Source organism: Nycticebus coucang, chromosome 3 (assembly GCF_027406575.1).
Source record: "Nycticebus coucang isolate mNycCou1 chromosome 3, mNycCou1.pri, whole genome shotgun sequence".
Classification (NCBI taxonomy): Eukaryota; Metazoa; Chordata; class Mammalia; order Primates; family Lorisidae; genus Nycticebus; species Nycticebus coucang.
Genome location: NC_069782.1, coordinates 73,356,843 through 73,407,409, shown reverse-complemented (window position 1 = coordinate 73,407,409; position 50,567 = coordinate 73,356,843). Strand labels below are relative to the sequence as shown.

Below are 50,567 nucleotides of genomic sequence, written 5' to 3'. Positions count from 1 at the left end.
GCTTGCATTAGTGCATAACTTCCCACATGGAGTACTTTGCAGGTGACTGTAGCATTGAGATATGTAGCACTTTTTCTAGGATGAGTTTGCATACTTAATTGTCAGACCTTATATACTGTGTATTTGTTTCATACGTATAATGGAACTTAAGGTAATTGTGAATAGGAAGTAGATATCCCTGGGTTAGTAGTTGTTACAACATCAGGCCCATCCCCATTGTTTTTAAGGCCCTGGAGTAACATTATAAAAGGAAGTCCACAGAGATAATGTCTAACCATTTAAAAGTTATAAATCAAAATATCAAAAATGTTTATAAAAAGCACATGTGAAGATTTAGGCCCTCCTCCATATTATTCCCTTCCTCTTCTTACCCATGGTACATCCATGCCATGAAGTGCCTTGTACATGTGCGAACACTCCAGTCTCAGTCTATGTGATTGTCTAGACTTTCTCTAAGCAGCTACCATCTAAGATAGGCCTAGGATGAAGGCCCCTACACACAGACTAGATGCTGCTTAGGGCTGTGGAAGTGTTAGTCAGGGTCCAATGTTTCTAGGCAGAGATTTGGGCTCTCAGAGACTTTTGACAATATGAGGAGGAGGGTTGAGGTTGAAACAGAGCCAGAATCAAACCTACCCTGGAGTAGGGTTTTGATTGACAGTGTAAAGGTCATACGCTGTGTCTCAGATTACACAATCTAATGATCTTTGATTACACAAATAACCTAAGTTTCTAATTTAGGAAACTAGAAAAAGAAGAGCAAATTAAATCCAAAGTAAACTGAAAAAATAATTAAAAATTAGTGGAATTTAAAAGAGATCAATAAAATAAAAATCTGATTCTTCAAAAAAATCAATAAAATTGATAAATCTCTAGCCAGATTAAGAGCAAAGAGAAAACACAAATAGATAATTAAAAAGAGAAGCCACCACTGTTGACCCCATGGAGATTAAAGGGATTAGAAAGAAATGTAATTTGATAACCTAGCTGAAAGAGGCCAATTCTTTGAAAGATGCACTTTTATCAAAACTCACACAAGAAAAAGCTGAATAAGAATATATCCATTAAAGAAATTGAATCAATAATTAATAACCTAAAACAAAGTACCCAGATCAGATGAGTTCACTGGTTTGAATTCCACCAAACATTTAAGGCAAAAATGACAACAATTCCTTCCAGTCTCTCAGAAAATAAAAGCAGAGTTAGTAGTTTGTAACTCATTACATGAGGCTAGCAGTACCCTACTACTAAAGACACTGCAAGAAAGAACACAGATGAAGAAATCCTCAAGAAAATATTGGCAAATCAAATCCAACAATTATTTAAAAAATTATATACTATGACTGAGGGGATTTATTGCAGGTATCAAGACTGGTTCAGTATTTCAAAAAATCAGTGTAATTCACCACATTAATAGACCAAAGATGAAAGACAACCCATTTGTATAGCTTTTGACAAAATCCAATATCCATTCATAATAAAAGTCTATAAAGTAGTAATGTGAGTGATTTCCTCAACTTAGTAAAGGACTATTACCAAAACGTTATAGTTAACATGATACTTAGTATCTCAAAACAAGATGCTTTCCTGCTAAGACTAGGGAAAAAGCGAAGACATTCCCTCTCAACACTGGTTTTCAGCATCATTCAAGAAGTCCTACCTGTTGGAAGATAAGAAAAGGAAATAAACATACACAGACTTGGAGGGAAGAAATAAAATTTATTGTCTTTTTAGAAACAACAGAAACTTCCTGACAATAATAACAATTATAGCAGGTTTGCCTGAAATGCTCCTCAGACAAATGATAAGAAATACGGCATCAAAACATAAATGCATATTAAGCGAAAGCCAATTTGAAACAGTTTTACACTGTATGGTTGTGGGTATATGACCTTCTGGAAAAGGAACAAATATGGAGACAGTAAAAAGATCAAGGGTTACCAGGGGTTTGTGGGAGGGAAGGATGGGCAGGTAGAGAGATGATTTTTAGAGCAGTGAAAAATGCAGGTTCTGTAATGGTGCATGTGTATCTTGTACATTTGTCAAAACTCACAGAATGTAAAACACAGTGAATCCTAATGTAAACTATGGACTTCAGTTAATAGTATGTATCAGTATTGGCTCATCAATTTGTGACAGATGTACTACATTAATGTACAATGTCAATAATTGGGGGAACTGTGAAGGAGGGAGGGTGAATGGTTGTGGCAATTCCCTGTACTTTTTCCTCAGTTTTTCTGTAACCCTAAAACTATACTAAAATTTGAAGTGTATTAAGGGAATAAATAAACAAACAAACTCTGCCTATGTTTAGCAATATAAATGAATAAAAACATCATTCAATACCAGTTTTCTCATATCAGGGGCAAGACTGGGAGATGCAGTCTCCGGGTTTTTATTTTGACAGCCACTAAGCATATTATCAGTTACAGTTTTTTTTTCCTTTTTTATGCATTATATTTTTTTTAGAATTATCTTAAGTTCCTTGCCAGCCTTTCTGATATCTTGTTTCTGTAGTTTGTGTCAGTGGCATGTCTCTGCACTGATAGTACAATCATCATTAAGGATCCATGTGAATTGCTTCTAGATGTCCTCAATATGTTTTCATTTTCATGTGGCCTGAAATTAAGGCCAAATACATCCAAATCTGAGAAGGGCTAACACAGGCCCCACATGGATCCCAAGGACCAAATGTCATCATGTGAGCTGGAGGAAGGACCAATATAGGTGACCTACAGCTGTGAAAGAATTGGAGGAATGCCTGTGACCAGAGCGGTTTGCGGCAGAGCCTAGGTTGCTTTTCTCCAACTGAGCAGCTAAGGTGAGATCTGCCACTGGGTCTGCTGCCAGGGAATTTATGCATCTACTTCTGCTCTAACCTCAATACTGAGCTGTTTGGTTCTGAAACTATATCTCTAAGACAGACTATAGAGAAAAAAAAGGATCAGGAGTGTAGGAGGTTCTAACTTTATATCTCCTAATCTGTCAGATGGTGTTATGTCTGTTTGGGTTAATCAGATTTTATCTATAATGTTATTATACTTTGCAAATATGGGCAAATTAAGGCCAATAGCACCAGGCTATGACTAGATCCCACATTGATTTTCTAGAATTCCAGAGTTTTTCCACAAAAGAGAGGTCCACTCTTTTCAATGCTGAGGACCCTAGATAGATACTGGGATTGTGGCAGCTGAAGTGAAGGAAGTGGCAGGGTCTCTACCGGGATCTGGTGCCTAGAGGCCTTAGAGGGAGATAAACACCCCATCATACATTATACCTCATCTCTTTAGTAACATCTCAAGGGACAACAGCACCTCCAAAATTGTGAGACAGGTTGCACCACACACAAAAATCTTACCTGCATTCTGGAATGCCTGTTTGTAGTCAGTTACTCCTTAGTGACAATTCCAGGGAATCTCTTCCTCTCAAAAGGCTTGAACAAGGGTACTGGTCCATGATATAGTGAAGAATGTCTGTTCTTGTCTGCCTGCTTTGGGTAAGCATTCTGAAGGAGATCGCAGGAAGTGAAGAATTTTAGGCCCTCTTCACATTCAACCCCAACACAGAAACTTTATGTATCATTTCCAACACTTTTTCTCCCTCTGAGGACCCCTAAAGTACTCTTTCATTCATCCTGGCCCTTGAAATAAATCCCTGAGGTGACAAGACTTCTCACAGTTCAGCAGTACCAGGACCACTAAGTCTTCCCATCAGTTGGGGATGGTGTTATCACTAGTGCATCAGGAAAAAGGTTAGTGGTTCCCACTATAAGCATGCTTTGCAACAAATGTGGAAACAACATGCGTAGACATTTCTACTCTAGAGTATCTGCTGAGGAAATGGTCAGGGAGTGCTGCGTGCTCACCTGCAGTCAAACAGCCTATGCTGTTCATGTCACTGGGGTTGTTATTCTGATGAATTTTGAGACCTCAATCAGCTCTTCTTTAGGTGTCATCTCTGGTTTTGAATCCAAAGCTAAGGCATTCAGAGGACAGTTGTGGAGTAGACCAGATTCAGAGGAGCCCAGAGCTGAATAGAAGGGTAAAGAGGACCTCTCCCCCAACCCAGGGACTCTCTGCAAGCAGTGAACCATAGAAACTCTCACCCCAGGAGAGTGTCTCACTTCCTTGCACCTGGGCATATCCTCCTCTAGGTCCCCCTCCTGCCTGGCAGAAAGCAATTTTCCCTCCAGCCAGCTTGTGGCCACAGCCCATTCCCTCCCTTCTTTGGTTACCAGACAGTGATCCTTGCTGAGGCCTGCTTGCCTGTGCTCTGGCCTGTCAGGATCACAAGCTCAACTTAGACAACCTGGAAAGGCTGCCCTACCCCTAGGCACCAGAGAGGTAAGGGACTTTGGACCCTGCCCTGCCATCATAACAACTGTGAAAGCAAGCATTACAGAGGCAAATTTGTCGCAGATGTTGGGGGTCTAACAGCCTATATGAACCCTTCCCCCTCCTCTTCTCCTAAAACAAAAGGTCTACCTGGCCCTGCCCTAAGAGTTCCCGCAGAAAGACCCTAGCCCACCAAAACCTTCCAGCAAGCTGAGGAACCTTCCTTCTCCTACACTCAGTATATAAAGAAGCCTCCAACCTCCCTCAGTGAAGATGCCATCTTTGCCATGCCCCCTTTCATTAAACTTGGCCTGAACCTCTTCTGGTCTTGACTTTGGGTACACCATTCAACCCCTTTCAATTGGTATCCAGTTGGGCATGACTGCTTGCAGAGCAGACAAGGCACAGGACAAGTGAAGGAAGATGGGCTGTGCCACCTCACCATATCTGACAGGAACTCAGGGAGCCTATGCACTGTGTGGGCCTGATAGGGAACTTCAGCAGGTTGTGAACTGGGAGCACCTGCCATATCACAGGAGGAAACTGTGGCTTAATTATACTTAACTTTGGCAAGGCTGAGGCTCAGGCCAAGTCTGCCTCCTGCTGGTGGAATCTGTCCCCCCTCTCTGGGGTAGATCAGACTGCCATCTGTACTCTATTCCTGGCCTGGGGGATTTGCCTGGAGGCTCTGTCCCCAGTTACAACCCTACTTGCTTGGAGAGAAGTGTGCCTAGCTTTCGGTGACCTTGCTTTGGGAAATCCTGGGAGGCATACTGCAAGCTACAGATTTCCCTACCCAACCATACAGGAAAGCTGCAGCTTTTTGATTCTGTTCTTGGTTGGTGGGGCTAACACTTTGGCTGGGGAAGTTCAGCTAGCTCACTATCTGTAAACTACCCCTGGCCTCGGGGCATCACCAGGAAGTCCTGCCCCAAGCTCCACCATACCTCACTTAGAAGAAGAAAAGGTTGGTCCTCAAGGACCCCCACACTGTGTAGCCACAAAAGGCAGCTTTGAGAAGCTGTATTCAGGAAAACAGTGGCTCATTTGAACGGTGGCAGGAGGGAGTCATCAGCTCCACATCCTGGGACCTGTGGATTTGATTCCAACCTGCCAGTTATAGTTTCCAAACTAGAAAGCCCTGCTGAATAGGTCATTGAAACAATAAGCTGCCACATGACTTTGACAGACCCTCAGTAATTCCACACCCTGAGGCCATTGAAACTGGTATCAGCCTGTTGATGTTAGTATCCATTTAAGTCTTGTTTTTATTTTTTTAAGACAAAGCCTTGCTCTGTTGCCTTAGGCAGAGTGCCCTGGAGTCTTCATAGGTCACAGCAACCTCAACCTCTTGAGCTCAAGCAGTACTCTTGCCTCCGCCTCCCAAGTAGCTGGAACTATAGGCATGTGCCACCATGCACAGTTTTTCTATTTTTAGTAGAGATGAGGTCTTGCTCTTGTTCAGGCTGGTCTTGAACTCCTGAACTCAAATAGTCCACCCAACTTGTCCCCCAGAGTGCTAGGATTACAGGTGTGAACCCCTGTGCCCAACATGTTTTAGTATTCAACATGTTTTAGTATGCAAACAGCCCTAAATCTCTTCAGAACGGGTTAGCTGTACAGCAAGTAGCTACCATTAATAAATTCACTATTAGTAAATAGTTTTGGATCTTTTTGGTTAGTTTTTTTTTTTTTGCTGTTAAGTATGCTACCACATAACTAGCTTTTACAATGGAATCCATCTGGGTTGTAACTTGTTAAAAAAAAATTGTTGAGACGACACTTTTTTCAGTTCCACTATTTTGTTCTTATAACATAATCCTTCATATACATCAAATCAGTACACTAAACCCCATAAATGCATCAATGTACACAGTTATGATTTAATAAAAACAAAAAAAATTTTTTTTAATTTGGTACCATGTTTTTGCATGTAATACCTTTCAAGTTACAATCTTTGAAAACTTGTACAAATTCCCAACAAATTAAGTAGAGCACCTTCCTATTTGCCTCAACAAAAAAAGTCGTCATCTGTCCACTTCTCATTGAACAATCTTCCTTCATCTATAATTTTTCTTTTTGGGAGTTCTGTTTTCTTTTGGGATGTTGTAGAAGCCATGCTGGGATTAAAAATAGTAATAATAATAATAATAATAGGCAGAGCAAGATGGTGACTAGAGAAATGTCCTTAGCAGCCACCCAGAGTGAGACAGAGGACTCCAGCCACCTCTGGCTGGGGTGTCCTGCAAAGAAACATCATTCTGGGAGCATAGTGAAGCAGTAGGGGACCCTAGGAGCAAACAAGTAGGTCAGAAGTAGTGGAAGACCAGCACAAAAGGCAAGTACCTGGGTGAAGGCAGAGACTGGCCAGCCCCCTGGTGGAGGGATAGAGAGACAGGGAAGGCCTATCCTATAATTTTTTGCTGGACTTGGGTGCTTGTCAGATCTGCCTTGGAAGGGCTTAAGCGAGTGAGTGAATTTGAACAGTGCCCAGTGGTCAGAATTAAATCACCAGTGGGGTGGAGCTCTCATATATTCAGCTACTAGCAGGGTGCTGCCATTGTAGGAGGTATACCTGGAGGAGCAACCTATAGGGTCCTAGTGCACTGCCAGCTCTGGCACACATGTTGAGCTCAGGCAGCTACACTTGGGGTGAGTTAGGCAGCTCCTGCACTCCTGGGAAAGCCACTTCATGGCCAAAGGGCCCTATTTGGAAGGTTAAGGTGTGTCTCCTAAGTAGTCTAGCAAGAGCTTCAGGCTCCCAATCCCATGGGGACTGAATGCTAGCAAAGTGACCAATCACTTTTTGAGGGCAAATAAATCAGGAATGGGGGACCGGGTCTCCTTGGCAACTAGATAGTGGCTTCTGGCCCCCATCCTATACAGCAGTATCAGCAGGTATGTTTTGCATCTCCTAACACCACAGCACCACTTGGCATCCAAGCAATATATTGCATTATATACTTTTTTTTCTCTTTTTTCCTATCTTCTTGAAGCACTAACTGGTGTCCAGGTAATATATTGCAGTATATTTCTTCTTGTTCATTTCCTTCCCTGAAACATATTACCTGGATACCAGTTAGTGTCATGTGTATGTGTATTCTTTTTGAATTTTCTAAAATTTTTCCTTAGTTTTTAATTTTTTATATCGTTATATTTTTTTCATTTTTATTTCCTTCAACAGCAAGAACTCTACTTTTGCTACAGCTTTTCTGACTCTTTTATTCTTTGTCTATTTCTCTCTCTCTCTCTTTTTTTTTTTCTCTCCTTTGCTGGAGATTTTTCTACTTTTCTCATCTTTCCTACATAAATTTTTCAAACAATAACTAAGATATGCCTTTTTCATTTTTATGTCTTACAGAATTCTATTTTTAATTTTCTTTCTCTATTTCTGTTATTATATTTTTCTTTTTTTTTTTTTTTCTGGTCTGCATTGTTCTATTTCATTCTGTAGTCTACTTATGGGACAGAGCTTCACTCTGAGGCCTGGGCTGGGATATCACAGCATTGCTCTGGCTCAAGGAGGCCTTGAACCTCTGGGCTAGGCTGTCCTTCTAGCTTTAGCCTTTGGAAAGACAGTATTAGTAGGTACCCACTATGACATACTGCTGATTTTTTTCTACATTTGACAGAGGTGGGGTCTTGCTTTTATTCAGGCTAGTAAGGAACTTCTGACCTCTAGGGACACCCAACCTTTCCCCCACCAGAGTCCTGGAATTGTGGGTGTGGGTTAAAGCACCATGGCAAACACCACTTTTTCTCCTGTCTCTCTCTTTCTGTACTTCTTCTCTCCTTTTTCTTAATTTTTTCTTTTTGCCCCCCCCCTTTTTTCTCTTTCTTTTTCTTTCTTTTCTTCCTTCTCTTTTTTCTTCCTTTTGGCCCTATACCAAAATGACACTGCAACACCTAAGCACAGAGAGTCAAGGTAATTTCAAGTGAAGGAGAAAGTGAGAGGAAAAAGTAGGAGAAGGAAATGAACAAGAATAAAACATACATGAGGAAGAACCAACAATAAAATTCTGGCAACATGAAAAACCAGAACAGTGCAACTCCCCCAAGGGATCATGAAGTAGCTACCACAGACGATTCCACATATAAAATAATGGAAATCACAGAAAGGGAATTTAAAATGTGAATGGCAAAAACAATGTAAAGAAATGAACAGAAAGTAGAAAATCAACAAAAGAAAATCCAAAAACAGGGTGGTGCCTGTAGCTCCGTGGGTAGGGTGCTGGTAGAATGCTGGCAGGTTCAAGCCCCAACTGGGCCTGCTAAACAACTACAACTGCAACCAAAAAAAAAAGCCTCGGTGCCTGTAGCACAGTGGTTACAGCACCAGCCACATACACCGAAGATGGCGGGTTCAAACCCAGCCTGGGCCAGCTAAACAACAATGATAACTGCACAAAAAATATCTGGGTGTTTTGACAGATGCCTGTAGTCCCAGCTGCTTGGGAGGCTGAGGCAAGAGAATCTCTTAAGCCCAACAGTTTGAGGTTGCTGTGAGCTGTGACACTACAGCACTCTACTGAGAGTGACATAAACTCTGTCTCAAAAAAAAAAAAAAAGAAAATCCAAAAACAGATCCAAATAATGAATGAAAGACAAGAAATGAGAAAGCACATAGTGAAGCCTAAGGGATTGAAGGAGTCGATCAGGGAACTTAAAGATGCATTAGAAATTATCAATAACAGGCTCAGCACCCATAGCACAGTGGCTATGGCTAGCCACATGCACTGAGGCTGACAGGTTTGAACCCAGCCCGGTTCAAAACAACAATGACAACTGCAACAAAAAAGTGGCGGGTGCCAGTAGTCCCAGCTACTTGTAAGGAAATCTTGTAAAGAAAATCTCTTAAGGGCGGCGCCTGTGGCTCAGTCGGTAAGGCGCCGGCCCCATATACCGAGGGTGGCGTGTTCAAACCCAGCCCCAGCCAAACTGCAACCAAAAAAGCCGGGCATTGTGGCGGGCGCCTGTAAGTCCCAGCTACTCAGGAGGCTGAGGCAAGAGAATCGCTTAAGCCCAGGAATTGGAGGTTGTTGTGAGCTGTGTGAGGCCACGGCACTCTACCGAGGGCCATAAAGTGAGACTCTGTCTCTACAAAAAAAAAAAAAAAAAGAAAGAAAATCTCTTAAGCTCAAGAGGTTGAGGTTACTGTGAGCTGTAATGCCATAGCACTCAACCAAGAGTGACATAAGGAGACTCTGTCTTCAAAAGAAAAAGAAAATAAATAATCAATAACAGATTAGACCATGGGGAAGAAAGAATATCAGAGCTAGAGAATAAGGTTCTGAGTACACCAGGCATTTAAAGAGGGTTGTTAAAGTTCCCAGCTACTATGGTGTTATAGGATATCATATTGCTCTCACAGAACTAGACAGATCCTGTAAACAGAAAACTAAACAAAAAAAATAAAGAAGGGAATTAAATGTGACCCTAGAAGAAATAGGCTTAAGAGACATATATAAGACATACCATCCCAAAACTAATGAATATATGCATTCTTTTTATCGGCCCATGGAACGTACTCCAAAATAGATCATATCCTAGGATAAAAATCAAACCTTAACAAAATTAAAAGAATTTAAATTATACTTTGTATCTTCTCAGACCACAAGGCAATAAAGGTAGAACTCAACTCCAACAAAAATGTCCCTCCCCACCCAAAGGGATGGAAATTAAACAATCTTATGCTGAATGACAGTTGGGTCAAGGAAGAGATAAAGGGAGAAATTATTAAATTCCTCAAACATAACAGTGAAGCCGCAAGCTACCAAAAACTGGGATACTGCAAGAGCAATCCTACAAAGGAAATTTATCTCATTAGATGCCTAAGTCTGAAAAACAGAGAGCACACCAACAACCTAATGAAGCATCTCAAGGAAATGAAAAAGGAAGGGCAATACAATCCCAAATCTAGCAGAAAAAAAGAAATAACCAAAATTAAATCAGAAATAAATGAAATTGAAAACAAAAGAATCATTCAGAAAATTAATGAACAAAAAATTGGTTCTTTAAAAAGATAAACAAAATTGGTAAACTTTTGGCCAGCTTAACTAGAAATAGAAAAGTAAGATCTCTAATAACCTCACTCAGAAACAAAAAAGGAGAAATAACAACAGATACCACAGAGATAAAGGAGATTATCTCTGACTACTACAAAAAAGTTGATGCCCAGAAAATTGAAAATGAGGAGGAAATGGACCAATAGCTGGAGTTACACCACCTCCTTAGACTTAACCAGGAAGAAATAGATCTCTTAAACAGACCAATATCAAGCACTGAAATTTAAGAAACAATAAAAAAAAGTTTCTAAGGAAAAAAAAAGAAGAAGCCATGGACCAGATGGCTTCACACCAGAATTCTGTCAAACTTTCAAGGAAGAGCTTGTATCTATATGCAGAACCTATTCCAAAACTTTGAGAAGGAAGGAACGTTTGCTAATACATTCTAAGAAGCAAACATCACCCTGATACCAAAACCAGGAAAGGACTCAACAAAAAAGGTGAACTACAGACCAATTACACTAATAAATATAGATGAAAAAATGCTCAGTAAAATCTTAGCAAATAGATTACAGCCACAGCAAGAGCCAGACCCCATCTTCAAAAAATAGCCAGGCATTGTGTGACAGGCGCCTATAGTCCAAGTGCATGGGAGATTAAGGCAAGAGGATCACTTGAGCCCAAGAGTTTGAGGTTGCTGTGAGCTATGATGCATACTACTCTACTTCACACAACAAAGTGAGACTGTGTCTAAAAAAAAGTTTATCTTTAACTGCATGATTGGACTCCTAACATATATTGTTTACGGGATTTCTGCTGCTAATATGACTTGGGGCTGAGACAGTATTCAAGTGAGTATTATTTGTAGTACTCAGAGCCAGCAGTGATATTTGGCTTTTTTCCAGATCACTCTGTCCCTACTGCCTAGCACTATTTAACCCTATTCTCTGTCCTACATTTTCTCCCTTCTTGTTTCTTAGAACAGATAGAATCCATCAAAGAGAAACATAGGAGAGGGGTTTGAGGTTGTTTTTAAAATAACCCAAGTTAGTATAACATATTACCACATCTATCTGGGTACATTAGAAATTTCCTTGGACACTGATTAACTTCCATTCCAAGGGAATCCACTTGTAACCTGTCCACACATATTCCCCCTTTTTTATTTTAAGGAAGGATTGGATGCATTTGTAAGGTCTTGATCAGCCCCATTCCCAAGTTAACTCAGCATGAGAACTCAGTGTAACAACTCATGCCCTCCTGACTCAAGCTAGTATAAAATTGCTAAAATAGCCTAGCTGTAACTGTTACCTGCCCTGCTCATGACTACCCTGTTTCCCCAAAAATAAGACATCCTCCGAAAATAAGACCTACTTACAGGAAAGATAAGACGTCCCCTGAAAATAAGACCTAGTGCGTCTTTGGGAGCATACCTTAAAATAAGACACTGTCTTATTTTGGGGGAAACACGGTAACTGCCTAGTTTAACATTTCTCCTCTGATTTTCAGAGCCCAATTCTTTGATTAAAAGGTTTCTGACTGTTCTGATTACATCTTCACTGAGAAGGAGTGATGTGAGCAGTTGGGCTCTACAATCAGCTTTCTTTCAGGACAGGAGTGGATGTTCATCCAGAGAGCCACAGTAAATGGGGTGTAGTTGTTCATAAGCATTGTCATTTTCATACAGATGCATGTCTGTTTGTTGTAAATGTTGATACCTGGTGGTGACCAGCATCTGCAAGTGGATAGCTTCCACATGGGAAGAAATAAATCTTGTTATGCAATTGAAGATACAGGGTCTGAAAATTAGAACTGGTCAATATCTGACAGTCTTCCCTTGACCACTTTTCTAGTACAAACAGAAGGGAAGAAATCAAATTCTGGAATACATTATAAATTAAAAGAAACTATTTGTTAATAGTATGCCCAGTTACTATAAGAGCCAGGCAGAGCAGTGCCAATTAAAAATGGAGACTGGGGGGCAGTGCCTATGGCTCAGTCGGTAAGGTGCCGGCCCCATATACCGAGGGTGGCGGGTTCAAACCCGGCTCGGCTGAACTGCAACCAAAATAGCTGGGCGTTGTGGCGGGCAGCTGTAGTCCCAGCTACTCGGGAGGCTGAGGCAAGAGAATCGCTTAAGCCCAGGAGTTGGAGGTTGCTGTGAGCTGTGTGATGCCATGGCACTCTACCGAGGGCCATAAAATGAAACTCTGTCTCCACAAAAAAAAAAAAAAAAAAAAAAATGGAGACTGCTTTTTTTTTCTTTAGTTCCAAATTAGTAACTTACCTTGGGTCTTCTGCTGTGCACTGGTACCTTAACTCAAGGACCTGGTAACATTGCAACCGTGGTTTTTAGGAGGCAAAAATACAAACAGGTTAACAAACTTTGCATTTTAACTTTTTAGTGCTAGATGGACCCTTTGATGCATTTTCCCACTACTTTAAATACGTGCACAAGAACAGAAATACAAGAGGTTTCAAACATAATATGTCTTACAAACAGAACAGAAAACTTTGTTTTAACTAGAACTTCCCTTTTCATTATGACCAATATAATCACATACAAAATTTATTCTAAATTCTCCTTCACAAATCTTCATGACTTACACAAATAATCTTTCAATATTTTTAAGTCCTTAATTTTTGTCTTAAATTTTCTTTCATAAACTACCAGTTACTTTAGGACAAAAAGTTTTCAAATGAGATTCCTTCCCATTCAAAATTATTCTCTTTTCTTTTATCCTTCCTTACTAAAAATACATTTTCATACCCATGTCTTTCTATAGATCTCTCTCTCCCCTACTTAATGATTCCTTTTACTTTAACTGCAAACTTAGAAAAAAGGAAAAAGAGGGTTATATACAAAGTCTTGGTTAAGCTTATCCAAGAGTCTGAGGAAGAAAGCCTGAAATGTTAAGAGTTAGATGCTTAACCTTAAGATTCCTTTCAAACAGTGGGTTAGGGCGGTAAGACTTGACCTCCCAGTGGCAGAGAAGCTATGGGATACACAGGGGGTTGTATTTTACCTTCTACTCCAGAGATGCAGATAAGAGAGGAAAATACAGGACCTAAAATTCAGGGAGAGCAGAGGAAGTGGCCCTAGTGTTATTAAAATCAGTTTGCTTATTTGTAACAGAGAGAGTGTTACCTGAGTCTCAGCCATTCTGGTGTGATGAAGTTGAGCTTGTTCCAATGCTGGGGTCTATTAGAAAGAGGTACTACTAGAAGGTCCATAGGTGTGAAGGATGCTGGCTCAGGGGGGCTCAACCAGTTCCAGATGTGAGCTCTGCTCCCTGGTGCATTTCACACCAGAGACCCAGCTGGCTACAGAGGAAGCAGACTACAGCCCCCAGAGAAAAGTACCTTCTTGATGTCTTCTTGCCTGAGCCTCTAAGGTACTTTTGCATCTAAAGAATTTCTACCATAGTACTAGCCACTTTTTTAAAAGTTTCTTTCTGCTATCTGGGCCTTCTGCCAGCCCCATCTCATCTCTTCCTTCTGTCTGTCTGTCTCTATCTGGTTATCAAAGACCACTGAAGGCCAGGTTTATAATTGTGCTTGTGGAATCTGAAGGCTCTTTACAAGCTTTTGGAGTTTATGACAAATATTGGACTGACTGGGAGATGAAGAGCACTGCCAGGATAAATTGTCCCTTTATCTAACACTTTGATAAAGTGTTAGAATCAAAGTTGACAAGGAGGGAGTTAAAAGAGACATTTTATCTGGAAAGAGAAGACAGTGAGATGAGGCAGAATGTAGACTAGAAAGTCCAGCAAGCTTAAACCTCAGCAGGACATACAGGAAAAAGAAAGAATTGAAAAAAAAAAAAAGTAAATACCTTCTCTTGACTGGTTCCCCCTTCTGGAGGTGACAGGAATACAGGAGTATTGTTCACACAAGTCTTACTGTCCTATATTCACATGAATCAGTCAGAAAAATCAGTCAGAAAGAAATAGGCAGAGAAAGTGAAAGCAAAGCAGCAATGCAAGGATATCCCGTGGGTCAGTCCCTAAATTTGATTTGTCATGGGAGTCCAAGGCTAGTCCTTTGGCTCCCATCAGTCCCTTTACTGGGATGAGCAGATGTCCTTTCCCCTTGCTAGGTTTAGGAAGATCAGTGGCCTGTGGAATCTTCTTCACAGATTCCTCATGGCTGCTTCACAGAGCAGCTTCCTCTGTGTTCTTCAAGTAATTTGTAATTTCAAAGTAATTTGTCAGTGCAACTCAATGCAAAATAAATAACATCTACTCCATTCATTTGCACTGAATTGAGAAAACGGGGAAGTCAACACCAGGAAGGCCTCCATATGGAGAGACAAAGGCATGGCCCCTACTGACATTCCTCACTGGCTTTTATTGAAATCTCAGTCATGAGAAAATATAGCATAGCAGAAAGCTTCAAAGAATAAAGGTTAAGGAGGAGCAAGATGGCAGCTGAGTAATAGCTTCCTTGCAACTGGGCACAGTGAGACTGAGGAGAGAAGACTTCAGGCATCTCTAGCTGATGTTTCAGGCCTGAAACATCCCTTTGGGGACACAGGGAGTCAGCCAGAGACTTCTGGACCCCATGAGGAGGACAAAAGCAGTGGAGAACTGGACTCATCGAAACCCTAGGCCATAGGCACAGTAACTTAAAGAGCAAGAGGAAGTGAAAGGAAAATTAGGGCAAGGAAACAGATAAAAGAAAACACTCATGAGGAAGAATCAGCAGAAAAATCCTGGCAACATGAAAAACCAGTCCAGAGTAACCCCCTCCCCACAAGGGACCATGAAGTAGCTACTGCAGAGGATTTCACCTAATAAAGAAATGTTAGAAATGACAGAAGGGGAATTTAGAATACAGATGATGAAAACGATGAAGGAAATGATGGAAACAATGAAGGAAACTGCTGATAAAGTGGAAAATAACCAAAAGCAAGTCCAAAAACAGAATCAAATAAGATATGAATGATATGAAGAATATAGAAAGAATATAGCAGAGCTGAAGGAACTGAAGCCATCAGTTAGGGATCTTAAAGATGCTGTAGAAAGTATCAACAACAGATTAGACCATGCAGAAGAAAGAATCTCAGAGGTAAAGGACAAAGCTCTTGAGATAACTCAGATAGTTAAAGAGGCAGAAAAGAAGAAAGAGAAAGTAGAACATTCACTGACAGAATTGTGGGACTTTATGAACCGTTCAAACATACAAGTTATAGGTGTCCCAAAACGGGAAGAAGAATGCCCCCAGAGGAATGGAAGCCATACTAGAGAATATTATAAATGACAATTTCAAAAAGATTCTGACACACTCCTTTTATAGGGATATTGGACCCCAGGTCACCTCAATTCTAACAGAGCTTCTTCAAGACACATTGTGATGAACCTGTCCAAAGTCAAGACAAAAGAAAAGATTCTTCAAGCTGCCAGATGTAAGCACCAGTTGACCTACAGGGGCAAATCCATCAGGGTGACTGAAGACTTCTCTAATGAAACTTTTCAGGCAAGAATAAAATGTTTATCTACCTTTCATCTACTTAAACAGAACAAAAATTTCCAGCCCAGAATTCTATATCCTGCTAAGCTAAGCTTTAAAATTGACAGAGAAATCAAATCATTTACTGACATACAAACATAGAGGAAATTCGCCACAACAAGACCAGCTCTATAGGAAATACTTCAACCTGTTCTACACACTGACCATCACAATGGATCAAAAGCAAACTAAGAACTCAGAAATTAAAGGACAGAACCTAGCTTCCACAATGATGCAAAAAATAAAACTAAGCAATGGACTCTCACAAAATAAGATTAGAACACTACCACACTTATCAATTATCTCAATAAATGTTAATGGCTTGAATTCCCCACTGAAGAGGGATAGATGGCTGATCGGATTTAAAAAACACAAGCTATCCATTTGCTGTCTGCAGGAAACACACCCAGCTTCAAAAGACAAATTAAAACTCCGAGTTAAGGGTCGGAAGATAATTTTTCAGGCAAATGGAATTTAGAAGAAAAGAGGAATTGCAATCTTATTTTCAGATACATTGGGATTTAAAGCAACTAAAGCAGGCATCCTCAAACTTTTTAAACAGGGGGCCAATTCACTGTCCCTCAGACCATTGGAGGCCCGGTCTATAGTTTAAAAAAAAAAAAAAAACTATGAACAAATTCCTATGCACACTGCACATATCTTATTTTGAAGTAAAAAAACAAAACGGGAACAAACACAATCACACTGCCTCATGTGGCCCACAGGCTGCAGTTTGAGGACCCCTGAACTAAAGTCACTTTATATTGGTCAAAGGAATAATACAACAAGAAGACATTTCAATTCTAAATATTTATGCACCCAACTTAAATGCTCCCAGATTCTTAAAACAGACCTTACTCAGTCTGAGCAATAAGATATCCTGTAACACCATAATAACAGGAGACTTTACATTCCTCTTACAGAGCTGAACAGATCCTCTAAACAGAAATTAAGCAAAGACATAAGGGACTTAAATGAGACCCTAGAACAACTGTGCTTGATAGATGCATATAGAATACTCCATCCCAAAGATAAAGAATATACATTCTTCTCATCACCCCATGGAACATTCTCCAAAATTCATCATGCCCTAGGACAAAAAACAGACCTCAACAGAATCTAAAGAATTGAAATTTTACCCTGTATCTTCGCAGACCACAAGGCACTAAAGGTGGAACTGAACTCCAACAAAAACATTCAACCCCACACAAAGGCATGGAAATTAAACAACCTTCTATTGAATGACACTTGGGTGCAGGAAGGAATAAAACAGGAAATCATTAACTTCCTTGAGCATAACAACAATGAAGACACAAGCTACCAAAACCTGTGGGATACTGCAAAAGCAGTTCTAGAGGAAAATTTATCACTGTAGATGCCTACATTCAAAAAACAGAAAGAGAGGGCGGTGCCTGTGGCTCACTGAGTAGGGCGCCAGCCCCATATGCCGAGGGTGGCGGGTTCAAACCCAGCCCCTGCCAAACTGCAACAAAAAAATAACCGGGCATTGTGGCGGGCACCTATAGTCCCAGCTGCTCGGGAGGCTGAGGCAAGAGAATCGCGTAAGCCCAAGAGTTAGAGGTTGCTGTGAGCCGTGTGACGCCACGGCACTCTACCCGAGGGCGGTACAGTGAGACTCTGTCTCTACCAAAAAAAAAAAAAAAGAGAGAGCATCAACAAACTCACAAGGCACCTTACAGAATTAGAAAAAGAAGAACAACCTAAGCCTAAACCCAGCAGAAGAAAAGAAATATCCAACATTAAATCAGAGATTAATGAAATTGAAAACAAAAGAATCATTCAGAAAACTAATGAAACAAGGAGTTGGTTTTTTGAAAAAATAAAATAGATAAACCTTTGGCCAGACTAACTAGAAATAGAAAAGTAAAATCTCTAATAACCTCAATCAGAAATGAGAAAGGCTAAACAACAACTGATGCCACAGAGATACAAGAGATCATCTCTGAATACTACCAGAAACTGTATGCCCAGAAATTTGACAATGTGAAGGAAATGGGTCAATATTTGGAATCACACCCTCTCCCTAGACTTAGCCAGGAAGAAATACAGCCCCTGAACAGACCAAGTTCAAGCACTGAGATTAAAGAAACAATAAAAAAACTTCCAACAAAAAAATGCCCTGGTCCAGATGGCTTCACACCAGAATTCTATCAAACCTTTAAAGAAGAGCTTATTCCCTTACTGCAGAAATTATTCCAAAAAATTGAGGAGGAAGGAATCTTCCCCCAACACATTTTATGAAGCAAACATCACCCAGAAACCAAAACCAGGAAAAGACCAAACTAAAAAAGAGAATTTCAGACCAATTTCACTCATAAATATAGATGCAAAAATTCTCAACAAAATCCTAGCCAATATATTACAGCTTATCATCAAAAAAAATCATACATCATGATCAAGTAGGTTTCATCCCAGGGATGCAAGGCTGGTTTAACATACGCAAGTCCATAAATGTTATTCACTGTATCAACAGAAGCAAAAACAAGGACCATATGATCTTCTCAATAGATACAGAAAAAGCATTCAATAAAATCCAGCACCATGGAAAATGTTCCCTTTTCTAATTAGAACACTGAAGAGTATAGGCATAGGTGGCACATTTCTGAAACTGATTGAAGCTATCTATGACAATCCTACAGCTAATATTTTACTGAATGGAGTAAAACTGAAAGCTTTTCCTCTTAGAACTAGAACCAGACAAAGTTGTCCTCTGTCACCATTACTATTCAACATGGTGCTGGAAGTTCTAGCCAATACAATTAGGCCAACAAGGAAATAAAGGGCCTCCAAATGGGAGCAGAGGAGGTCAAACTCTCCCTCTTTGCTGACGATATGATCTTATACTTAGAGAACCCCAAAGACTCAACCACAAGACTCCTGGAAGTCATAAAAAAATACAATAATGTCTCAGGATATAAAGTGCACAAGTCAGTAGCCTTTGTATATGCCAGTAACACCCAACATGAGAGGCTAATTAAGGACACAAGTTCTTTCACCATAGCTTCAAAGAAAATTAAATACCTAGGAATATACCTAACAAAAGAGGTGAAGGACCTCTATAAAGAAAACTATGAAACCCTAAGAAAGAAAATAGCAGAGGATCTCAACAAATGGAAGAACATACCATGCTTATGGCTGGGAAGAATCAACATTGTTAAAGTGTCTATACTTCCCAAAGCAATCTAACGATTCAATGCCATCCCTATTAAAATACGTACTTTCAAGACTTGAAGAAAATGATTCTGCGTTTTGTATGGAACCAGGAAAAAACCCACATAGCTAAGGCAGTTCTTAGTAATAAAAACAAAGCTGGGGGCATCAGCATACTAGATTTTAGGCTGTACTACAAAGCCATAATGGTCAAGACAGCATGGTATTGGCACAAAAATAGGCACATAGACATTTGGAATCGAATAGAAAAACCACAAAATGAAACTAACATCATACAACCACCTAATCTTCGATAAACCAAATAAGAACATACACTGGGGGAAAGACTCTCTATTCAATAAATGGTGCTGGAAGAACTGGATATCCACATGTAAAAGACCAAAACTGGACCCATACCTTTATCCACTCACAAAAATTAATTCAAGATGGATAAAAGACCTAAATTTAAGGCATGAAACAAAAAAAATCCTCAAAGAAAGCATAGGAAAAACACATAAAGATATTAGCCTGGGGAAACACTTTATGAAGACTATGTCCGTGGCAATTGCAACAACAATGAAAATAAACAAATGGGACTTAATTAAACTGAAAAGTTTCTGTACAGCTAAGGAGACAACAACCAAGAGCAAATACACAACCTACGCAATGGGAAAGGATATTTGCATATTTTGAATCAGACAAAAGCTTGATAACTAGGATCTATAGAGAACTCAAATTAATCCACATGAAAAAAGCCAACAATCCCATATATCAATGAGCAAGAGAGATGATTAGAACCTTCTCTAAAGAAGACAAATAGCTAGCAAACATATGAAAAAACACTCATCGTCCCTAATTATTAGAGAAATGCAAATCAAAACCACCCTGAGTTATCATCTAACCGCAGCAAGAATGGCCCACATCACAAAATCTTAAAACTGTAGATGCTGGCTCAGAACCTGTAGCTCAAGCAGCCTTAGCTTGGAGAAAAGGGAACACTTTTACACTGCTGGTGGGACTGCAAACTAATACAATCTTTTTGGAAGGAAGTATAGAGAAACCTCAAAGAACTCAAGTTAGACCTCCCATTTGATCCTGCAATCCCATTAATGGTCATCTACCTAGAAGGAAAAAAATCCTTTTATCTTATAGGACACTTGCGCTAGACTGTTTATTGCAGCTCAATTTACAATCGCCAAAATGTGGAAACATCCTAAATGTCCATCAACCCAGGAATGGATTAACAAGCTGTGGTATATGTACACCATGGAATAGTATTCAGCCATTAATAAAATGGAGAAGTGGAACACATTATTCTTAGTAAAGCATTATAAGAATGGAGAAGCATGGGTGGCGCCTGTGGCTCAAGGAGTAGGGCGCCTATCCCATATGCCAGAGGTGGTGGGTTCAAACATAGCCCCGGCCAGAAAAAAAAAAAAAAAAAACACAAAAAAAAAGAATGAAGAAGCATGAATCCTATGTACTCAATTTTAATATGACAATTAATGACACAGTGGGTGTGGGAGAAGGGGAAAGCAGAGAAAGAATGAAGGAGGGAGGGGTGGGGGAAAAGAGCAGAGAGAGGGAAGGAGGGAGGGGGTGGAGTCTTAGTGTGTGACACACCTTTTGGGGGCAAGACACAATTGTAAGAAGGACCTTACCTAACAATGCAATCAGTGTAACCTGGCTTATTGTACCCTCAATGAATCCCCAACAACAACAACAAAAAAAAAAGAATAAAGGTTAAAAAACAAGGAGTTTATCTTTAACTGCATGATTGGACTCCTTACAAATCTTATTTACTGCACTTCTGTCTTATCACTGCTAATATATGACTTAGTACTGAGACAGTATGCTGTGTCTAATGAGTATTGTTTTTAGTACTCAGAGCCAGCAGTGATTCTTGGCTTTTTCCCAGGTCTCTCTGTCCTTAGTGCCTAGTGCTATTTAACCCTGTTCTATCTACACTCAGACACTAATAAGACAAACCCTAACTTCCACAAAGGCCCAAGTGATAAAACAAGGCAATAGACCTACACACAAAAAGAAAAATAGAATTCCTCCATATTTATCAATTCACTCAACAAATGTGAATGGGGCCAGGCAGAGTGACCTGTAATCCTAGCACTCTGAGAGGTTGAGTTGGGAGGATTGCTTGAGCTCAGGAGTTCAAGACCAGGCAGAGCAAGAGTAGAGACCCCATCTCTACTAAAACTAGAAAAATTAGCCAGACATGGTCGTGGGTGCCTGTAGCCCTAGCTACTTGAGAGGCTGAGGTATGAGGATCACTTGAGCCCAAGAGTTTGAGGTTTCTGTGAGCTATGATAATGCCATGGCACTCTGAACAGCACTCTACCCAGGGTGACAGAATGAGACCTGACAAAACAAACAAAACAAAAACAAAATGGAAATGGGTAAAAGTCCCTACCGAAGAGGCATAGGCTGGCTGACTGGACAAATAAAATACAAGCCAAGTATTTTTTGCCTTCAGGAAACACATCTAATCCACAAGCACAAATATAGACTCAAGGTAAAGGAATGGAAAACAATGTTTTAGGCAAATAGATACCACAAGAAAGCAGGAGTTGAAATCTTTTTCACAGATACAAATTTGCTTTAAAGCTGCAAAAATAATGAAAGACTCTATGCCCAGAAATTTGAAAATGTAGAGGAAATAGACTAATACCTGGAATTACACCTCCCTAAACTCAACCAGAATGAATTAGAATTCTTGAACAGACCAATATCAAACACTGAAATTGCAACAACAATAAAAAAGCTTCCAACAAAAGTCCTGGACCAGGCAGTTTTTATTTATTTCTATTTTTTTTTTTTTTTTTTTTTTGAGACAGAGTCTCAAGCTGTTGCCCTTGGTAGAGTGCTATGGCGTCACAGCTCACAGCAACCTCAAACTCTTGGGCTTAAATGATTCTCTTGCCTCAGCCTCCCAAGTAGCTGGGACTACAGGCACTTGCTACAACGCCCGGCTATTTTGTTGTTGTTGTTGTTGCAGTTGTAATTGTTGTTTAGCAGGCCCAGGCCAGGTTCGAACCTGCCAGCCCCGGTGTATGTGGCTGGCGCCATAACCACTGTGCTACGGGCACCGAGCCTAGACCACACAATTTTACACCAGTCCAGGGGTCCTCAAACTACGGCCCATGGGCCACATATGGTGGTGTGATTGTATTTCTTCCCATTTTGTATTTTTACTTTGAAACAAAATATGTGCAGTGTGCATAGGAATTTGTTCATAGTTTTTTTTTTAAACTATAGTCCAGCCTTCCAATGGTCTGAGGGACAGTGAACTGGCCCCCTGTTTAAAAAGTTTGAGGAGCCCTGTTTAAAGAAGAGCTCATGCCTATATTATAAACCTATTCCAAAACATTGAGAGGGAAAACACCTTTCCGAATTCCTTCTATGAAGCAAATGACACCCTGATACCAAATCCAGGAAAGGATCAAAAAACAAAAAACAAAAAAAACTGCACACCAATATCATTAACGAATATTGATGGAAAAATAATAAAATCCTAGCAAATACAATTCAGCTACACATCAAAAAAATAATATATCACAACCAGTTGGGCTTCATCTCAGGAATGCAAGTCTGATTTAACATATGCAAATTCATAGCCGTTATTCACCACATAAATAGAAGCAAAAACAAAGAGCATATGATTCTCTCAATAGTTGCAGAAAAAGGAATTTGACAAAATTCAGCATGCTTTTCTGATCAGAACACTTAAGAAAATGAAAATCAGCATAGATGGTACATTTCTTAGACTGATGGAAGCCATCTATGACAAACCCACAGCCAATATCATACTGAATGGAGAAAAGCTGAAAGCATTTTTACTTAGAACTGGAACCAGACAAGGATTTCCACTTTTGACACTACTATTCAGCATAGTGCTGTAACGCCTAGCCAATGCAATCAGGCAAGAGAAGGATAACAAAGGTATCCAGATGGGGTCAGAAGAGGTAAGACTTTCCCTCTTTGTAGATTATATGGTCTTAAACTTAGAAAAACCTAGTGACTCAACCATGAGACTCCTGGAAGTGGTCAAGAAATAGAATAATGTCTCAGGATATAAAATCAATGTCCACAAATCAGTAGCTTTTATATACAGCAACAACAGGCAAGCTGAGAATCAAATCAAAGACATAATGCCCTTCCTAGTAGCTTCAAAGAAAATAAAATATCTGGGAATATACCTAACAAAGGATATGAAGGATCTCTGCAGAGAGAACTATGAAACCCTGAGAAAGAACTAGCAGAAGACACTTTCCAGCTCTTGGCTGGGAAGACTCAACACTGTTAAAATGTCTATACTACCCAAAGCAATCTACAGACAATTCCCATTAAAATACCAATGCTATAGTTTGAAGAACTTCAGAAAATAGTTCTTTATTTCATGTGGAACAAGAAAAACCTGGAATAGCCAATGCAATTCTACAGAATAAGAACAAATCTGCAGACTTTGTTACCAGACTTCAGATTATACTGCAAATTGGCATAAAACAGAGACATAGATCTATGGAACAGAATAGAGAACTTAGAAACCAGCCACATATCACCATCTGATCTTCAATAAAGCATACACTGGGGAAGAGAATCCCTGTTTAATAAATGATGCTGGAAAATTGGTTAGCCACATATAAAAGACTGAAACTAGACCAACATCTCTCTCCACTTACAAATTTTAACTCATGCTGGATAAAAAAATTTAAATATATTTTACATGAAACAATAAAACAATAAAAACTCTACAAGAAGGTGGCACCTGTGGCTCAAAGGAGTAGGGCACTGGCCCCATATGCTGGAGGTGGTGGGTTCAACCCAGCCCCGGCCAAAAACTGCAAAAAAAAAAAATAAAAAGAAAATTATACCTCAAAAACAACAACAACAAAAACTATACAAGAAAGTGTGGGAAAAACTCTTAACAATATCAGCCTGGGGGAAGAATTTATGAAAATGACTCCAATGGAAATCACAACAACAAAAATAAATAAATGGGAGGCTGGGTGCAGTGGCTCACACTTGAATCCTAGCACGCTACGAAGGCAAGGCAGGTGGATTGCCTGAGCTCAGGAGGTTGAGCCCAGTCTGAGCAAGAGCAAGGCACCTGCAGTCCCACCTACTTGGGAGGCTGAGGCAAGAGGATTGCTTGAGCCCAAGAGTTTGAGGTAGCTGTGAGCTATGATGCTATGGCACTCTACTGAGAGCAACAAATGAAACTCTGCCTCAAAAATAAATAAATAAATAAGACTTAATTAAGCTAAAAATCTGCACTGCTAAGGAAACAACAAAGCAAATAGACAACCTTCAAAATGAAAGAAGACATTCACATGTTAAAAAGCTGACAAAGGGCTAATAACCACAATCTATAAAGAATTCAAGCAAATCAACAAGAAAAGAGCAAACAACCCCATCAATCATTTGTTAAGAGACATAAACAGAATCTTTTCTTTCCAAAAGGACAGAAGAATGGCAAAAAGCACGTGAAAAAATGCTCATCATCCCTCATCATCAGAGAAATGCAAATCAAACCCACCTTGAGATATCACCTAACCCAGTGAGACTAGCCCACATCAGGTCTCAAAGCTGCTGATGTTGGTGTGGGTGCAGGAAGAAGGGAACACTTATGCACTGTTGGTGGGATTGCACCTATTACAGCATTTTTGGAAAGAAGTATGGAGAATCCTTAAAGAGCTCAAAGTATATCTTTCTTTTGATACTGCAATCGCATTACTAGGTATCTAATTAGAAGGGGAAAAAAATTATCATAAGAATGTATGCACTAGAATGTTTATTATAGTTCAATTCACAATCACAAAGATATGGAAACAATCCAAGTGCCCATCAACCCATGAATGGATTAATAAACTGTGGTATTTGTATACCATGGAATACTATTCAGGCACAAAAAAGATGGACTTTGTAGCATTTGTATTTAGCTAGTTGGACTTGGAGAACATTCTCCTTAGAAGAGTATCACAAGAATGGAAAATCAAGCATTCCATGTACTCAATACTACGTTGAAACTAGTAGATTCACAACTATAGGCCCATACAAGATAAAACACAATTAAATTCAACAAGGGGGAAGTGGGGAAGGGAATTACTTACGTTCCCACATAAGGTGTACAGTGTAGGGGTATATGGCATACTTCCTGGGTGAAGTACTCAACTACAAATTGGACTTTACCTTACAAACACAAACAACGTAACCTAACCGTATGTACTCATATTAATCCAAATTTTTTTTTTTTTTTGTAGAGACAGAGTCTCACTTTATTGCCCTCAGTAGAGTGTCGTGGCATCACACAGCTCACAGCAACCTCCAACTCCTGGGCTTAGGCAATTCTCTTGCTTCAGTATCTGGGACTACAGGCGCCTGCCACAACACCCGGCTATTTTGTTGTTGCAGTTTGGCCGGGGCCGGGTTTGAACCCGCCACCCTCGGTATATGGAGCCAGCGTCCTACCCGCTGAGCCACAGGCGCTGCCCTTAATCCAAAATTTTAAGAAGAAAGTAAACATATGTATCTTAAAAAATGTATTTGGTGCAGTGTCTGTAGCTCAGTGTGTACAGCGCCGGCCATATACACCCAGGCTAGAGGGTTTGAACCCAGCCAGAGCCAGCTAAACAGCAATGACAACTGCAACAAAAAAATAGCTGGGTGTTGTGGCAGGTGCCTATAATCCCAGCTACATGGGAGGCTGAGGCAAGAGAATCGCTTAAGACCAAGAGCTGGTGGTTGCTTTGAGCTGTGACACCATAGCGCTCTACAGAGGGTGACATAGTGAAGCTCTGTCTCAAAAAAAAAAAAGTATTTGGACAGTAAGAGGAGCTATATTGAAGAACAAGAATATTGTCCCCACCCCCCATCCTTATGGTACAAATAGGTGGAGAGAAGAACATTGTTTTAGTCACTGCAGCAACTGCACCTGATAAAGGACATTCTCAGAACGAATGAAACTGCCAGACTGTGCAGCACTGGTCAGCCCTGCCTCGTGAGGCAGATGGCAGTGCCAGGGCACTTTGAAAAAGTTTTTTGAGAGAGCCTGGGGCAGGGAAGACTGCCAGGCAGGGTGTGGTCTGTCATCCTGCTCCCAGGCCAGCCTGCTTGGGTTCCTGGATCCAGAGGGGATCTGGGTAACATTTTCAGAGGCCCAGGCAAGATGAGCCTGCCAGCACACCCGCAGTCCCAAACAGAAGTCTCTCTTCCCTCTTCAAAAGATTCCCAACTTAGGCCAGCACAGTGGCACACACCTATAATCCTAGCACTGTAGGAGACTGGGGAGGGTGGCTTGCTTGAGCTCAGGAGTTTGAGACTAGTCTGAGCAATTACAAGACCCATCTCTACTAAAAATAGAAAATACTAGCTGGGTGTGGTGAGGTGCCTGTAGTTCCAGCTACTCAGGAGGCTGAGGCAGGAGGATAGCCTGAGCCCAAGAGTTTGAGGTTGCTATGAGCTATGATGACACTACAGCAGAGTGAGACTGTCTCATTTAAAAAAAAAAAAAAAGACACTGTACCTGGATAGAGAGACTTTATTCAGTTTTTTTAAATAGTAATATTCAGTTATTATTCCGTCTAAAATAATAACATTCAGTTTTTTTAAATAATAACAGTAATCCTCACAACAATGCTAAGTATTATAAACTTCAGGTAGTGTGAGTAAAGCTTATAGACACCTGGGCCCCAGTGAATGTTCACCTTCCACATCACCATAGGCTATGGTTGGGAGTTCAAGCACTCAGTTTGCTCCATGAAGCCTACAAGGTTAAGTAGGGGAGGGGGAGCAGCAGAAAGGAAAAGAAACCCCAGTCCCTGTCAGAAGGGGTTGGGGAGGTAGGTGATGGCCAGAAGAGATCCAGGAGGGTAGGAGGGTGGCCTAGCGAAGGCCCAGACCACTGCCCAAGCCCACAGGTGCTTCTTCCACCCCCCGTCTCCCAGAACACCAGTCCTGGACCCCCCAGCTGCCTGACCTTCACCCCTACCTCCTCGGCCTCCCCACCATCTCCAAAGCAGCAGCCAGCAGTGCCAAACAGGCTCCAGACCCAGGCCCAGCTGATGAGGGAGCAACACCCTTCCCTCCCAGCCCCCACTGCCTCACTCAGATGGCTTTCTCCATAGTCCTGTCTGGGGCTGTGCCCTCAGCTGGAGTGATAATCCTGCTCCATGGTGGATTTAGAAAATGGATTTAGAAAATCCATGGATTTAGAAAATTCTGAGAGCAAAAGAGGGCAATAAAAAGATGAGTTTTCAAACCTGGAATAAGTGTATAGTGCTACATGAAGGAAGCCAATCTGGAAAGGCTACGTACTGTATGATCCCAACTATATGGCTTTCTAGAAAAACCAAATTATAGAAAGGATAAAAAGATCAGTGGTCGCCAGGGGAAGTGTGCAGAGGGAGGAATCTACAGATGGAACACAGAGGATATTCAGGGCTGTGCAACTATTCTATAGGATGCCATAGTGGTGGACACTCATGCATTTCTCAAAACTCATAGAATGCACAACACAAATGTCTACATAACCTCAACACTTATAATATATGTACCATGCTAATATAAGGTGTTAATAATAGGGGAAACTCTGTAGGAAGAGAGATGGAGTATATGGGCATATTTTTGCTCAGTTTTTCTATAAAAGTAATCTTCTCTGAAAATGAAGTCAGAAAAGAAGGAAATGAAGGAAAAGAGAAAGAAAGGAAAGGAAAGGAAGAAAGAAAGAAAAGGACAAACGTTGGACCTCTCCTGTATGTCAAGGGGATCCATGCCATCAGAAAAGATAGCATTCCACAGAAGCTTCCAGGATAACCCCATCTCTATTCCTGAAGAGGTAATACAAAAACATTAGTCATATCCACATTTATATGTCAAGAAATACATATTTGAGCAAACATGTATGAGTTATGGTAAATTTGAAAACTGTGAAACATTGTTTTCACTTATAATGTAAACTTCATAGTTAAGATTAAAAAGTTGGTTGCCACTCACTGTAAAAGAATGTACTAATATTTGTCATAAAGTAACAAAGGGAACAAATTCTCTACATTGTATTTCTATATATAAACCAAAGATAAGCAAAATGTCAAGTAGCGCACTCATACACAAGCACTTACCATACAGGGATTCTTTGAAAATGTACTCACTTTTGTCCTAATCTGTTATTAGGTTTATGTTGTGTGTTTTTAAATGAAAAGGCTAGCTACTGGAGGGATATGAGACAATGTTTAAACTTTTTGCTTTTTATTAAGGAATATTTATATTGAAATGTTAATACATTCAATTTTCAATATAAATATATTGAATATTATATAGGGAATATTTGTATTGAAATGTTAATACAATATATTAAAAAGGAATTATTAAGGAATATTTATATTGAATATTGAATAATAATTGAATGTATTATTGAATGTAATAAAAAGGAATTATTAAGGAATATTTATATTGAAATGTTAATTGTAATGCTATGTAAACAACCATAAATAATAAATTTTACCCACAAAACCCAGATAAAGAAACAGAACACTATCAGCACCAGAGGAGTGACCTCACATCAAGCCCTGAAACCCAAAACTACCCTATCAATTACTATCCAAAATTCTAACACGATTAGACTTGTCTGCTTTTGAATATATATAAATGAAGTCATATCATTCTTTTGTGTGCATGTAGTTGTAGTTCATTCTTTCTCACTGGTACAGATATCCAACTAAATGAATAGATCATGGTTTACATATTCATTCTAGTGCTGGTGGACGTTTATGCTGTTTCTACTTCTGGACTGTTGTCACTAGTACTGCTATGAATATTATTTCGGTCAACATATGTTTCTATTTTTGTTAAATGTCTAGGAGTATAATTGCATGGCAACAATGTACATACATAGACGTTGTTGCCATCTAATTATAATGTATAATCCAAAGAGTATGCATTCCCACTCAGTTGATTATCCTCATCATCACTTGGTATTTTGTTTTTAACATTTAGCTCTTCTGGGGGATGTATGTTGGTATTAAATTTTCGTTACAATTTGCCTTACCTTTATGATTAATGAAATTAGGCAACTTTACACATTTATTGACCATTTGAATATACCTTGTAAAATATGTTAAAATCTTATTTTTCTACCTGATTTTTGCTTATTAATTTGTAGGAGTTATTTATATATTCAGTATGAGCCTTTTGGTTAAATATCTGCATTGCAATCATCTTCTCCCACTCTACAACTGGCTTTTTCACTCTGTGTGTTGTGTTTTGGCACACAATAGTTCTTAATTATAATATAGTCACTTTAATTATGATTAGTTTTTGTTTCTTATTAAAGATGTCTTGGCCAAGATCATGAAGATCACCCATATTTTTTCTAAAAGTGTTGCATTGTTTTTTACATTTATATCTGCAATCTATATGAAATTGATTTTTGTGTATGATGAATGATCAGAATCAAAATATTTTTTTCCGTGCAAAGAGCCAGTTAACACAGCACCATCTAAGAAGTCACTTTTACACAACATTGCAGTGCCACCTTTGTCAATTACCAATGTTTGTCCTGTTTCTGGACAGTGTTCAGCCTTGTGCCTACATACTAAATAACTACAGTTTTATAGCAATTCTTGATATCTAACAGTCTATATCCAGCATTATTTAGCTATTTTCAGGTTGCCTTAACTATGACTGATCATTTGCATTTGCATATATATTTTAAATCCCAAATTAATTTCCAACAAAAACCTACTGTTAAATGGTGATTAGGAATATACTAAATTTACCACTCAATTTGTAAATAAATTAGCCTTCAAAGTTATCAGTACATATTTATTTACGTTTTTAACATCTCTCAACTTTATACTGAAGTTTTCAGGTTTCTAGTACTTAATGTTTCAGGATATTCTATTATAAATTTACTAATAACAGCAATTTAACAGTATTAAAATTATATATATTTAAAGTACACAACTTAATGAAATTTGATAAATACACTTGTATAACTTTCACCCTAACTTGAAGATAGGGAACATATCCATTATCTGCTGGGATTACTCCCCTTCACTGCCTGATCTCTAGTGGCTTGAAAACAATTGTTTCCTCTAGTACTGCTACAAATATTATTTCAGTAAACATATATTTATATTAATGTCTAGATTTCTTTTTTATTTTTGGTTGTTTTAGGCAGGAGGATAATTTGGTTTCTATTAGTCTATCCTAGGTGGATACAGATGTTCTGTTATCACATTTTAACTTTGTTTTCTGTTTTTTGAAGTTTATTTACTTTATTGTTTATATCTAAAAATACAATTTTATTTATTCTACAGTAAATTTACTTACTTCTTTTTCTTTGTTTTTGAAGACATAATCTCTCTCTGTCATCTTGGGTAGAGTGCTGTGGCATCATAGTTCACAGCAACCTCAAACTCTTGGGCTTGAGCAATCCTCTTGCCATGCCTCTTGAGTAGCTGGAACTACAGGCACCACCACCACACCTGGCTAGCTTTTTCTATTTTTAGTAGAGACAGGGGTCTCACTCTTGCTCAAGCTGGTCTTGAACTCCTGAGCTCAAGCAATTCACCTGCCTTGGCCTCCCAGAGTGCTAGGATTACAGGCATGAACCACCATGCCCAGCCCAAATTCACTTATTTCTAATAACATCTCCATACTTTCTTTATTTTATGTACACGATGTTATCAGCAAATACAAATTTTTTTTCAGACTTTCCAGTTCTTAGACCCTTCATTCCTTTTTCATGCCTTATTGGTCTATCTAGAACCTTCAATTCAATGTTGAAAGAAATAATGATAACAATCATTGTTTATCAAGAAAACCTAATTCAGTACTTAGCTATTAAATATATTTGTTGTAGGTTGGTTTTGTTATTGAACTTCCCTTCACTACATTCCTAGCTTAGGGTCTAAAAAAATCATTAATTGGTGTAAAATTTTAAGTTGTCTGCATCTATTGAGATAATCACATAGCTTCCCTCTTTTTTCTGTATGAATGTGGTAGATTATATCAATTTAATGTTTTAAAATTTTAAAGGATTCCAAACTTAAAAACTCCCATATTCCCCTCATTCAAAGTCCCCCAATTGTTTACTGCATTTATTCCATCTCTGTCCGCTGTACACTTGCAGGTACTCTCTCTAGGAACACACAATTATTTCCAAAACATCTGAACATGAGTTGCAGACATGTAGTTCCATGTGTATAATACACCTACATGTTCTAATATGTATTCTTCCCAAATGAGGGCATTAACCTATAAACCACTAAGGAATTATTCAAGTCAGGAAATAAATATTGATAAACATTCCCACCTGTTCTAACAATGTCTATTTTTCCTTTTTGTACTTACTATTGAATATCTTTAGTCTCCTCTAATCTAGAATAGCTTGTCAATGCTTTTCCTCTTATGTCCTTGACAGGATTAAAAAAAAAAAAAATACATGCCTTACACTTTGTATGATAACCTTTCAAATAGGTTCTTCTAGTGTTTCCTCATAACAACATGCTGGTCATGTTTCCTTAAGAATAATCACACAAGGGATGCTGGCTCTTCTCGGTGCATCTTGTCAGGGGCACATGATGCTGACCCGTCCCACAACTGGTGAAGTGCCTTTCATCACCTGATCATGTAGCTGTCTGCCAACTTTCCTTACCACAAAATTATCATTTCTACCTTTGTAGCTGATTAGTAGTTTGTGAGGAGATTATGCCAATATCCTGTTCTTCAGCAAACCTTTACCCACAAAGTCTGGCCTATAAGAGCAACTACTCCCCTCTCAGTCAAACACTGCTAAGATAGTTGCAAAATGATGTTTTCCTATTTCTATTATTCTTCATACATTAGTTGGCATTCTGCTATAAAGAAAATCTTTCTGGTAGAGGGAAGAGTGGTCAGGCAGGAGGTGCCAGCGCCAGGGAAAGCGTTAACAAGTGGCCCCTGAGAGGCTGTGGAGCCTGCGACGACTAAGCCAGCCCCGCTTCCTGCAGCTGCTGTCACGCTGTCGTGGCCACCAAGAGCACTCATAAGGACCCCAATACTACCACTCGGAACACAGGTAAGTCCAACCGTGACCCACAGTTTGAGCCAATAGTTTCTCTTCCTGAGCAAGAATTAAAATGCTGGAAGAGGATGAGGAGGATGGAGAGGAGTTTTTAAAATGGGTACAAAGCTATTCCAATTTGCTTCCAAAAAGGATCTTCCAGAATGGAAGGGACAAGGCACTGGTGATGTCAGCCTCCTAAAGCACAAGGAGAAAGGGACCATCTGCCTCCTCATGAGGAGGGACAAGATGCTGAATATCTGCACCAACTGCTAACTCACATTGATGATGAAGCTGAAGCCCAATGCAGGCAGTGAATGCACCTGGGTCTGGAACACCCATGCCAACCTAGCCAATGAGTGTCCCAAGTCAGAGCTGTTGGCCATCCGCTTCCTAAATGCTGAGAATGCACAGAAATGCAAAACAACCTTTGAAGAATGCAGGAAAGAGGTCAAAGAAGAGGCAAGAAAGAATGAGGCAAAAACAATAATGTGGAAAAAGTAGCTGAAATGCAGGAAGCTGGGGAGAAGCAATAAATCGTCTTTTTCCATTTCTTTTCTTTGTTTTTTAATTTTGTTCTGCCCCTCCTTTTCAGCTATTTTTATTGTTTTGTTTTTACAAGAGACTTTATATAAAGAACTGAATTCCAACATTAAAAAAAGAATGTCTCTTCCTTATCCTCCATGTATTCATCCATTTCTTTACCTCATTATAAATAGTGGATTGCCATATTAACTCTTCAGTATTCCTTTACTATGATTATTTTTGATGCTCAAACTTTCTCAAAGTTGGCCTGTGAAAACTCTCCAACAAGACTTTCTTCTCCCTTTATATATATAGGAGTATATATATATATATATATATATATACTAAAAAATATATATATATTTAGTATATATATATACTAAAAAATATATATATATATATTTTTTTTTTGGAGACAGAGTCTCACTATGTCACCCTCAGTACAGTGCTATGGTGTCACAGCTCACAGCAACCTCAAACTCTTGGGCTCAAGCAACTCTCTTGCCTCAGACTCCCAAGTAGCTGGGATTACAGGCACCTGCCACAACACCTGGCTATTTTTTGATTGTAGTTGTCATTGTTGTTTGGCAGGCCTGGACCAGATTTGAACCCACCACCTCCATGGTGTATGTGGCTGGTGCCCTAGCCGCTGAGCTCCAGGCACCAAGCCACTTTCTTCTCCTTTTGACATGTCTACATGCTTCTTTTGAGTATTCTCTTACTCTCTGGTAAATAAGATGATTTAGATTCATCTTATGAACTTGTATTTTTCCTTGTCCTTGAACTGAAATTAGCCATCACTCCAGAGCCCTGGTTCCCTTTTTGGTGAATAGCACTTAGGAGCTATTTACTTGGCACAGGTGTGTTCACTGCTATTGAGTCATATTTAGGTCCTAACAACAGAGTCACAAAATATATGCATGTGTGTGAACACACATCTTATAATTATTGCTTCCATTTATTTAAGACATGAGTTTTTTTCCAGTCCAACATTCCAGGGTTTTCTAGCTGTCCTCCGTCCTGTCATTAATAAGTAACTTCTCCAAGGGTGAGAAGCCTGGTTCTCATCCTCAATACAGGAACTTATTTACTCAATGTTACAAATTTCTCAACAATTCTGACCACTTCCTCCTGCTACTTCCACACCACATTACTTCAGCACTCTTGGTGCCAGCAGGCACATCACCACGACCCCACTCATTTCCCATGGCAAGCCTGTTCTGACTACTCCCCTCTGGGGAAGGAAGACAGAACAGAAACATCAAAGGCGGAAAGGGAGTGTAAGAGGAAGAGGAATGCAAGCCCACATTGATTATTTTTTTCATTTAAGGACTTTATTTCGTTTAATCCAACATGTAAATAATATTCTCTTAACATGTAACAATAAGAAATTTTTTTACATATACATGTGTTTATTAGGTTTCCACTTTTGCCTTCACAGAATTAAAAAGGCTTAAAATTTAATAACAATAACAATGTTTAAGATAAGGACTAGAAACAAAAACTTCATAAAGAACAAACAACAATAAATACGTTCAGAAAAGAAATCATACAATTGCTGCATCGAAATATTAAGCAATAATAATAATAATGCAAAGAAAGTAACATTCACATTGTCAGATAAAAGTATGTCTATTATAGAATGCTTTGACTCTGAGGTTCAGTATGGATCAATTAACTTCTTTTTTTTCCCAAAGTCTCAAAAAAATAGACAACTAATATTTATAAATAAAAGTAAAAGATAAATTCAAAAAAACAGATCATGCCAAATCTTACAGACAATAGAAAAAGAAGAAATACTTCAAAATCATTCTATTTAATCTGGATATACCTGATAATAAAATCGTTGAAAATATATTATTAAAAGGGGGAAATTACAAACATATTTCACTTATAAATGAGGATGCAATATCCTAAACAACATATTAACAAGTTTAATTAAAAATTAATGTTTAAATAGCCAGGTGTTGTGGCGGGCGCCTGTAGTCCCAGCTACTCGGGAGGCTGAGGCAAGAGAATCGCTTAAGCCCAGGAGTTGGAGGTTGCTGTGAGCTGTGTGAGGCCACGGCTCTCTACCTAGGGCCATAAAGTGAGACTCTGTCTCTACAAAAAAAAAAAATTAATGTTTAAGTAATGTACTTTGGTCAAAATTAAATCCAATTTATGTGAGAATTAGTCCCTATTTTCTTCTTTTCTTTTCCTTGCCCACACCCCCTCCCTCCTTCTCTGTCTGGTCTCCCCTTCCTCCATGCCCCACTGTGTCATTAGTTGTCCTCATATCAAAGTTGAATACATGGAATTCATACTTCTCCATTCCTGCGATGCTTCACTAAGAATAATGTGTTCCACCTCCATCCAGGTTAGTACAAGTGCTGCAGAATCTCCACTTTTTGATGGCTGAATAATATTCCACGGTATACATATATACCACAGCTTACCAATCCATTGCTGGGTTGAAGGACGTTTAGGTTGTTCCCACATTTTAGCGATTGTAAATTGGGCTGCGATAAACAGCCTAATACAAGTGTCTTTATAATAAACCACATTGATTTTTTTAACATCAATCATTGTTTGGTTGCCCTAATAAAAATTACTTGGTCACAATACAATTTGTAGATATGGTTGGGGTTTTTTTTCAATTTTAAGATTCTGCATCTAAATCCATGAGATATTGTTCTCTAACTTTATTTTCTTATAATGGCTTTTATAGGTTTGTGTCTCAAGGTTGAGCTGCCCTCAGAATATGAATTAGAAAAATTCCATCGTGGGCGGCGCCTGTGGCTCAGTCGGTAGGGCGCTGGCCCCATATGCCGAGGGTGGCGGGTTCAAACCCGGCCCCGGCCAAACTGCAACAAAAAATAGCCGGGCGTTGTGGCGGGCGCCTGTAGTCCCAGCTGCTCGGGAGGCTGAGGCAAGAGAATCGCTTAAGCCCAGGAGTTGGAGGTTGCTGTGAGCTGTGTGAGGCCACGGCACTCTACCGAGGGCCATAAAGTGAGACTCTGTCTCTACAAAAAAAAAAAAAGAAAAATTCCATCGTTCTTTCTCCAGAAAAGTTTATAAAAGCTTGCTATTGTTTCTTAAAAACTTGGAATAACTACAGTGAAACCATCTAGTTCTAGGGTTTTTATTATAATAGGTTTTCTATTATCAGGTATTTTGCTGTTGTGATGAGGCACAATCTACTTCTGGTATGACTTTGTTTCTAAAAGGCTTTTATACTGCCAGCATGTTCACCAAAGAACGATCCTATTTCCTGAATTCTAATCACTTTTCTGCAGTATTACAAAAGGCAAAACAAAAAAACCTACTTCTTTTCAGATTAACTTTTCAGGCTCCTACCCTATGCAGTGTCAGACTTTTGAAAATTTCTTGAGAAACTGGCTATGTTCTTGAAGTCTCTAATGTTTCAACTTTTTCTCACTTCAGTCTATATCACACAAAGTTCTGCTGGTTACTGGTCCCCACTTCAAACTATGGCCCTCTGCCTGAGCCAAGCTCAATATTCGGTTCTTCCTTATAGGCAGAATTGGCAAGTGATCCCAGGGAAAATAGCTACACTTTTCTCATTTACTTTCTGGGATTTATTATTTTCCATAATTTTGCTGCTCTAATCTTCCTTGCTTCTACAGCAATCAGCTGCATTTAAATATACACACACACACATTTTTTTTTTTTTTGGTGTATGATTTATTTTTCTAGTTGTTAAGTAGAACCATTGATCCACTACAAAATACTCTATCCTACAGAGTAGCAGAATCTATTTGTGCTTTTTAAAAGCTGCACACTTAAGTGTTGTATCTATGCATTTAAAGAAAAACAGTTACACCACATATGAAACATGTGTTTTAGTATGTAGAGAAATGGAGTTGACTATAACAAGTCATTCACAGCAGAAAAATGTTAAACACCTGCAAGAGCAGAAACCACCAACAATCCAGACCCACTCACTTCTGCTACATGTCATAGGGTGCATACAAAGCAACATACTTTGACCCCATTTTCCACAATTTTGTGACAGGTCACCCCAAATTAGTCTGCCCTAAGATGATTCAAAAATCCTGCTGCCAGTCTTCTATCCTAGATACATTCCCAGAACCAAGATGTCTTTCTCTACCTAGATGTCAGTGAGCCCTCATGCTATTGGGACTCCTGGCAAAAGAACTTCCCTTGATTAGCATATGCAATAAACCTGAGCAATAAACTTTTTTTTTTTTTTGTAGAGACAGAGTCTCACTGTACCGCCCTCGGGTAGAGTGCCGTGGCGTCACACGGCTCACAGCAACCTCTAACTCTTGGGCTTACGCGATTCTCTTGCCTCAGCCTCCCGAGTAGCTGGGACTACAGGCACCCGCCACAATGCCCGGCTATTTTTTTGTTGCAGTTTGGCCAGGGCTGGGTTTGAACCCGCCACCCTCGGCATATGGGGCTGGCACCCTACTCACTGAGCCACAGGCGCCGCCCAAACTTTTGAATTATTTATGATCACTGCCTCCAGTGTGGTATGTTTTCACATCCATATCTTAAATAGAGAAAACAGCAGTCTGAGCAATAAAGAAAACTGTATTTTAACGAAGTAAAATGCTATTTCTAAATGAGAAGTTTTTCCATGGGAGGTGCCTGTGGCTCAGTGAGTAGGGCGAGGGTGGTAGGTTCAAACCCGGCCCCAGTCAAACTGCAACAAAAAATAGCCGGGCATGTGGCAGGTGCCTGTAGTCCCAGCTACTAAGGAGGCTGAAGCAAGAGAATCATCGAAGCCCAAGAACTGGAGGTTGCTGTGAGCTGTGACACCACAGCACTCTACCGAGGGTGACAAAGTGAGACTCTGTCTCTAAGAAAAAAAAGAAAGAAAAAAGAAAACTTTTTTCCATATCTCTTCAAATTGCTAGACACCCTTCAATTCAATATCGCTGCTGTATGATAAATTTAGATTTTAACTTAAAACTTCCTCACAAATTACAGTCAAAAATATTTTCTCTAGTATCTATTATGTGAGATTCACAGAGAAGCTACTTCTTGTACATATTCAATAAAATATCACCTCATAGTAAATGTTTTCCTATAGTTTCCTACAGTTTTGTGGTTTTCTCTGGCCTATAGATAGTCTTCTTTCCCCCAGGGATGGTGACAAAGGCAGTTACCCTGTATGAATTCTCTGATGTTTAACAATGTCTGACTTTGGGCTAAAGATTCTATATTCATTCACTAATGGGTCTTTCCTACTTTCTGAATTTTGTGTTATAATACATCATACAAATTCCAGAAGAGTTTTCCTACATTCTGTTTCTTCAAATTGTTTTATCCCCTCTAAATTCATTTCTTTAATTCATGAGAACTAACTTTTGGCCAAAGTTATCATTATATTATATTATATTTTTCTCACCCATTGTCTTCTCTGTTCTACAAAGTTTAGAATTCATTAAGAGTGCCCTCACTTATTGTATTTACAGGGTTTCTCATCAAATGTGTTCTCTGATGAATAGTAAGTTTTGACTTAACATAGAATGATTTTCAAACAATACATTCATAAGGTTTCTCCCCCCGTGTGTATTCTAAGATGTGCAGTGAGTTTTGACTTAACATAAAATGATTTTCCACATTCATTACATCCACAGGGTTTCTCCCCTGTGTGTGTTCTAAGATGTGCAGTGAGTTTTGACTTCACACAGAATGATCTTCCATATTCATTACATCCATAGGGTTTCTATTTTATGTGAGTTCTCTGATAACAGTAACAGCTGATTTCTGACGGAAGGTTTTCCCACATTCATTACATCCAAAAGGTTTCTTCTCAGGTGTTCTGAGAAACCTAAGTAGTGGCAGAAAAATTTTCCACATTGAATACATTCATAGGGTTTCTCACCCATGTGCATTCTTAGATGTTTTGTAAGTGTTGATTTCATAGAGAAAGATTTCCCACATTCAATACATGCATAAAGTTTTTCCCCTGTGTGAATTCTCTGATGTTTAACGAGGTCAGATTTTCTGAGAAAGGCTTTCCCACATTCCCAACATTCATGGGGCTTCTCTCCTGTGTGTGTTTTCTGAGGAACAGTGAGGAACGACTTAAATGAGAAGACTTTCCCACATTCATGATACTCATATGGTTTCTCTCCTGTGTGTGTTCTCTGGTGTCGAGTAAGGGTTGACTTTTCACTGAAGGATTTTCCACATTCATGACATCCATAAGGCTTCTCTCCTGTGTGAATTCTCTGATGTTTAATAAGGTCTGGATTCCTGTAAAAGGTTTTCCCACATTCCTTACATTCATAGGATTTTTCCCTTGTGTGTGTGTGTTCTCTGATGTCTTGTGTGGGCTGCTTTCTGGTTGAAAGATTTTCCACATTCATGACACTCCTAGTGGTTTTCTCCTGGATGTGTTATCTGTTGTACATCAAGGCCTAACTTTTCACTGAAAAGGCTCCCACGTTCATTATATTCAATGATATTGTCAGGTGAGTGAGTCATCTGCATTGGAGTGAGATTTGACTTCTGGTTGAAAGGGTAAATACTCTGATGTTCAAAGAGAATGGATTTCTCAAAGAATTTTTCTTGACATTTATTACATTCATAGTGATTCTCTCTTGGATATGCTTGCTGATGGGTAATAAGAGATGACATATCACAGAAAGTTTTCCTATATTTAGTATATTTAAAGGTTTTCTGTCCTGTGCAAACTCTCTTATGTATAAGGAAGAGTGAATTTTCAGGGTAAGTTTTCCTACATTCAATGTACTCGAAAGATTGCTCCAAAATTTGAATTTTCTGATGCTGAACAAGGACTTCATTAAGACGGAAGCCATTCCCATTTTTATGGTATTCACAGCATTTCTCCTCAGAATGAATTCTTTCATGTTTATCATCATGGAGCCATTTTCTACCTTTGTTAAACTCATTGAACTTTCTTAAATAGTTTCTACTGGTATTAATTATGAAATAAAAAATAGAGTGAAAAGGAAGATTAATTCACAAAGATATGTGGGAGAAATAGAGTTAGCATTAGGTTTGAACGTGTGGACCAGCTTAAGCCATTTTCTCCTCAAGCCTAGATTATGACAACAGTGTGTATCCTTCCAGTATTATCCCTCTTTTAAATTCTATATGGCAGCAAAAAAACCTAATTTCTAAGAATTCTAATTCATAAAGATATGGTCCTATTATCCAGATTCTAATTCTGTTTGTATCTCTGATTCACTAGGAACAAAAGTATGCAACATTAAGAATAAAATCAGTAAGTAGATAAGTCATCCTTGCCACAGGATCAGATTTATGTTGTATTCTGGTTATGGTATTTTTCCTTTATTCTGTCAGTTGTTCAAAAGTAGAACCCTCAGGCAGGTGGGTTCTAGCATTTGTGACATCTTTAATCCTAGCATTTTGGGTGACCAAGGTGGGAGGGCTGTTTGAGGCTAGGAGTTTGAAACCAGCCTGAGCAAGAGGGAAATCCTGTCTCTACAAAAAATAGAAAAATTATTTGGGCATGATGCCACATGGCTCCAGTCGCAGTTACTTGGAAGGCTGGGGCAGGAGGATTGCTTTAGGAGTGTGAAGTTGAAGTGAGCTATGAGGGCACCACTTGCATTCTAGACCAGACAATGGAGCAAGACTCTATCTGAAAAGGAAAAAAAGTTCAGATTCTGTCTGAAAAGAAAGCTTTTCTTATCATCAAACCTTGTTTTAATTCTCTTTCACTTTCCCCCCAAACCTTGATTTAATATCCTCAACCCTGTTTTTATATCTTTATTTCCACATCTCTATATACCATGAAAACCTTAAGGAATTATGAACCTGTCCTAAAACTTCCATTTACCTTTAAGATTTTTTGGTTACACATGCCTGTTTGTACCCCTAATGTATCCATGCTACTATACTGACTGTCCTGAGTAAAAAGACACAGTACATTTTTAAAAATGTATCATTGAGGGAAACATATTTTTCTATCTGAATTCAGATTAGAATCAAGCCATCATTTCACAAGTATACAATGAATTACCTTTTTCTCTGGGCTGCCCCAGCTGTTTCTCCTTTATAAACTGTTAATTCTTGTCCATAATCTTAGATTTATTGCTTTTTAATTATTGGCTTATAGTCTACAATGTTTTCTGAAAGCTGCCTTCCCAAATCTCCCCACCACTTTCAGCTTTGTTTACTAAAAAACTTGAAAGGACTGTTAGAATAATTCATTTAAACATAAATATGAGATGCAATGCTATAACGATATCCTTTGTTAAACACTGAGTTTTCAAATATTTCGTGAAGCTGTTTTCATCCCCCAACTACGTTACTGACAGCTATTATTCTACCTAGTATTTCTTCTCAACACTCTACATAGATATTCTGAAATAGTTATTGGTTGAATGTCTATAATTTATTTTATAATTTATTTTAAAGTAATTCAGTAAAAAAAGATAAATATGGTAAAATGGTAATGATTGTGCAATTCGAAAAGTATGCATAAAATGTATTTAATTACATAATGATAGTAGCTATTAATTTAATGTGAAAATAAGTATTTAAATGTCTTTAACAAGTCTGTGTAAACCACAACATAAGTTTCTGTTCATCTAAGGGCTTAATGTGTTTGTGTAAGGTGGATCACATACAGTGGCTTTCACATTGAATAATAACTTTAAAATTAAGTATGTGTTGAGAGGTGGAGCAAGATGGTGGACCAGAGACATCTTAGCAGCCACTCGCAGTGAGACATGGGAGAGAGGACTCCAGCCATCTGGCTGGGGCATCTTGCCCAGAAATATCACCTTGGGGGACATGATGAAACAGCAGGAGACCTCAGGAGCCAACAAGGAGGTCAGAAACAGTACAATACTGACCCAGAAGGCAAATGCCTGGGTATGGTCAGAGGACAGCCAACCCTCTGGTGGAGGGCTAGAAACCAGGAAGGCCTGTCCTGCAGTATTTTGGGTTTCCTCTGTGTGTGGTTTTTTTGTTTGTTTGTTTTTGGCCATGGATGCTTGCTGGAGCTGCCTTGGTAGGGCTTCAGCAACCAAGTGAACTTGTACAGTCCAATGGCCAGGATTAAAGCACCAGGCAGGGTGGAACTGCTATTCCACTTGGCTACCAGCAGGGCTCTGCCATGTGGGAGGACGACTGAGAGGAACAGTGCACAGAGTCCTAATGTATGACCAGCTCTGGAGCACCTGCCAAACTCAGGCAGATACCCTTGAGGTGAGTTGAATGGCTCCTGCACCTCCAGGAAAGCCACTTTGTGACCAGGGAGCACTATTTGGAAGGTCAAGGCGTGCCTCCTAAGAAATCTGGTAAGAGCTTCAGGATTCCAATCCTGTGGGGACTGAATGCTAGCAAAACAACCAAGCCCTGATTGAGGGCAAATAAACCAGGAAGATGGAATGGGGCTCCTCGGCAACTAAATAGTGGGTTTGGCCCCCCCATTTATACAGCAAAAGTAGCATGCATGTTTTGCATCTCCTAACACCACAGCACTAACAGGAACACCACAGCACCAACAGGTGTCCAGGCAATATATTGCACTATATATATTTTTGTTTGTTTGTTTGTTTGAGACAGAGTCTCACTTTGTTGCCGCCAGTAGAGTGCCATGGCATCACAGCTCACAGTAACCTCAAATTCTTGGGCTCAAGTGATTCTCTTGTCTCAGGTTCCCAAGTAGCTGGGACTATTAGCACCTACCACAACACCTGGCTATTTTCAGAGATGAGGTCCCCACCTGGCTTAGGCTGGTCCTGAACTTGTAAGCTCAGGCAATCCACCCGCCTTGGCCTCCCAGAGTGATGGGATTATAGGCATGAGCCACTGCGCCCAGCATTATTTTTTTTAAATTCTCATTTTTTCCTCTAGTTTTGTTGTTGTTTTTTATTTTTATTCAATAGCAAAAGCTCCATTTTTGCTTTAGTTTTTCAGCCCCTTTGTTCTTTTCTATTTCTTTTCTTTTCTTTCTTTTTTTTTTTTTTTTTTTTGAGACAGTCTCACTTTGTAGCCCTCAGTAGAGGGCTACACAGCTCACAGCAACCTCAAACTCTTGGGCTCCAGCGATCCCCTTGCCTCTTCCTCTCAAGTAGCTGGGACTACAGGCGCTCACCAAAATGCCCAGCTATTTTTAGAGATGAGGTCTCGCTCTGGCTCAGGCTGGTCTCAAACCTGTGAGCTCAGGCAATCCACCTGCCTTGGCCTCCCAGAGTGCTAGGATTACAAGTGTCAGCCACCGTGCCTGGCCTGTTCTTTTCTATTTTTCTTCTTTATTCTCTCTTTTGGTAGAGATTTTTCTACTTTTCTCATCTTTCCCACATACATATCTCAAACGACAACTAAGATATACTTTTTTTATCTTATATAATTTTATTTTTAATTTTACCTGTTTTTATTATTATAATTACTTTCTTTTTTCTGATCTGCTTTATTTCATTCTGTATTCTATTAATGGGACAGAGCCTCACTCTGAGGGCTGGGCTGGGGTGTCCTTCTAGCTTTGGCCTTTGGAGAGACAGTTTTGGTAGGTACCCACTGTGACATACCACTGATTTTTTTTCTACATTTGGTAGAAGTGGGATCTTGATTTTGCTCAGTCTAGTAAGGAACTCCTGACCTCTAGGGACACACCTAACCTGCCCCAACCAGAGTCCTGGAATTGTGGGTATGAGTCAAAGCACCATGCCAAACACCACTGTTTCTCCTCTTTCTTTCTGTCCTTCTCTCCTTTTTTTAAATTTTTTTCTTTTTGCCCCCCTTTTTTGCTTTTTCTTTCTTTTCTCCCTCTCACTCTTTACTCCTCTCTTCCTTTTTGGCCCTATACTAAAATGACACTTCAACACCTAAGCACAGAGACAAGGTAATATAAAGTGAAGGAGGAAGTAAGAGGAAAAAGTAGGGGAAGGAAATGAACAAGAAGGAAACACACATAAGGAAGAACCAACAGAAAATTCTGCCAACATGAAAAACCAGAACAGAGCAACCTCACCCCCACCCAAGGGATCATGAGATAGCTACCACAGAGGATTCCACCTATAAAGAAGTAATGGAAATGACAGAAGGGGAATTTAAAATATGGATGGCAAAAACAATGAAGGGAATTGAAGAGAAATAAGAAAATAATCAAAAGAAAATCCAAAAACAGACCCAAATAATGAATGAAGGATGTAAAGAATTTAGAAAGGATATAACAGAGCAGGGGTTCTCAACCTTCCTAATGCCATAATCCTTTAATACAGTTCCTGTGGGTCGTGACCCACAGGTTGAGAGCAGCTGTAATAGAGTTTAAGGAATTGGAGGAGTCAATCAGGGAATTTAAAGATGTAGTAGAAAATATCAATAACAGATTAGACCATGGAGAAGAAGGAAACTCAGAGCTAGAGGATAAAACTCTGGAGCTAACCAAGACGTTTAAAGATGCAGAAAAGAAGAGAGAAACAGCAAAGCAATTGTTTAGAGAATTACAGAACTTCATGAAGCATTCAAACATATGAATTATTGGTATTTCTGAAGCTGAAGAATGACCCAAAGGAATGGAAGCCCCATTGGAAGATATTAAAAATGAAAATTATCCGAACACACTCCTTTTAGAGGGATATTGAACCCTGGGTTGTCTCAACTCAAACAGCGCCTCTCCAAGACACATTCTAATGAAACTGTCGAAAGTCAAGATGAAAAAGGAAATTCTACAACCATCCAGAAGTAAGCACCAATTGGCCTACAGGGGCAGATCTACCATGGTAACAGAAGACTTTTCAGCTCAAACTTTTCAAGCCAGAAGAGAATGGTTATCTATTTTTAACCTTCTTAAACAAAACAATTTTCAGCCCAGAATTCTGTATGGTACTAAACTAAGCTTTAAAATTAATGGAGAAATCAAATCTTTTACTGACATGCAAACACTAAGGAAATTCACCACAACAAGATCACATCTACAGGAAATACTTAGACCTGCTCTCGACACTGACCATCATGATGGACCACCAGCAAAATAATCACCCAGAAACTAAAGGACAAAATCTATCTTCCATAATGGCACAAGGATAATACTAAGCAACAGATTCACAAAATAAGATGAATACAACTTTACCATATGTATCAATTCTCTCAATAAATGTAAATGGTTTGAATTCCCCCAAGGAAGAGGCACCGGATACCTGATTGGATAGAAAAGCACAAGCCATCTATCTGCTGTCTCCAGGACACACACGTAACCTTGAAGGACAAATTTAGACTGAGGGTGAAGAGTTAGGCAAATGGAAATCAGAAGAAAAGAGGTGTCACAACCTTATTTTCAGATACAAGTGGATTTAAAGCAACTAAAGTTAAGAAAGACAAAGCTGGTCACTTCATACTGGTCAAGGGAACAATAAAACAAGAGAACATTTCAATTCTAAATATTTATGCACCCAACTTAAATGCTCCCAGATTTATGAAACAGACCTTGATTGTTCTGACCAATATGGTATCACATAACACCATAAACCATTTAACATCCCTCTGACAGAACTGAATGGATCCTCTAAACAGAAACTAAATAAAGAAGTAAGGGAGTAGGCCGGACACAGTGGCTCATACTTGTAATCCTAGCACTGTGGGAGTCCAAGGCAGGTGGATCACCTGAGCTCAGGAGTTCAAGACCAGCCTGAGCAAGAGTGAGACTCCATCTCTAATAAAAATAGAAGTACTACTGGCTCGGCACCCATAGCACAGTGGTTATGGCACCAGCCACATACACCAAGAGTTCGAACCCGGCCCAGGCCAGCTAAACAACTGCAACAAAAAAATAGCTGAGTCTTGTGGTGGGTGCCTGTAGTCTCAGCTACTTGGGAGTCTGAGGAAAGAGAATCATTTGAGCCCAAGAGTTTGAGGTTGCTGTGAGCTGGGATGCTACAGCACTCTAATGAGGGCGACGTAGTGAGACTCTGTCTCAAAAAAAAAATAGAAATACTAGCTGGGTGTTGTGGCAGGCCCCTGTAGTCCCACCTACTTGGGAGGCTGAGGCAGGAGGATCACTTGAACTCAGGAGTTTAAGGTTGCTATGAGCTAGGCTGAAGCCACAGCACTCTAGCCTGGGCAACAGAGACTCTGCCTCAGAGGGAAAAAAAAAGGAGGTATCATCTCACTCAAGTTAAAATGCCTATTATCACAGCAACATGAATGTGCCTAGAGGACATTATGTTAAGAAAATGAGTCAGGCACAGAAAGATGTTCTCACTTATATGTGGGAGCTGAAAAAAACACTGAGCTCATGGAATTAAAGAGTAGAACTGTGGGTATTAGAGGCTGAGAAGAGTAGGGGGAGGAAAATGTGAGGAGAGTCTGATATAAAATTACAGACAGGAGGAATGAATTCTGGTGTTCTGAAGCACTGTGGAGATTAATATAGTTAACTATAATTTACCATATATTTTCGAAAACTAGAAAAGAAGATTTTGAATGCTCACAGTCAAAAAAATTACATCAGACTTGATGGATATGCTAATTACCCTGATTTGATCATTATATATTGTATATATGTATCAAAATAACACTCTGTATCCCATAAACATATACAGTTAGTACATATCAACTAAACATAAAAGGAAAAACAAAAAAAGTGCACACAAATTCTTATAACAATGTTTTTTACATACCACCAAACTAAAAACAACCAAATATATTTCAACAACATAATTGACAAATTCTGATATGGTCATACAATGGAATGCTAGACAACAATATAAACCAGTGAATTACTGATACAACTTGGATGATTTCATAGGCATAATGCTGAGCCAAAGAAGATAGACACAATCTATGTAAATACACACAAATGTTCCCCAATTTACCCCAATTTACAATGAGGTTACATCCTGATAAAACTATCATTTTACACTTCAAACATAGTTTGGCCCAGCCTATCTTAAATGTGCTCAGAATACCTCCATTCAGCCACAATTAGGTAAATCATGTAACACAAAGCCTATTTTGTAATAAAATTATTAGAAAGAATTATAAGTCACACCTGAAGTACATGTTCTATTGAATGTGTATTGCTTCTATACTACCGTAAGTTGCGGACTCTATATATTTATATATAGAGAAAGAAAATATACACATACATATATAGTTTATATATAGTGCATATATGCATAGAGTATGTGCCATATAATTACATTTATCTGAAGTTAAAAACAGGTGAAGTTGATGTATGATAATAGAAGAGAGAGGTATATTTAATGGGAAGAAGACACCAGGGAATTTTCTGAGGTGGTGAAAAGTGCTCTATATATTTATCTCAGTGATGGATATGGATACATGGGTGTGTACATGTGAAAAATTTTATTAAGCTAAACAATTAACTCTATATAATTTTATACCATAATTTTTTGGGGGGGCAGACAGAGTCTCAACTTTGTCACCCTCAGTGGAGTGCCGTAGCATCACAGCTCACAGCAACCTCCAACTCTTGGGCTCAAGTGATTCTCTTACCTCAACCTCCCAAGTAGCTGGGACTAACAGGTGCCCACCACAACTCCCAGCTATTTTGTTGTTGTTGTTGTTTTTGGTTTTTGGCCAGGGCTAGGTTTTGAACCACCTCTGGCATATGGGACCGGCGCCCTACTCCTTGAGCCACAGGCGCCACCCTGTTGTTGTTGTTGTTGTTGCAGTTGTCATCATTGTTTAGCAGGCCCAGGGCCAGATTCAAACCTGCCAGCTTCAGTATTATGTTGGCGGCGCCCTATGTCCACTGAGTTACGGGCACCACCCTACACCATAATTTTTAAAAGGGGATAACATGTATTATTGTATGTGAGAGTGATGCTAAGAGATCTTGAGTGATTCAGAAATGATGGATATTTGAGTCATGTCAACATGCTACTTCCAAAGGTTTGGAGCCTCTAAAACATGATTCCTAAAGAACACTGCAATGGTCTTAATCTCTGAACTAACCCTTCGTGTTCTAGTTGTCTCCTAAATTGCATCTATACATCCTCACTAACTCACCCAGGTGGCACAAAGATTTCACTGATGCAAGATACAATGAAAAGAAATAAGAGCATCTGGATGTGACTGCTTTTTTTTTAATCTGTGCAAAAAAACCTTCATGTTTTGCTGTCATGGAAGGTGCACTATCTTCATATACACTCACTAAATTTACCAAGTCCAGCTTCATGATATTTATCTTAAGTCATGGAAGATATCTATTCCTTTGTGCTGTTAATAAGACTGTTCAAATTGGGTAACTCTTCATAGCAAAGAAAATGTTCTATTATGGCCTGAATGAAGTATGAAACCTGTGCCAAGTCAGTATTGTAAGTTGATTCATCCAAAGTGACTAAAAAATATTTTTTTAAGTACTGCATGAAGTTGTTTCTCTTAGGGTGAAGGCTAATTCATGGTACTCATCAGTTACAGTTCTCCTTGAAAGAGGCAGTTGTTTCTACTTTGAAATGTTATCAAAATCTAAGCATCCTACAACTAAAACAAAGCATTCTTTCATAATTTCTACATCACTGAATAGATTCCCTTTATTCCCAAGTATAAAACCTACTTAATAATTTGCTTCAGAGGCGTTATTTCCAGGTCTTATTGCTGCTTAAAAGAACGCCCTTTGCTTTTGATTTTCATTTTTTAATTTCTGAAAATATAAACTTTCACATCTCTCCCTCTAATTTAAAATACTGATGGTTCTTATAAGTGCTATAATTATGATGAGCATTGAATTTCTTTAATATTGATATTGCGGTTTCAAAAAGCAAGCAAATCTTAACTTTAGTAAAAACAAGATAATATTGCAATTCCCTATCCTCATTAACAAAGCTATTTTCTTTTTTCAGCATTCTCTGGATCTTCTTTGATATGATGGGCTAATAGCCAGATAGAATTAAAAAATACTGTCAAGCTGGGCAGCGCCTCTGGCTCAAGGAGTAGGGCACCAGCCCCATATACCAGAGGTGGCATATTCAAACCCAGCCCTGCCAAAAAAACTGTAAAAAAGAAAAAAATACTGTCAAGCTGTGCAACTACTCACAAATTCCACTTCAAACAGAAACACACTGCACTACTGTCAAAAGCTTATAACAGACTGTGTAGGATAGAGCATAGTGTTTAAAGTGCTAGGCACTAGAGACAGAGTAATCTAGGAAAGAGCCAAGAAAACAATACTCACTAGACACAGCATACTGTCCCAGCCCCAAGTCATATATTAACGGTAATAAGATTAAGGCAAGACAGAAGTGCAGTAAAAAACATGTGTTAGAAGTTCAATCATACAGTTAAAGAAAAATTACTTCTTCTTTAACCTTGACTCTCTCTTTGAAGCTTTCTGCTGTGCTGTATTTTCTCATGCCTGAGATTTCAATAAAAGCCAGTGTGGCCCAAGTGCTGGAGGTTGCTGTGAGCTGTGATGCCATAGCACTCTACCAAGGGGGACAAAGTGAGACTCCGTCTCTAAGAAAAAAAAAAAAAAAGCCAGTGTGGAACATTACAGGGACTGCACCCTTGTCTCTCCTTGCAGAGTGCTTGCTGGTATTGGCCTCCCCAGGTCCCTCAGTTCAATGCAAATGGACTGAGTAGGTGTTATTCATTTACTGTTTGAAAATCAGTATTCAGTCGCACCAACAAGACTGACCTACTCTACTCCCATAAACTCTCACCAGTCTCATGCAGTAGTGGTGCCAGTGAAGTGAGGAAGTTAAACTAAAGCCCAAGCATAGCAGCCATCAGTTTAGCTCATAAGGCTTACTAATGTTCTAATTGTACCAATTAATCTGGAATATTTCATTGAAACTTACTTTATTCTTTGGCACTTTAAATATGTTCATTTTAAAAATAAAAATACAGGCTCAGCGCCTGTAGCTCAGTGGCTAGGGCACCAGCCACATATACCAGAGCTGGCGGGTTCAAATCCAGCCCAGGCCTGCCAAGCAACAATGACAACTACAACCAAAAAATAGAAGGGCATTGTGGCAGGCGCCTGTATTCCCAGCTACTTGGGAGGCTGAGGCAAGAGAATCACTTAAGCCCAAGAGTTTGAGGTTGCCGTGAGCTGTGACACCATGGCACTCTACCCAGGGCGACATAGTTAGACTCTGTCTCTAAATAAATAAATATAAAAATACAAAAGAAAAAATGTATTAATAAAAGTAAAAGGATTTTTCCATAAAATTTGGATGCAGTCAAAAGACCAAATTTAAGTACCTAGAAGCCCACAGGTTCCCCACCCCTGCTATAGCCCATTTGGGAAAAAATAGATCAAAAAGTAAAGCTAACCTGTAAAGCAAAAGTTTGAACTAACCATATTTACACTATTTATAAGGACATATATTCAAATATTGCTGAAATAGTACCCTAACACTGTACCCAAATCTCCTAGTTAACTTTAAGACTATCTGCTCATAGGTACTTTGTATATATTATCGGACTTTGTAAATGAAAGAGACCAGGTTTAACTTAATAGACAAAGTAATGGGTGGACAATCAGTTGAGACAGGTTTCAGATACTGTGCTGCCTCTACTGATGAAATACCTGGGAGAATCAAGGCTTTCAAAAGCTCCTGCATAAATTAGGGAATTGAGAGGATGAAATGCAAGGTCAAGGCTATATGCATGTTCAGAAAAGACCAGAGAGGAATCTAAGCTTTCACCTTTGGTTGACTTTTAGGGTTTGCACAAGCAGGAGGTTCAAGTTAAGGGAGAGATGTAAATTACTTGGCAAAGCATTGAAGGAATACCCTAAAACAGAGCTAAATGCTATACCAGAAGAGATTTTTTGTTTTGTTTTGGCTGTGGGCATTTAAGGAAATCTGTCAAATCACAAACTGACACTAAACTAACAGAAGAGAGATTTTAGTGACCATGTACAACAAAGAACACTGACTTTACAAAAATAGTTTAGAAAAGCCACTAAACAGATAACAAAAATAAGCTGCAACAATAAACTCTAGAGAAGAATCTGATTTTCAAAATTAGTACATTATAATACTTGAATTTTTCAGCTTTCACCAGAAA

General features: G+C 39.2%; 2 pseudogenes across 1 annotated transcript; one reads left to right on the top strand and one right to left on the bottom strand.

The window, feature by feature from the left end:
- Positions 1-27,937: 27,937 nt before the first annotated feature.
- Positions 27,938-32,620, top strand: LOC128581023 (ran-specific GTPase-activating protein-like; annotated as a pseudogene).
- A 5,395-nt stretch (positions 32,621-38,015) lies between these two features.
- On the bottom strand, positions 38,016-39,533 carry LOC128581022 (zinc finger protein 37A-like; annotated as a pseudogene). Its single transcript, XR_008378765.1, has 2 exons — positions 38,169-39,533; positions 38,016-38,086 (listed from the first exon to the last, which is right to left on the bottom strand). The product of XR_008378765.1 is annotated as a zinc finger protein 37A-like (transcript).
- Positions 39,534-50,567: the final 11,034 nt, after the last annotated feature.